A 72,089-nucleotide genomic window follows, 5' to 3' on the forward strand; every position below is an offset into this window, starting at 1 on the left:
TAATAACTTTCATTAAGCTTCAGGTGAACGTTTACAAATCCAATCAGTCTGTCACATATAAGTTTACATACATCTTACTCCCTACTCCCACTTACTCTCCCCCTCTTGAGTCAGCCCTTTCAGTCTCTCCTTTCTTGACAATTTTGCCTGCTTCCCTCTCTCTCTATCCTCCTATTCCCCCTCCAGACAAGAGTTGCCAACACAATCTCCAGTGTCCACCTGATATAATTAGCTCACTCTTCATCAGCATCTCTCTCCCACCCACTGACCAGTCCCTTTCATTTCTGATGAGTTGTCTTCGGGGATGGTTCCTGTCCTGTGTCAACTGAAGGTCTGGGGAGCATGGCCGCCGGGATTCCTCCAGTCTCAGTCAGACCATTAAGTTTGGTCTTTTTATGTGAATTTGGGGTCTGCATCCCACTGATCTCCTGCTCCCTCAGGGGTCCTCTGCTGTGCTCCCTGTCAGGGCAGTCATCGATTGTGGCCGGGCACCAACTAGTTCTTCTGGTCTCAGGATGATGTAGGTCTCTGGTTCATGTGGCCCTTTCTGTCTCTTGGGCTCTTAGTTGTCCTGTGGCCTTGGTGCTCTTCATTTTCCTTTGCTCCAGGTGGGTTGAGACCAATTGCTGCATCTTAGATGGCTGCTTGTTAGCATTTAAGACCCCAGACGCCACATTTCAAAGTGGGATGCAGAATGATTTCATAATAGAATTATTTTGCCAATTGACTTAGAAGTCCCTGCAAACCATGTTCCCCAGACCCCCGCGCTTGCTCCGCTGAGCTTTGAAGCATTCATTTTCTCCCGGAAACTTCTTTGCTTTTGGTCCAGACCAACTGAGCTGACCTTCCATGTATTGAGTGTTGTCTTTCCCTTCACCTAAAGCAGTTCTTATCTACTGATTAATCAATAAAAAACCCTCTCCCACCCTCCCTCCCTCCCCGCCTCGTAACCACAAAAGTATGTGTTCTTCTCAGGTTTACTATTTCTCAAGATCTTATAATAGTGGTCTTATACAATATTTGTCCTTTTGCCTCTGACTCATTTCGCTCAGCATAATGCCTGCCAGGTTCCTCCATGTTATGAAATGTTTCAGAGATTCGTCACTGTTCTCTATCGATGCGTAGTATTCCATTGTGTGAATATACCACAATTTATTTACCCATTCATCTGTTGATGGACACCTTAGTTGCTTCCAACTTTTTGCTATTGTAAACAGAGCTGCAATAAACATGGGTGTGCATATATCTGTTTGTATGAAGGCTCTTGTATCTCTAGGGTATATTCCGAGGAGTGGGATTTCTGGGTTGTATGGTAGTTCTATTTCTAACTGTTTAAGATAATGCCAGATAGATTTCCAAAGTGGTTGTACCATTTTACATTCCCACCAGCAGTGTATGAGAGTTCCAATCTCTCCGCAGCCTCTCCAACATTTATTATTTTGTGTTTTTTGGATTAATGCCAGCCTTGCTGGTGTGAGATGGAATCTCATCGTAGTTTTAATTTGCATTTCTCTAATGGCTAATGATCGAGAGCATTTTCTCATGTATCTGTTGGCTGCCTGCATATCTTCTTTAGTGAAATGTGTGTTCATATCCTTTGCCCACTTCTTGATTGGGTTGTTCGTCTTTTTGTGGTTGAGTTTTGACAGAGTCATGTAGATTTTAGAGATCAGGCGCCGGTCGAAGATGTCATAGCTGAAAATTCTTTCCCAGTCTGTAGGTGGTCTTTTTACTTTTTTGGTGAAGTCTTTAGATGAGCATAGGTGTTTGATTTTTAGGAGCTCCCAGTTATCTGGTTTCTCTTCATCATTTTTGGCAATGTTTTGTATTCTGTTTATACCTTGTATTAGGGCTCCTAGGGTTGTCCCAATTTTTTCTTCCATGATCTTTATCGTTTTAGTCTTTATGTTTAGGTCTTTGATCAACTTGGAGTTAGTTTTTGTGCATGGTGTGAGCTATGGGTCCTGTTTCATTTTTTTGCAAATGGATATCCAGTTATGCCAGCACCATTTGTTAAAAAGGCTATCTTTTCCCCAGTTAATTGACACTGGTCCTTTGTCAAATATCAGCTGCTCATACATGGATGGATCTATGTCTGGGTTCTCAATTCTGTTCCATTGGTCTATGTGTCTGTTGTTGTACCAATACCAGGCTGTTTTGACTACTGTGGCTGTATAGTAGGTTCTGAAGTCAGGTAAGGTGAGGCCTCCCACTTTCTTCTTCTTTTTCAGGAGTGCTTTGCTTATCCGGGGCTTCTTTCCCTTCCATATGAAATTGGTGATTTGTTTCTCTATCCCCTTAAAATATGACATTGGAATTTGGATCGGAAGTGCGTTAAATGTATAGATGGCTTTTGGTAGAACAGACATTTTTACTATGTTAAGTCTTCCTATCCATGAGCAAGGTATGTTTTTCCACTTAAGTACGTCCTTTTGAATTTCTTGTAGTAGAGCTTTGTAGTTTTCTTTGTATAGGTCTTTTACATCCTTGGTAAGATTTATTCCTAAGTATCTTATCTTCTTGGGGGCTACTGTGAATGGTATTGATTTGGTTATTTCCTCTTCGGTGTTCTTTTTGTTGATGTAGAGGAATCCAAGTGATTTTTGTATGTTTATTTTATAACCTGAGACTCTGCCAAACTCTTCTATTAGTTTCAGTAGTTTTCTGGAGGATTCCTTAGGGTTTTCTGTGTATATAACCATGTCATCTGCAAATAGTGATAACTTTACTTCTTCCTTGCCAATCCGGATACCTTTTATTTCTTTGTCTAGCCTAATTGCCCTGGCTAAGACTTCCAACATGATGTTGAATAAGAGCGGTGATAAAGGGCATCCTTGTCTGGTTCCCATTCTCAAGGGAAATGCTTTCAGGTTCTCTCCATTTAGAGTGATATTGGCTGTTGGCTTTGCATAAAGATGCCCTTTATTATGTTGAGGAATTTTCCTTCAATTCCTATTTTGCTGAGAGTTTTTATCATGAATGGGTGTTGGACTTTGTCAAATGCCTTTCCTGCATCAATTGATAAGATCATGTGGTTTTCGTCTTTTGTTTTATTTATGTGATGGATTACATTAATGGTTTTTCTGATTTTAAACCAGCCTTGCATACCTGGTATAAATCCCACTTGATCAGGGTGAATTATTTTTTTGATGTGTTGTTGGATTCTATTGGCTAGTATTTTGTTGAGGATTTTTGCATCAATGTTCATGAGGGATATAGGTCTATAATTTTCTTATTTTGTAATGTCTTTACCTGGTTTTGGTATCAGGGAGATGGTGGCTTCATAGAATGAGTTGGGTAGTATTCCGTCATTTTCTATGCTTTGGAATACCTTTAGTAGTAGTGGTGTTAACTCTTCTCTGAAAGTTTGGTAAAACTCTGCAGTGAAGCCGTCCGGGCCAGGGCTTTTTTTTGTTGGGAGTTTTTTGATTACCGTTTCAATCTCTTTTTTTGTTATGGGTGTATTTAGTTGTTCTCCTTCTGAATGTGTTAGTTTAGGTAGGTAGTGTTTTTCCAGGAATTCATCCATTTCTTCTAGGTTTTCAAATTTGTTAGAGTACAATTTTTCATAATAATCTGAAATGATTCTTTTAATTTCATTTGGTTCTGTTGTGATGTGGTCCTTCTCATTTCTTATTCGGGTTATTTGTTTCTTTTCCTGTATTTCTTTAGTCAGTCTAGCCAATGGTTTATCAATTTTGTTAATTTTTTTCAAAGAACCAGCTTTTGGCTTTGTTAATTCTTTCAATAGTTTTTCTGTTCTCTAATTCATTTAGTTCAGCTCTAATTTTTATTATTTGTTTTCTTCGGGTGCCTGATGGATTCTTTTGTTGCTCACTTTCTATTTGTTCAAGTTGTCGGGACAGTTCTCTGATTTTGGCTCTTTCTTCTTTTTGTATGTGTGCATTTATTGATATAAATTGGCCTCTGAGCACTGCTTTTGCTGTGTCCCAGAGGTTTTGAAAGGAAGTATTTTCATTCTCGTTGCTTTCTATGAATTTCCTTATTCCCTCCTTGATGTCTTCTATAACCCTATCTTTTTTCAGGAGGGTATTGTTCATTTTCCAAGTATTTGATTTCTTTTCCCTCGTTTTTCGGTTATTGATCTCTAGTTTTATTGCCTTGTGGTCTGAGAAGATACTTTGCAATATTTCGATGTTTTGGATTCTGCAAAGGTTTGTTTTATGACCTAATATGTGGTCTATTCTAGAGAATGTTCCATGTGCGCTAGAAAAAAAAGTATATTTTGCAGCAGTTGGGTGGAGAGTTCTGTATAATTCAATAAGGTCAAGTTGGTTGATTGTTGTAATTAGATCTTCCGTGTCTCTGTTGAGCTTCTTACTGGATGTCCTGTCCTTCTCCGAAAGTGGTGTGTTGAAGTCTCCTACTATAATTGTGGAGGTATCTATCTCGCTTTTCAATTCTGTTAAAATTTGATTTGTGTATCTTGCAGCCCTGTCATTCGGTGCATAAATATTTAATATGGTTATGTCTTCCTGATCAATTGTCCCTTTTATCATTATACAGTGTCCTTCTTTATCCTTTGTGGTGGATTTAAGTCTAAAGTCTATTTTGTCAGAAATTAATATTGCTACTCCTCTTCTTTTTTGCTTATTGTTTGCTTGATATACTTTTTTCCATCCTTTGAGTTTTAGTTTGTTTGTGTCTCTAAGTCTAAGGTGTGTCTCTTGTAGGCAGCATATAGATGGATCGTGTTTCTTTATCCAGTCTGTGACTCTCTGTCTCTTTATTGGTGCATTTAGTCCATTTACATTCAGGGTAATTATAGATAAATAAGTTTTTAGTGCTATCATTTTGATGCCTTTTTATGTGTGTTGTTGACAATTTCATTTTTCCACTTACTTTTTTGTGCTGAGGCGTTTTTCTTAGTAAATTGTGAGATCCTCATTTTCATAGTGCTTGACTTTATGTTAGTTGAGTCGTTACGTTTTTCTTGGTTTTTATCTTGAGTTATAGAGTTGTTATACCTTTTTGTGGTTACCTTATTATTTACCCCTATTTTTCTAAGTAAAAACCTAACTTGTATTGTTCTATATCGCCTTGTATCACTCTCCATATGGCAGTTCAATGCCTCCTGTATTTAGTCCCTCTTTTTGATTATTGTGATCTTTTACCTGTTGACTTCCATGATTCCCTGTTATGTGTATTTTTTTTTTAATTAATCTTAATTTGTTTGTTTTTGTGATTTCCCTATTTGAGTTGATATCAGGACGTTCTGTTTTGTGACCTTGTGTTGTGCTGATATCTGATATTATTGGTTCTCTGACCAAACAATATCCTTTAGTATTTCTTGTAGCTTTGGTTTGGTTTTTGCAAATTCTCTAAACTTGTGTTTGTCTGTAAATATCTTAATTTCGCCTTCATATTTCAGAGAGAGTTTTGCTGGATATATGATCCTTGGCTGGCAGTTTTTCTCCTTCAGTGTTCTGTATATGTCGTCCCATTCCCTTCTTGCCTGCATGGTTTCTGCTGAGTAGTCAGAACATATTCTTATTGATTCTCCCTTGAAGGAAACCTTTCTTTTCTCCCTGGCTGCTTTTAAAATTTTCTGTTTATCTTTGGTTTTGGTGAGTTTGATGATAATATGTCTTGGTGTTTTTCTTTTTGTATCAGTCTTAAATGGGGTTCGATGAGCATCTTGGATAGCTATCCTTTCGTCTTTCATGATGTCAGGGAAGTTTTGTGTCAGGAGTTCTTCAACTATTTTCTCTGTGTTTTCTTTCCCCCCTCCCTGTTCTGGGACTCCAAGCACCCGCAGGTTATCCTCCTTGATAGAGTCCCACATAATTCTTAGGGTTTCTTCATTTTTTTTAATTCTTTTATCTGATTTTTTTTCAGCTATGTTGGTGTTGATTCCCTGGTCCTCCAGATGTCCCAGTCTGCATTCTAATTGCTCGAGTCTGCTCCTCTGACTTCCTAGTGCGTTGTCTAATTCTGTTATTTTATTGTTAATCTTTTGGATTTCTACATGTTGTCTCTCTATGGATTCTTGCAACTTATTAATTTTTCCAGTATGTCCTTGAATAATCTTTTTGAGTTCTTCAACAGTTTTATGAATGTGTTCCTTGGCTTTTTCTGCAGTTATCCTAATTTCATTTGTGATATCATTAAGCATTCTATAAATTAGTTTTTTATATTCTGTATCTGATAATTCCAAGATTGCATCTTCATTTGGGAAAGGTTTTGATTCTTTTGTTTGGGGGGTTGGAAAAGCTGTCACGGTCTGCTTCTTTAAGTGGTTTGATATGGATTGTTGTCTCCGAGCCATCACTGGGAAACTAGTTTTTCCAGAAAATCCGCTAAAAAAAAAATGCAGTCAGATCCCTATCAGAGTTCTCCCTCTGGCTCAGGCTATTCAGATGTTAATGAATCCGCCTGGGGAGGGTGGGGGAGGGAGCAGGGAGATAGGAGAGTAACACCTCAGAATATAGCCAGAGTTGCTTGTCTTGCTTGGAATGACTATTATATCTGAGATTCCCGCGGGCGCGTCGCCTACGTGTGCTGGCTATGTGGAGATTGCCCCCGGGGGGTCTGGCCTGCTGGAGTCACGGTCAGATCCTCCGCTTCCAGCCTCACGCCCAGTGTCAAGGCTCCCCTACTGGGACGGTGCACTCTCGACTCCAAAATCAGTCGCTGCCTCCCGGGGACTTCTCGTCCTTCCAGCCGCGTGGCCGTGCCGCCTCCGAGAACCAGTTGGGCCTCCTCCCGGGGTTAGTTCAGATGGGTGGAGCAGGTCCCCGTGCTTGTGCCGTGACCGAGTGTCCCGGCTGCGATTCTGTTCTCCCCGCTCTAATACCAGTCGCTGGCTCCCGGGAACTTCTCCTACCGGCTGAGTCCCATGCCGACCGCGCGACCCGGCTGGTCCCCTTCCCGGGGTTAGTTCAGGGGGGTGGAGCAACTCTCCGTGTTTATGCTGTACCTGCGTCCAGTCCAAAGCCCTGCGGGATGTTTCCCCGGCTTGGATGCTGCTCTTCCTGCTCCAAGACCAGTCACTGCCTCCCAGGGATTTCTCCTACCGGCTGCGTCCCACGCCGCCCGCGGAACCGGCTGGTCCCCCTCCTGGGGTTAGTTCAGGGGGGTGGAGCAGGTCTCTGTGCTTGTGCCGTACCTGACTGGTACGCTGGCTCCAGGCTCTGGAAACAATCGCTGCTTCCCCGTATTAGTTCGTTCTCCGTCTCTAAATCTGTGTTTGTTGTTCAGGGTTCGTAGATTGTTATGTATGTGATCGAGTCACTTGTTTTTCCGTGTCTTTGTTGTAAGAGGGATCCGAGGTAGAGTCTGCCTAGTCCGCCATCTTGGCTCCTCCTGAGTCTGTATTTTTTTCTTGTATTTTATTTTGATGTGTAGGGTAGTTTGTCTTCTTTGTGGTTACCTTATTATTTACCCCTATTTTTATAAATTTAAATCTAATTTTTATTTCTTTGTATCGACTTGTCTTCCACTCCACATGGAAGATCTATGACTACATTTCGTAGTCCCTCTTTATAATTTTAATATTGTCTTCTTTTACATAATAACATCACTCTTTCCCTGTTTTGAGCGTTTTTTAAATCTTGATTTACTTTTATGATTTCCCTGTCTGGGTTGACTTCTGATTCCTCTGTCGAGTGTACTAGTCTTGGGTTCATACCTGATATTATTGATCTTCTAACCAAAGAACTCCCTTTATTATTTCTTGTAGTTTTGGTTTGGTTGCATATTGCTTCATTTCCTTCCTGATATCTTGAACGGTTCTGTATATTAATATTTTGTATTCTGCCTCTGGTAATTCCAGGAAGGTGCATTCATCTAGAAGATCCCTTGATTCTTTACTTTGAAAGCTTGTTGATGTGATCATGGTCTGTTTCTTTATGTGACTTAATATTGACTCTTGTCTCTGAGCCATCTATAAGTTATTATATTAGTTTATTTCATGTTTGCTTACTGTGTTGTAGCTTCTTGCTTTGTTTTGTTTTGATATGCCCAAATGGGTTACTTCAATGAGCTAGCTTGATTATTTTCACGTTTGGAGCTCTGATGTCCTGTCCCCAGATGGCTAGAGTTGTAATCAGGTATATCAGTTTAGGAGTCCATTCACTTTTCTTGTATGAATTCAGCTCAGGTGTCCAGGTAGCTGATCTTCAAGTGTGTAGTACAGGTTCTGTCCTACAGTCTTAGAGAGGCAGGGGTGATTGGTGTAGGCACTGTCTTCTGGTTGCAGCAGGGGGTCACACTCTGAACAAGGCAGGGGACTGAGAACTGACTCCCAAGTGTCTCTGAGGAAAACACGTCCCTGTTCCCTAGAGTGTACAGGTGGGTGAGTTCTGCAGACGGACCATGGGCACCCAGTGGTTTTGTTTGTAAGGACTGGGAGGTACCAGTTATCCTTGGACCCCTGTCATGGGTAGCTCATGACCTGAGTGGAGCCACCAGCCTTAGGCCCCTGATGTGGGCAGGTGAGGGCCCTGTTTAATAGGCAAAGCAGTTTCAAACATCAAACACCCACCTCTCTGCTGCACAGCTGAAATGGTTGGAGTCTGCCAACAAGGGCCTATTCTCCTGAAATAGGCCCACACAGGTCCACGCAGAGGGGAAAGGTACTCAAAGTCCACAGACCGTTTATGCCTGGACAGGATCCGCTTCTGTCCCGAGCTCCCTGTTTAGTGGAGCTGGCATATTATCTTTTTCCCCAATTGCAAATTTATTCTTTCTTCAAGGCCGGGAGGATGGTTCTAGGTGCTTAACAGGGCCTATCTCAGGCCCAGGGAAATCAGCCACTGAAGCTGGCTTGGGAGCAGGGGGTGGGGGGACGGTAAAATATACACAAGTACTTAGCTTTTGCTGAGAGAGCATTTCTTCTCTGGTTCCGGAGGTGTGAGTAGGCTGTGTGGCTGGCTGCTTCTCCCTGAGGAAACTGTGGCTGAACGCTAGTACCAGTCCACCGCCACTTCTCCTCGGAATGGTCCCTGAGGTCTCCCTGTGATTCAGGTCTGGTAACTCTTCTTCACTTCTGAACTGTCTCTTCCTCCTCCTGCCACTCAGTTCATTTTCTAAGCTTCTCTTTGATGTTTAGCACTCCTAGCTTGTCATAAATATACTCATTTCACTTTTTTTTTTCAGGTCCTTGTTGTAAGAGGGCTTGCTGGAAATGTCTGTCTATTCTGCCATCTTGGCTCTGCCTCTCCGTGCGCATTATTAAAAGAATTCATTTTAGATTTTTTTTTTTAAGCATAGGTCTGCTGACAACAAATTCTTTCACATTTTGATTATCTGAAAATGTTGTTATTTCATCTTAGTTTTGGAAATATATTTTTGCTTGGCAGTCATTTTCTTTCAGTACTTTACAATATCTTCTGGCTTCCATTGTTTCTGTTGAGAAGTCAGCCATCAGTCTTAGAAGGTAGTTTGTTTGGGAGGATAGTTTGCCTGTATTTAGATTTTCTTTTTATCTTTTTTTAACCCCTGGGAATTTGATTATGACACCCCTAGGTATTTTTTCTTTTTTGTATTTCCTGCTTGACGTTGTTAGATATCTATAGTTGTATATAACTGTATACATCTGTAGATAGTTTTGGAAAATTCTCAACCATTAGCTTTTCAAACACTGCCAACTCAAGTATTGCTGCCAACTCAATCTCACTCTCCTAACCTGCAAGGACTCTCATTACTCATATGTTAGGTTTTTCACCATGTCCTAGATGTGTTTTATGATCTTTTCTATATTTTTTCATCTTTTTTTTGGTCTGGGTGCTTCTACATGGATATTTCGTATCAAGCAATCTCCCAGATCACTAATGCCTTCTTAACCTGTGTCTAAAATGATATTAAATTCATCCAATGAATATTTAATTTATTACATTTTTCAGTTTTGGAATTTCCACTTGACTTTTTTTTTAAGCATGTTAGATTGTTTATTTAATTAAATGGTTTTGTTTTTTATTTAAGTAATTTCAGCCTTTATATTTATTATTCTCTTCCTGCTTTGCTTCTTGTGTTACTTGCCTAGGGCTGCTATAACAAAGTGCCACAAAATGGGTAGCTTATAAGAACTGAAGAAATGTATTGTCTCACAGTTTTGGAAATTGGGAGTCAAAGATCAGAGTGTTGGCCATGTTGATTCCTTCTGAGACTTTGAGGGAGAACCTATTAAAAGCTCTCCTACCTTCTGGTAATCTCAGGCATTCCTTAGCTTGCAGTTGCAGTGTCACATGGAGTCCTTCCTATGTCTCTGTTTCTTCTCTTTTGTTAGGACACCACTCAATGGAGTTAGGACCCACCCTATTCTGGTGTGACCTCTTCTTAACTGATACTAGCATCTTCAAAGACCCTTTTTCCAAATAAGGTCATGTTCACAGGTACAGAAGTTAAAACTTCAATACATCTTTATGGGAGGTACAATTCAATCCCTAACACTTGGAACATTTTTGTTTTGCTTCTGTAGAGTGTGATAGCTTCTCATGCTTGGTTCATTTATTTGTATTCTTTATTTGAAAAAACTAGTCCATAAATTTGCTTCTGAGTAAATAAATATTTAGATACAACTCATAAGTTTCGTATAAAATGTTTTCATTTTTGTTGCTAAATAAGTAAAAATCTACTAAAGATTTTCATTATTCTTTATTAAGCGCCCTAAGATCGCTATGAGTCAAAACTGGCTCAACAGCACCTAACAACAACAACAGTGTCTTTATTAGTATGAGTTTTACAGTTTATCTTTTTTTTTTTTTTTTGCCCTAGTTGTTGCAGCTGGAATATTGGCTTGCTACCATCTTCCATAATCTAACTTGAATCAGAAACTTCATGTGCTTTGCTTTTTCAGTCATTATTTAGGTAAATTCATCTACCAAAAAAGTACATCAATTTGAAGTGTACCATTTGATGAATTGGTTTGTTTGTTTAAAAATGTATACACCCATGTAACCATCACCACAATGAAGATAATGGGTATTTCCAACATCCCAAAAGGTTGTTTTGTGCATTTTCCCATTCAATTACTCTCACTCATGGCCCCATGCAATAGCAAAGCTGTTTTTTGTCACTGTGTATTAGATTTGCCTTTTCTTGAAATTCGTATAAATTGAATCATACAATAAATACAGTATGTGTCTAACTTTTTGGTTTATCATGTTGTTTTTTGAGATTTGTTTGTGTATCAGTGAATTAATTTTTTCCTTTTTGTTTCTGAGTGGCATTCTATTAGGAGTCCATGGACGGTGCATCTGTTAAGCACTCTACTACTAATCAAAAGGTTGGCTATTCAAACCAACCCAGGGGCACCTCAGAAGAAAGGCCTGGCAGTCTACTTCGGAAAGGTCAGAGTCTTGAAAACCCTATGGAGTCTAATTCTACTCTGCACACATGGAGCCGCATGAGTCAGCACCAACTCAAAGGCAATTGGTTTGATTTTTTGTTTGTTTTAGTATTCCATTATGTTGATATATCACAAATTGTTTGCCTTTGTCCTATTAAAGCACATTTTGGTTGTTTCCAGTTTTTTGTTATTATGAAGAATGTTTCTATGACTATTTGTGTAAAAGTCATGCAGACAAGTTTTTATTCCTCTTGAATGAATTCCTAGATATGTAATTGCAAGATCAAATGGTGTTTAAGACTAACTACTGCTAAACTATTTTCCAAAATGGCTGACCATTATACATTCCACCAGCAATGCATAAGAGTTGCTCTACATTTTCACTAATGCATGTTATTGACAATCTTTGCAATGGATGAGTAGTGGTATTTCACTGTGGTTTAAATGTTCATTTCTCTGATAATGGTATCATGCAATGTCTCACTTGCTTATTGCACATTCCTATGTCATTTTTGTGATTATCCATGCAAATCCTTTGTACATCTTTAATTGGATTATTTGTCTTATTAGTATTGTAGGGTTTCTTTACATATTCTAAATAGCAGTTTTTTTGTCAGATGTACGTATTGTGTGTATCTCTTGTTCGTGGCTTGACTTTTCATTTTCTTAACAATATCTTCAAAAAGAGAAAGTTTTAGATTTGGGTGAAGCCCAATTTACCAATTTTTGAAATTTCATTATTGAAGCTTTGCAAACTACCTAAGAATTTTTTGCTACCTTAAGTTTGTGAACATTTTTTTCAATGTTTACTTCTATAGGTTTTCTTGTTTTAACTTTTATATTTAGGTCTATGATTCACTTCAAATTGATTGTTATGTAACATTTGAGATAAGGGCCAGTGTTCCTTTTCATTCCATATGGATATTCAGATTATTCAGTGCAGCTGTAGAAAGACTATACTTTTCCATTAAACTACCTTAATACCTTTGTTAACAATCAATGGACATAAATGTATAGATGTATCTATGAACTTGCTAATCTGTTCCACTGAAATATATCTTGATCTTTATGCCAATATCTTGTCCTTAGATTTACGTAACTTTATAGTCAATCATGACTTTCGGTAGTAAAATTCCTGCAACTTTATTTCTCTTTTACAAAATTACCTTAGCAATTCGAGATCCTATGTAGTACCTTATGCGTTTTAGTATCACCTTAATCATTTCTACAAAATAAAACCACAAATCCAATGTGCATTTTATAGGAATTAAATTGAATTGCATCTATTGATAAGTTTGAGAAGAATTTACATCTTAATATTGAGTCTTCTAACAGAGGAATAAGATATATTTCTCCATGTATTCATTTTTTTTTTTAATTTCTCTGAGCTTTTTTAGTTTCCAGGGTACATTTTATTAGGTATGTTCTTATGTACTCATGGTTTTGCTGCTATTGTTGCTGTTGTTGTTTTTAGATGCCATTGAATCAGTTACAACTCATAGCGACCCTGTGTACAACAGAACAAAACACTGCCTGGTTCTGCGCCATTCTCACAATCATCGTTTTGTTTGAACCCATTGTTGTAGCCACTGTGTCAATCCATCTTGTCAGGGGTCTTCCACTTCTTTTCGGACTCTCTACTTTACCAAGGATGATGTCCTTTCACAGGCACTGGTCCCTCCTGATAACATGTCCAAATTACATGAGTTGAAGTCTTACCATCCTCGTTTCTAAGGAACTCTCTGGCTATATTTCTTCCAAGACAAATTTGTTTCTTCTTCTGACAGTCCATGGTATATTCAGTATTCTTGTTCAACACCATAACACAAAGATATCAATTCTTTTTATATATTTATGTATTTTCCTTGTTTTATTGCGATACCTGGGAAGTCCAATACAGTGTTAAATACAGGTGAGAGTGAACAATTTTGCCTTGCTCCCAATCTTAGGAGAAAAAAAGCACTAGGTCTTTCATCATTATGTATGATCTTAGATGTACTTGTTTAGTATATGCCTTTTCTCAGGTTAAGATTTTGCCAAGAGATTTTTTTTCATGAGTGGATAACCATGTTTGTCAAATAGATCATCATATAATTTTCCTTCTTTTTTTTCTGTTAGATTGCTTATTACATTCACTGATATTTGAATGTTAACACAACCCTGAATTTCTGGATAAATCCTGATATAGTCTTTTTTTCATATATTGCTGGATTCAATTCGCTAATATTTTGCTAAGGAAGGATTTTCACACAAAGTTTCATTAGGGATGTTGGTTTATAATTGCTTTTCTTTATGAAGTATTTGCTTTTGGTATCAGGTTAAATCGAGTTGTGAAGTGTTCAGCCTTCTGTCTTTTCAGAAATGGTTATGCAAATCTGGTATCATTTATTTCTTGATTGATGAATAGAATGTACAACTGAAGCCAACTGAATTTTGGGTTTACTTTGTGAAAAGTTTTAAACTACAAGATCATTTTTAAAACTGATATTAGACAATTTGTTTTTGTTTTTTTTTTCCTGAATTCATGCTGGTAGCTTTTCTCTTTCAGGGAATTAATCCGTTTCATCTAAATTGTAGCCTTTATTGACATAAAATTGCACTGAATACTCCCATTTGCTCATTTAACGTTTGTAGGGTCTTCACTGATGTGCTCTTTCATTCTCAATTTTTCAGATTTGTCTTTTATTTCTTTAGATCAGTCTCTACCTAGAGACTTGTCAATTTTCTTGATGAAGAAACGTTTGGTTAATTTGGTTAGTTTAAATCTAACCTAGTTTAAATCTAACTTCTAAAGTAGAATACTATTGATTTTCACTATTCTTTATACATATTCTGGCTGGGTGATTTCTATCATGTCTTTATTATTTCCTTCCTTGTAAGTCTTCTACAAGAACCCCTGATGGTGCAGTAAGTAGTCAAGGGCTCAGCTGCCTACCAAAAGATCACTGGTTTGAATCCACCAGTAGCTCCGTAGGAGAAAAGACCTGGTGATCCCCTCCTGTAAAGACTATAGCCTAGGAAACCCTATGGAGCAGCAGGTTCACCGAGTTGAAACCAACTGGATGGAATACTGCATCTAATTTGCTTTTCTTTTTCTAATTGGTTAAGGTGTAAATTTAGATTATTGGTTTTATACACTTCTTTTTTCTAGTATAAGCATTTGAAACTATAAATTTTTCTCTAAGCACTGCTTTAGCTGCATTCAACACATCCCTTGCAACTTCTTTCTATTTCTTCTTTGACTCATTGGTTATATAAAACTGCATGGCTTGATTGCCAAATATTTATGTATTTTCCAAATATCCTGTTATTATTGATTTCTATTTTAACTGTTATGATCAAAGAACAAAGTATAATTTCAGTCCTTAGAGAGGGATCTATGATGGCGCAGTGGTTAACCACTGGGCTGCTAACCGAAAGGTTGGTGGTTAGAATCCACCAGCCACTCCTTAGGAGAAAGATGTGGCAGTCTGCAACTGTAAAGATTTACAGCCTTAGGAACCCTATGGGGCCGTTCTATTCTGTCTTATAGAGTCACTATGTGTCAGAATAGATTTGATGGCAAAGAGTTTTTTTCTTATGAAACAGTATGTTGTCAATCTTGATGGACATTTCACATGCATTTAAAATGAATCTGTATTCTGCTATTGTTGGGTGAAGAATGCTACAAATCTTAAGTCAGCTTAAATGATATTGTTGTCAAGCCTTACTGTCCTATTAATTACTATGAATGCAGTGTTGAAATCTTCAGTTAAACCTCTGGATTTGCCTGTTTCTCCTTTTAATTTTGCCACTATATACTCAATGTATTTTGAATATTTGTTATTGTATACATATACACTTAAAATTTTTTTTAAGTCTTGTAAAATTGATGTCTTGATTTTTTTAAATCTTTTATTGTGTTTTAGGTGAAAGTTTCCATGGCAAAGTGGTTCCCTTTTAAAGAATTTTTATACAAAATGTTCTGTGATGTTGGTTATAATGTTCACAATGTGTCAGCATTCTCATTATTTCCATTCTGCTGCTCTGATTCCTTTGATCTAGCTTCCCTTCCCCTCCTTGCCTTCTCTTCTTTGCTTTTGGGTAAATGTTAACCATTTGGTCTCATACAGATACAGTGATTGTTTAAGAGACACATTACTCACTAAGGACATCATTTATTTTATAAGTCAATCTATTATTTGGCTGGGAAGAGATTTCCAGGAGTGCCTTCAGTGCCAAATTCAAAGGGTATCTTAGGGTGATAGTCTTGACCATTCCTCCAGTCTTTATCAGTTCAGTAGATCTGATCTTTTTTAGGAATTTTAGTTTTATTCTACATTTTTCTCCCATTTTATCCATGACGTTCTATTGTGTTCCTGGTCAGTAAAGTGGGTAATGGGCATATATGGGTATATGTGCGGCTCACACAAACATGTATTTACGTATGCCTACAGATAGAACTATACGTGCACGTGTATGCACTCACGTATGCCCTCCTTTACACTTATATGCATATAATTCTACCTATTTAAACACACACATATTTTTTGGTTGTCATTACTGTTGTTGAAAATTGTGTATGTTATACCATTTATCAAAGTTGTCACAGCGTATTTCTTAGCGTCTTCATTTACCTTGGTCAAGTTATGCAGACTTCACCAATGTTTCATATTGCCTTTTCCATTACCAAAAATGACAAGTGTCTACTATCTAGAAAGTGATCCCCCCTCCCTTTTTCCAACCCTGGTAACCATCAAGGAAGGTTCCTTTCAGTGTATCTATTCCTGACTTTTTATAATAGTGGGACCACACAACATTTATCCTTTTATGATTGACTTACTTCACTCAGCATAATATTGTCCAGATTCATCCATGCTATAAGACTTTTTGCAGACTCTCCATTACTCTTATAGTTGCATAGTATTCCATTGTATGTATGGACCAGAGTATTTTTTAATTCATTCTTCCATTGCTGAGCACTTAGGTTGTTTCCATATTTTTGTTATTGTGAATAATCCCGCAATGAACATAGGTGTGTATATGTCTATTCCTATCACTACTCCTGTATCTATTGAATACATGTCAAGAAGGTATTCCTATTTCTAGCTTTTTGAGGAAGTGTCATACCATTTTCTGTAGTGGTTGTACCATTTTACAATCCCACCAGCAGCGTATAAGAGTTTCAATCCTCTCACATCATTGCCACCATTTGTTGTTTTCTGTTTTTTTGATCAGTGATTTTTGAAAGGGATGAGATGGTATCTCACTGTAGTTTTGATTTACATCTCTAATGGCTAATGATCAAAAGTATCTTTTCATGTGTTTGTTAGCCACCTGAATGTATTCTTTGGTAATGTTTCAGTTCATGTCTTTGCCCATTTTTTGATTGGATTGTTTTCCATTTTGCTGTTGAGGTGTTGAAGTTTTCTGTTTATTTTAGAGACTAGATGGATACTTTGTCAGATATGTCAGTGCCAAAATTTTTTTCCTGGTTTGTAGGTTCTCTTTTTACTCTTTTGGTAAAGTCTTTTCATGAGCATAAGTATTTAGGTTTTAAAAGGTCCCAGTAATCTAGTTTACCTTTTGTTGTTTGTGCATTTTTAGTTATTTTTGATATGCATTTATGCCGTGGATTAGGACTCCTAGCTTTGCCCCAGTGTTATTTTCCAGGAATTTTATAGTTTTAGTTTTAACATTTAGGTCTTTGATCAATTTTGAATTAGTTTTTGTGTATGTTGTGAGTATGGGTCCTGTTTCATTTTTCTCCAAATCAAGATCTAGTTTTTCCAGCACCATTTTTTAAGGAGACTATCTCTTCCCCATTGAATGGACTTCAATGCTTTGACAAAGAGCACCTCTCCATAGCTGGATGGATTTACTTCTTGGTTCTCCATTCTGTTCCATTGGTCTGTGTGTCTGTCATTGTACCACTACCAGTCTGTTTGGACTACCATGGCTATATATAGCAAGTTTTGAGATTGGAAAGTATGTAGCCTCCTACTTTGTTCTCCTTGTTCAGTAATGCTTTATCTATTCCAAGACTCTTTCCATATAAAGTTGGAGTTTAGTTTTTCCAATTCAATGAATGTCGTTGATATTTGGATCAGGATTGCATTATATCTACAGACTGCCGTGGGTCGCGTTGACATTTTTAGAATGTAAGTCTTCCAATCTATGAAAATAAAAAAAGCATGGGGTATATTTGCATTTATGTAGGTCTCTTTTGTTTTCTTGTAGTGGTATTTTGTAGTTTTCCTTGTATAAATCTTTTAGCTCTCTGGTTAGATGTATTCCTAAGTACTTTATTATTTTGGCAGCTATCGTAGGTGGTTTTGTTTTCTTGATTTCTTTTTGGAGTTATCCTTATTAGTGTGAAGGAATCCTACTGATTATCATATGATGATTTTGTACCCTGCCATTTTGCTAAACCCTTCTTTTAGTTCTAGTAACTTTCTTGTGGAACCTCTGTGATTTCCTATGCTTTTAGGATCATGTTATCTGAGAACAGGTGTAGTGTTATTCTTCCTTACTAACTTGGGTGCTCTTTATTTCCCTTTCTTGCCTTATTGTCCTAGCTAGGAAGTCCAGTACAATACTGAATAAGAGTGGTGATAATGGACACCCTTGTCTTGCTCCCATTCTCAAGGGGAATTCTTTCAATCTCTCTCCACTGAGAATAATGTTAGTTGTTGGTTTTATATATATGCCCTTAATTATGTTGAGGAATTTCCCATCTATTCATATTTTACTGAGAGTTTTTATCAGGAAACTTTTATCAAATGCCTATTTTGCATCAATTAAGATGATCATGTGGTTCTTTTCCCTTTTTTTAAATTTGTTTGGTGAATTATGTTGATAGATTTTCTAACGTTTTACCATCCTTGCATCCCTGGCTTGAATTCCGTCTGATCATGATGTATTATTTTTTTGATATGCTGTTGAATTCTGTTGAACAGAATTTTCATATGTGCGTTCATGAGGGATATTGGTCTGCAATTTTCTTTTTCTACTTTTTTTTTGTGGTATGTTTGCCTGTTTTCGTTATCAGTGTTTTGTTGGCTGCATAGACTTAATTAGGGAGTATTCTTGCCTATTTTTATGTTCTGGAATAGTCTGAGTAGAATTGTTATCAGCTTTTCCCTGAATTTTTGTTTTGTAGAATTCTCCAGTGAAGCCATGCGGACTGGGGCTTTTTTGCTCTTGTTGAGAGTTTTTTTTTTTTTTTTTTTTTTAAGTCATCTTCAATTCCTTTTTCATTACAGGTTTATTTAGGTTTTCTGCCTCTGTGTTTAGGTAGGTTGTGTGCTGCTAGAAATTTATCCATTTCTTCCAGGTTTTCAAATTTGTTAGAGTGTACAGTTTTTCATAATATACTCTTATGACCCTTCTTATCTCAGTTGGTTCTGTTGTAATGTCACTTATCTCATTTCTTTTTTTCAATTTGCATCTTCTCATATTTTTTTTTGTATGTCAGTTTGGCCAGTGGTTTGTCAATTATATTTATCCTGTCAAAGGACCAACTTCTAGTCTTCTTGATTCTTTCTGTTTTACTTCTATTTCATTTATTTCTGCTTTGATATTTATTATTTCCTCCCCACTGGTGACTGCAGGCTACTTTTGCTGCTCCTTTTCTGTTTGTTTGAATTATAGGGTTAAGCTATTGATTTTGACCCTTTTTTCTTTTTTGATGTGTGCATTTATTGATATAAATACTCCTCTGAGCACTGCTTTGCCTCGACCCTGAGTTTTGATATGTTTGATTCTACTAATGTTTAATCCCATTTTTAATTTCTTTTATTATTTAATAGTTTTTAAGTAAGGTGTTATTCAGCTTCCATGTATTTATTTTTTTCCCTTGTTCTTTCTGTTTTTGATTTCTAGTTTTATATCATTAGGGTCACAGAAGATACTTTGTATTGTTTTTGAATATATTGAGGCTTGCTTTGTGGCCTAAAATATGGTCTATTCTGAAGAATGATCCATGGGTTTTGTAGAATAATGTGTACTGTGCATCTGTTGGGTGGTTTCTTCTGTATATGTTTATGAGGTCAAGTTGATTGATTGTATTATTTATATCTTCTATGTTTCTGTTGAGTTTCTTTGTAGTTTTTCTGTCTGACACCAAAAGTACTGTGTTAAAGACTCCTGCTATTATTGTAGAACTGTCTATTCTCTTCCCAGTTCTGTACAGATTATTTTATGTATTTTGGAGCTCTGTTATAGGACAAGTAAATATTTATTATGCTTATGTTTTCTTGGTTGATTAACCCTTTAATCATTATGTAATGCCCTTCTTTACTCTCTCATAATGGATTTTGAATTAAATTCTATTTTGTCAGAAATCATTATTGCCATTCCTGCTCTCTTTTGGTTACTGTTTTGTTTGATATATATATATTTTCCATCCTATGATTTTTAACCTATTTATGTCTTTGTGGCTGAGGTGTGTCTCTTGTAGCCAATATATTGGCGGGTCATGTTTCTTCATTCACTCTGCCACTCTGTCTCTTGAATGGTGCATTTAATCTATTTACATTCAGGGTGATTATTGATAGGTATGTATTTACTGCTACCATTTTGTTATGCTTTGTGTGTGTGTGTGTGTGTTATATGTTCTTTATTCTACTTAATTTTCTGTGTTGAGTTCTTTTTGTTTACCGATTTTTTTTTCCATCTTCTTCATTATTGTTGATTTTGTATTTTCTGGGTCGTTTTATTTTCTGCTTTATTTTGGTGAGTGGATTTATTAATTTTATTTGTGCTTACTCTGAAATTTACCTTTATCTTCCTATGTTTAAAACAGTCTGTTAATTCTTGATGTAATCTTTACTTCCTCTAAGTATGGAAGTTCTATAGTTATATATTTATGGCCTTTTTTGTTTTGTTTTGAAGTTGTCATCATTTTCAGCTTGACATCTCTGGTTCCCTGTTTTTAGTTTTGCAGCTTTATTTGACTTCTGAAAATTCTTTATCTGGGTTGGCATCTGACTAATGCTGTCACGTGGTTTGATCTCAGGTTGTTGCTTAATGTTGTTGGTTTTCTGTCTGAAGGACTGCCTTCAATATTTCTTGTAAAATTGGCCAGGTTTTTAATAATTCCTTTAATTTCTGTTTATTAGAGCAAGTCCTGATTTTGCCATCATGTGTGAAAGATTATTTTGCTGGATATATGATTTTTGGTTGGCAATTCTTTTCTTTCAAGATTTTATATATGTCATCCCATCATTGTCTTGCCTTTATGGTTTCTGCCAAGAAATCAACACTCTGTCTTATTGATGCAACTTTATATGTGATATTTTGTTTTTCACAAGCTTTTCTCAAAATTCTTTCTTTGTTTTTGGTATTGGAAATTTGATTATGATATGTCTTGGTGATTTTCTTTTGGGGTCTATTCTGTATGGGGTTCATTGAGATCCTTAGATGGAAACCTTCTAGTCTTTCATGATATTAGGTAAGTTTCCTGTCAATAATTCTTTAAAAATTCTCTCTGCAGTTTTTCCTCTCTTCCTCTTCTGTAAATCCAGTTACATGTAAATTCTTTCTCTTGGTAGTGTCCCACATGATTCTAAGGCTTTCTACATTTGTCTTCATTCTTTTTTCTGATTGTTCCACCAACAGATTAGCACCAAGGGATTTGTCTTCTATTTCACTAATTCTTTCTTCCATTAAATTGTGCTCTCATGTGCTTTTATTGAGTTACCTATTTCTGCTATTTTATTATCTACTAGATTTCTAGTTGTTGTTTTTGTATGGTTTGTAATTGTCTGTTTATTTTATCATTTTGTTTTCCTGAATTCTTCTAGAGTTTTGTCTCTGTTTTCCTAGATCTCTTTGAACATCTTACATGTAAATCTTTTGAATTTCTTATCAGGTATTTCTATTACTATTTCTCCCTCAGAAAAGTTTTCTGTCCATTTATTTTACTCACTTGTTTGAGCCATCTTATTCTGTTTTTTCATATGATTCCTTATTGTCTGCTGCCTCTGAGGCATTAAGATGTTATTTTATTTATGTGCTTATTTATTGATTGTATGTTTGTTTTTTGTTTTCTGATTTTTTTGACGTATCAGTTCAAGCATGTTGAGCATGCTCTGCTGATTGCTTGTCTGACATCACCTATCTCTGGGCGGGTGGGGCAGTAGAAGGTGGGACGATAACATGTTTCTGTTTATAGGGCCTGCTGTGCAGATGAGGGCTCACTGGGTGGGTGCATCCCACTCTTAGTCATGGGTTCACAGGACAGTGTCTGTTGCTTGCTGGGACAGTGGAGCAGTGGTCAGAAGCTACATGGAGCATGGAATGCTCACTACCGCTCACCAGGTGGATGTAGAGATGGGCAGGGAGTTTTACAGCCTTTGGTGTCTTGAGAGCATTTACTGCTATTCACCAAGGTGTCAGGGGGGTTTGGCAGATGGGGTAGGGTGAGGGTCTCATACCATGATCCCTGGAGAGGTAGGGTGGCAGGGGTGGGGGAATTTGTGACATCAATCACCAGGAGGGCACGGGGAGGTGAGGAATGCTCTTCTGGTGACCAGGTTCAAAGGGTGCACTGTGCTCTCAATACTGCTTTCTTGGTGGTATGAGTTTCCCCCATCTCTCTGCTCATTTGTCTCTTTTATAGCTCAAGACAAAATCCAATCTTGTAGATTGAGTCCTGCCCCACTAACACAACTGCTGCCCAACCTCCTTCATTAACAGAAGCAGGATTTACAACATACAGGAAAAATCACACTGTACTAGGAATCATGGCCCAGCCAAATTGATACACACATTTTTGGGGGACATAATTCAATTCATGACGCTGACCGAGCTGCCATCCTACTATTAAATCTTGACACCATTAATTGTTTAGAAAGATTTCTCTTTTCTGGCTGGATTGATTTGGAACATCTCTCAAATATTAATGAGCTCTAAGAATTATTCAGTTTATATCTCCCTTGAAATTATTATTTGTCTGGCCTTGTGGAGTTTCACCCTACACGTATACAGATTGGTGTTTAGTGAAACAATTGAAATAACTCCTTGTGGAAATTTCTGGAGGTTTTTCTCCATAATTCCTTCCTTTCTAGTTCTGTGCCCTCTAGTATCCTAACTGCCTTCGCATATCCAAACTCAGATAGGTATCTCTTCATCACAGTGAGATTACTGTGCTATGCTTGGAATCCTTTCTCTGAATTGTGGTCTGGAGAATGCCTATAACTAGGAAGTCAAAATAATTGTAAGACTCGCTTCATTTTTTTCTCTTCTCTCAGAGATCACACTCCTGGGACACCCTATTGTTCAAAGTCCAAAATAGTTTTTTCAATATCTTTTATGGTTTTCTAGTTGTTTACAGAAAGAGATTAAGTCTGATCTTAGTTATTTCATTGTGGCTACTGTGCAAATCACTTATTTATTTGAGCTTTGATTTCCTTTTTAACTCAGATGTTATTAAGGGTAGTAAAGAATTTTTTAAAATATGTCTCTAAAATACAAGAGAGAGACAAGGTTGTTTATGCTTAAATTGTGCATACTAACTCATCAATCACATGAAAGCACGTTACATGAGGGAAATACAATCCAAAGAAGAAGAATATTATCTGAAAAAGAAAATAATCACACCTTTTCTCCTTCTTTGCTTTTCTCCTTCTTTGAGGGTGAGCTAGGGAGGGACTTAGAGGTGCTTCTTTAAAATTTGTTAAGAAAATTTTTGCTTACTATGAGTAATTGGCATGCTTCCTTCTTTCTAATATACAAATTTATATAATTCACTCTACTGTCATATTTTTGTTTTGGTTACTTAGAAATTCAGACAGATATTAAGACCATACATTGAAACTATTTAAACTTTTATGGTTTATTTGTTTTTCTTTTAGCTGTTTTTCAGTCACTTTTATTATTTATAGCTTCATTATTTTGAATATTTGTTTTTATTTTAATTTTTCAAAATATATAAATCCTAGATATCATACATTCAGTTTAACAACCAAACCTGTTCATTCGAACCCCAGAACGTATCTTGAATCCTTCAACATCTTCCCACCTCTATGGTCAATATTGTAAGTAAAATCATCATCATTTCTTACCAAGATAATTTCAATAACCTCACAGTTGTTCTCCTTGTTTTCACCCTGGCCAATAGTTAATTCTTTCCCAACCCAACTATCCCAACACACACATGCACACACACCTAATTTTTAATCAATAAAATGAGAATTTTTTAAAACAGAAAACAACACATCAGTCTGAGTCGGAATCATTCGACTGCAGTTAGTTTGGTTTTTCCTTTTTTTTTTTTTTTTTTAGTAGCTTCTTTTTGTACTTAAAATTCACCTTCTTACATGATCTGGCATTTGCCTGTCTATCCAAACTCCTTAGTTACCATTTCCTCCTCTTTCATTTTGCTTCAGCCTTAATGCATTCTGTTTCTTGAATACAGTAAAGTTTGTTCCAGCCCTGGTACCTGTGTACTTACACTTCATTCAGGTTTCGGCTCAAATGTTGCTGCTTCAAAGAAATCTATTGAAAGTAGTCCTCAGCCCACTGACAATTACTTATCTCAGTCTTATTTCTTCAAAGCACTTGTCTCTATCTTTAATTATCATGTTCTGTATTACTTGCTACCTCTCCCCCAAAGTAAGCAGAAATCTTGTCTATCTTATTAACAACATTTCAGTGCCTAGAAGAGTGCCTGGGACATAGGGTGCATGATAAGCATATGCTGAATAAGTGAATTAACACATCACATTCCCCATACAGTGCATTATCTTGGATGCTTGTGCAAGAGTTCATTCTTGAAAAAAAATTTTTCTTACGTTTAATGTAAAACATATTATTTGAAGAAAAATAAAAACAAGTAGTTTGCAACCTATGAAGAAAACATCAACTCTAAAGAAACAGAAAGTTGTAAAATACTGCATATATGCTGATTATCTTAGATATTTTGTGCTGCTATTAACAGATATATTGTAAGTCGATGCCTTTAACAAACAAATTTATTTTCTCACAGTTTAGGTACCTAGTAGTCCAACTTCACAGCACTGGCTCTAGGGAAGGCTTTCTCTCTCTGTCGGTTCTGGGGGAAGGTCCTTATTTTTTCAGCTTCTGTTTCCTGGTTCCTTGGAGATTTCCCTACACCTCCACATCAATCTTCTCCCATCTCTGTGTGCTAGTTTACTTGTTTAATCTCTTTTATATCTCAAAAGGGAAACCCAGGTAGCATAGTGGTTAAGAGCTGCAGCTGCTAACCAAAAGGTTGTCAGTTCAAATCCACCAGGCGTTCCTTGGAAACCGTATGGGGCAGTTCTACTCTGTCCTATAGGGTCGCTATGAGTTGAAATCAACTCGATGGCAATGGGTTTGGTTTTTTTATATTTCAAAAGAGACTGGCTCAAGACAACCTGTTCCCAAATAGGATTATAACCACAGGCATAGAGGCTAGGATTTACAACATATATTTTCGGTTCACACAGTTCAATCCATAACACTGGTACACCTGAAAAAAATATGATATTTAGATAAGCTTGTCTAAATATCATCTCCCCATCTAGGTGTTCAATGTCTTATCCTTTGTTCACCAGATACCACATAATGGGACCATATTTGCTTATTGCCTTGCCCAATCATCTTCACTGATTTCTACTTGCATGTAACATTGGCATTTTTATAAGAAACAATAAGAAAAATTCTTCCACATTTACTGTAAAATTTTTGTGGTGATATTACCATCATACTCCACAATATTACTTAGACAAACTTCCAGAAGAAATATGGGTTCTAACTGAGATTGATAAGAGTAAAGATTTATTTCACAAAAAGAATTTGGCATTATTTATTTTCTGATATTACTATGGTACATCATGATTATTTGAATCGACTCGATGGCACTGGGTTTTTATCATGATTATGTTTTTCTTTTTGACCTGGAGTCATGAAACTAGTGATAAAATTTGATATTCAATCACAGCAATGATATTAAACTTTAAATTTGATATATTTGTCACTTCTCACCATCATACTTGTTTTATTTTATTAATCTTATTATGTGTGATTGTGTGTGTGTGTGCGTATACGCACACACACATTCACATGCTCCTGGGTAGTACAAACAGTTTGTACTCAACTATTAACCAAAAGGTTGTTGGTTTGAAACCACTCAGCATTGCCACAGAGGAAAGACCTAGAGATCTGCTTTTGTAAGTTTATAAAAATTGAAAACTCTGTGAAGCACAGCTTTACTGTAAAGCACACAGTGTCACCATGAGTCATAATCGACTCAATAGCAAAGGGTTACATATACATACGTATATATATGCACATACAATTCACTTCAAATTACTTTTAAAGAGGCAAGGTCTAAACACATCCATACAAACATCTGATTATGAATACAAAAATAACTATTAAAAACACATAAACAAATCTTAATAAGGATCATGTTCATTATGAAGATATTTTTCTTCTTAAGAGTTTTGCCAGTGTGTTTTTCACTTCCTTGTTCCTCAGACTATATATCAGGGGGTTCAACATTGGAATCATGGTGGTATAAAACACCGAGGACACTTTCTCCTGGGTGAGTGAACTGTTGGAAGCAGGCTTGAGATACATGGACATAAGGGACCCATAAAATATAAGAACAGCTGTCAGGTGGGAACTGCAGGTGCTAAAGGCTTTGGACTTGCCCTTTTTAGAGTGGATACGGAGGATGCTGGAGAGGATGAAAGCATAGGAAATGATGATTGTTAGGCTGGTGGCCACCATATTAAATCCACCAATGGTGAAAATCAAAAGCTCATCAATGTAAGTGCTGGAACAGGAGAGTTTAATAAGACAGACAATGTCACAGAAATAGTGGCTAATGATGTTTGAGTCACAGAAAGGCAACCTTAATATACAACCTGTATGAATCACAGCATCCATAAAACCTATTGAGAAGACAGCAGCCACCAGCAGAGAGCAGACCTGAGGGGACATGATGACATTATAAAGCAGTGGGCTACAGATGGCAACATAGCGGTCATAGGCCATTGCTACCAACATGTAGCATTCTGAAATGCCAAAAGTACAGGAAAAAAACAGCTGAGTCATGCATCCATTATAGGATATAGTTTTATCTCTGCATAAAAACCCTGCCAGCATTTTGGGGGTAATGACAGAAGAATAGCAGGCATCTATAAAAGACAAATTACTGAGGAAATAATACATGGGCATGTGAAGTTGAGAATTCAACCCAATTATTGAGATCATACCAAGGTTTCCCACCATGGTAACCACGTAGATCCCTAAAAAGAGGCAGAAAAGGGGCAGCTGAAGCTCTGGTTGGTCAGTTAATCCTGAAAGAAGAAACTCAGCTGCTGTGGAAAGGTTTTTCATATGCACTCTTCTCTGAGAAATCTGTGAAAATGAGAGGTGAAGAGTCAATTTAGTCAGGCATACTCCTAGCTTGTCTCCAATTCCACACAGCCCAGAATTGTATAGCTATGAAAACACAGAACCCAGGTTCCCTTGTTGCCTTGGCATAAAGGCTGTGCTTCACTCCTTGGGGGGAAAGGAGAGGATGTTAATAGGCGTTACAGGAAATAAGTAGCCCAGGGTCATATGGGTCACATTCAGAAATGCTCAGCTACATAAGCAGGGTTCTTATCTGAAAGATATCTCACAATTTTCTAGATGATTGCATAACATACAATATTTCCCCAATTTAATTGATGATGGAGCCTCCTTTTTTTCTCCAAGCCTATTGTAGCATTAGTGTGACTCAGAACATAATTTAGAACACCATGTTTTTGTTTTGCGGTTTGTTCTGTTTTTTTAATCTAACCATAAATTGATGTCTAGGTGGGAGTTTATTCTTCTTATACTTCTTCTGAAAAGCTGGATTATGGCAAAAGAGCAGACCTCTGAAAATTTATTCTGCCCCCTGAATCTCTTGTTGTCCTCTGAGCTAATTCTGCCTCTTCTGCCCAGGCCATTGAATGCCCTTCAGAAGGAAGCTCTAGGCAGCCTGCTACTACTGCTGTCGCTTTTGACAATGCCAATGACCCAGATATATATGCTTCTAGTTGGGGGTCCCCACAGAGCACTTCCCGTTTTCTACCCACACCTCTTCTCAGGAGGAAGGCAAAGATGGTGCACACCTCAAAGTCACCTGTCCTGGTTCAACCAAGGTCTTATCTCTGAAATATCTCACCATTTTTCATTCAGTTTTGGACTACACATATAGCCCTCCCTAGACTCTCACATTTGCCTAGAGATTGAGCAAAGCGCTCCTTAGAAATCTGGTTAGTATTTTCTCAACCTGCCTAACCAAGGATCTATGTTTTTCTGTGCTACTCAAGGAGTTGCTTGTGTCTCTTAAGTTCCAATCTATTACTGCCATCTTAGGCCCAGCACACTTCCTTTTGCTACTTGAGTTTCCAAAGATGCAGAGACCTCCTCCTGAAATTCCAAGTCACTCAGTTCAAAACAAAGGAGCTTCATGACATTTAACAGCTGTTCCCCGAGCAGATTTTTAATTCCTACAGAATGCATGTATTCTTTATCTTCTATTTTTCTACCATCCTCGGGAGTGAAGACAGGGGACTTATTTGCAAAAGAGAGGGCCTCCTATTACCCTTTGTCTACTATTGCAATACCTTGGAGTTTTCACTTTCTGTCTTCCATCAACAATTAACATGCACAGATATAGTCTAGTTACAGAGATCACACTGACAGAAAAACCAATGAAATGTTCGAGAAGATTCATATATCCAACTTTTTTTTTTTTTTACTTTAATCTCTCCTGGGTGTCACAGACACACTGACAGTTTTCATCACATATCTAATTCTCCCACATTTTCCCAAATTCCTACTGGGCTATCTTTCAAAGTAAACTCTCTTCCATACTGCCCATGTTCCTTGTTTTACTCCAGGGTCCTGCATCCTTTTGCCCTCTGTTCAAGCCAGTTGTTTTTCTTCCTTGTATTTCCTGGTTCACAAACCATTTCTGCATTTAGGTTCTTGCTACTTGAAGTGTGGTCCATGGAAAAGGAGCATCAGCATTACCTGAGATCTAGTTAGGTCCTACCCCAAACCTATTGAATAAGGATCTGCATTTTAACAAGATCTCCACATGACTGCCAGGCACATTAAAGTATAAGAGTCACTACTTTGGGTTATTCCTTCCTAGAGCTGAAATTGTTTTTCTTCTTTCTTGTTTCCTTCTCTGAAACTCTCCTTTTTCTATGCATAAGACAACATACATAATCATGTAAAGCAATCTCTGAAAACATCTTCCTAAGAAAAGCCTTCTCAGATGTACAATTACACATCTCATTATCTTACTACCTGTATGTGAACTCAGGAATTTCATGACAGGAAAATGTGTATGTCGTATAACTTACTACAATATATCGTATTACGTTTTTTATCCATAATTTTGCAGAAGATAATCAAAAGCAATTGCAGCAGGAAGAAATATAATACTGTTTCTTCATCCACATAAAAATGAGCAATTGTAACCAGTATCTTCTCTATTTAGTGATCTAGTGGTAAGCATCACTACACTAGAGATAAAATTTTAACATGTTTTTTGTCTGACTTCTCAATTGGTATTCCATCTTTACCTGGAGGCTTGTTTTGTGCCAATGCCTTCAGTGCAGCTTGTACTTCTTCCTTTAATACCATTGGTTCTTGATCATATGCTACCTCCTGAAATGGTTGAATATTGACCACTTCTTTTTCATACAGTAACTCCGTGCATTCCTTCCATCTTCTTTTGATATTTCCTGCATCGTTCAATATTTTGCCCATAGAATTCTTCAATATTGCAACTTGAGGCTTGATTTTTTTTTTTTCCACATCTTTTAGCTGGAGACAATGCCTATAGTGTTCTTCCCTTATGTTTTTCTACCTTGAAGTCTTTGCACATTTCATTATATTACTTTACTCGGTCTTCTAGAGCCACCCATTTATAATCTTCTGTTCAGCTCTTTTACTTCATCATTTCTTCCACTCACTTTAGTTGCTGTACATTTAAGAGCAAGTTTCAGAGTCTCTTCTGAAATCCATTATTGTCTTTTCTTTCTTTCTTTCCTGTCTTATTAATGACCTTTTGCTTTCTTTAGGTATGATGTCCTTGGTGTCACCCTACAACTCCTCTGGTCTTCAGTCATTAGTGTTCAGTATGTCAAATTTATTCTTGAGATGGTCTGTAAATTCCGGTGAGATATACCAAAAAACCAAACCCCCTGCCATCGAGTCGACTTTGACTCATAGTGACCCTATAGAACAGAGTAGAACTGCCCCCATAGAGTTTCCAAGGAGTACCTTCCGGGTTCCAATTGCCAACCTTTTTGGTTAGCAGCTGTAGCTCTTAACCACTACGCCACCGGGTGGGATATACTCAAGTCCATATTTTGGCTCTTGTGGACTTGCTTTAATTTTCTTCAGCTTCAACTTGAACTTCCATATGAGCGATTTATGATTTATTTCATGGTTGGCCCCTTTTCTGACTGATGATATCGAGCTTCTCCATCATCTCTTTCCACAGATGTAGTCAATTTGATTCTTGCTTATTTGATTTGGTGATATCCACATCTATTGTCACCGTATATGTTGTTGAAAAATGTATTTGCATTGGATAAGTCATTAGTATTACAAAATTCTATCATGCGATTTCCAGCGGCATTTCTATCACCAAGGCCATATTTTCCAACTACCAATCCTTCTTTTTTATTTCCAACTTTCACGTTCCAATCATCAATGATTATCAATGCATCCAGATTGCATATTTGATCAATATCAAACTGTATAAGTCTCCTCATCTCTGGCATTAGTGGTTGGTGTGTAATTTTAATAATAGTTGTATTAACTGGCCTTCCTTGTAGGTGTATAGATATTATCCTATCACTGATGGTGTACTCCAGGATAGATCTTGCAACAGATGCAGCGCTGGAGGTGCTCACTTATCTATGCTAAGAAATTTGGAAGCCAGCTACCCGGCCAACTGACTGGAAGAAATCCATATTTGTATCCGTTTCAAAGAAAAGTGATCTCACAGGAAGCAGGAATTATCAAACAATATTATTAATATCACACACAAGTAAAACTTTGCTGACAATGATTCAAAAGCAGTTGCAGCAGTACATTGACAGGGAACTTCCAGAAATTCAATCTGGATTCATAAATGGACATGGAATGATAGATATCATTGCTGATGTCAGATGGATCTTGGCTGAAAGTAGAATGCCAGAAAGAGGCTTACTTGTATTTTATTGACTATGCAAAAACATTTGACTCCGTGGATCATAACAAATTATTTATAACACTGCAAACAATGGAAATTCCAGAACACTTACTTGTGCTCATGCCAAAACTGTACATAAGCCAAGAGGCAGTCATTCAAAAAGAACAAAGGGATACCGGGTGGTTTAAAATCAGGAAAGGCATGTGTCAGAGTTGTATCCTTTCGCCATAGTTATTAAATCTGTATGCTGAGCAAATAATTCGAGAATCTGTGCTATATGAAAAAAACAAGGCATCAGGATTGGAGGAAGACTCATTAATGACCTGCAATATGGAGATGACACAACCTTCCTTGCTAAAAGTAAACAGGACCTAAAGCACTTACTGATGAAGATCAAGGCCTTCAGCATGAATTATGCCCCAACATGAAGAAAACAAAAATCCTCATAACTGGACCAATAAGAAACATCATGATAAACAGAGAAAATATTAAAGTTGTCCAGGGTTTCTTTTTACTTAGATTCACAAACAACGCCCATGGATGAAACACTCAAAAAACCAAACAACATATTGCATTGGGCACATGTTGAAAAGCGAGGGTGTCACTTTGAGGACTAAGGCGCACCTGACCCAAGTCATGGTATTTTCAATTGCTTCATATGCATATGCAAGTTGGACCATGAATAATGAAGACTGAAGAAGAACTGATTCCTTTGAATTATTCTGTTGGTGAAGAATACTGAATATACCCTGGACTGCCAGAAGAATAAACAAATCTGTATTGGAAGAACAGCCAGAATGCTTTTTAGAACCGAGCAGAATGAGACTTTATTTCACATACTTTGGACATGTTATTAGGAGGGAGCAGGCTGTGGAGAAGGACATCATGCTTGGCAAAATAGATGGTCAGTAATATAGAGGAAGATCACCAACAAGATGGATTGACACAGTGGCTGTAACGATGGGCTGAAGCATAGCAATGATTGTGAGGCTAGCATAGGACTGGACAATGTTTCATTCTGTTGTACATAGGGTCATTATGAGTCAGATCGAACTTGATAGCACCTAACAGCAACCTGTCTGACAAACTTCCAAAATAATCTACCACACTGACTCAGGTATCAAGCATTTTTAAGTAATTCAAAAGTATAAAAAGGTGTTTTTAAACATTTCAAAGTTCCATACAGTGTTATAAAAACATGACCAGTGGAGATATCTTACAGAGGTAGAATCTAGATCAGTACCGCCCACTAGAAATATGACACAGTCATACATATAATTTAAAATGTTCTGAAAACCCATTTAAAAAATTTAAAACATGTGAAATCAAATTTAACGATATATCTTATTTAGCCGAATATATTCAAAGTATTATCATTTCAAAGTGAAAGAGATATAAAAAGAATTTCAATGAGATATTTTACTTTTTTTATACATGTCTTTGAAATCCAGAATGTTTTTATACATACAGCACATCTCAAATCATACTAGCCATCTTTCAAATGCTCACTAGCACCTTGTGGCTGGTGGGTGCTGTACTGGTCAACACAGGTCTAGAATATAGGTGTGTATATATATATGTATATGTATACATTTTTCTAAATCTGACTTAATTGTTAAATATTAATTGCCCCTTTCTAAAGAAGGAAACCATTAGCACAATTTGGTATAAAGGGCACTAGACCATGGGTGGTAAAATTTAGTTTCAACCCCAGCAGTAACACTTACAGTGCGACATTTGACTCATCATAAAGTTTCTCTGAAAAAAACTTCAAATGATTGCTGTGCAAATTGATGTGACAATAAGTGTGAATACACTTTTCACACTATAAAGATCTACACAAATATATTTGTAGTGTTCTAATTCCTATTTTTTTGTAATTCCTATTTTAAAAGCTGGTGGTTATGAATTCACAGATCAGTCATTAGAGTACTCAGGTAAGGTGAGTGGGTAATGCACACCAGAATCTAAGATGTCCTCATCCTCACTACTTCTGTGACTCAGCAGCTCTGCCAACATGCAGACACTCTAGAGCTCATCTGTATAATCAGTAGGTGATTTTAAAACATGTTTTGATAACCACGCAGTATGAACATCATCACCCTGAAACTCACCTTCCTCTCTCTGAAGACTCTAGATGAATATCTCTTTTTTCTCCTAGCCTGTCACTTTCTGAGTAAAGACAAATTAATTACCCCTTCTTCTTTACCCGTCTGAATAACCACAGCCAACAAGAAGCAGACTCAAATAAATCTGTGGCTTCTATTCTCAGTTCAAGTATTTTAATAGGTCTGAAAATATAAAGACCAGTAATCCCCACAGGATTCTCATCACCTGAGGTTCAGCAGCCTGTTTATTTGTAAAGAGCCATCCCCAAGCTGGCTGGTCATATTCTTTTGTATTTAAGGAAATCTAGTAAAAAAAACAATGTTTTGTTTTTTAGTCATGTAGTGTGGTCATGGTTCCAGGGTAATTCACTTAGTATAGCTCAACATTAGATATATTTAGAAAGCAGTGTTAAAGTTTGGGAATGGGTGAGGCAAAGCGTATCATTTTCACAGAGTGTATTTCAAAATATAGAGGTAGAGTCCAATTACATATTCTTAAGTAATAAATGATGGAATCATTTTATTATTTATGAAATATATTTCGTAGTCTTCGATCTTCATAATTTAGTGTTTCAAGTCCTCTTCCCTTTCAGCAAGCAAGTTTGTGTCATCTGCATATTGCAAGTTGTGAATTAGCCTTATCTTCAATCCACTTCCTGATGCCCAATTCTTCATATAGTCCAGCTTCTCAAATTATTTGCTCAGCATATGGATTAAATAAGTATGGTGAAAGGATACAAGCCTGACTGATACCCACCTTTCCTGATTTTAAACCACATAATATTCCCTTGGAAGCCCTGGTGGTGTATTGGTTAATGGCTTGGCTCTTAACCAAAAGGTTGGCAGTTCAAATCACCAGCCACCCGATAGGGTTCTGTGGGGCAGTTCTAGTCTGTCTTATAGGGTCACTATTGGTCAAAATTAATGCATTGGCAAAGGGCACTATAGATTAGGCATGCAGAAGGAGGATTCAAGTTATTCCTTTTGGGACTTTGCAATCTAGTGAGGCAGTTGTATTGCCCAACAAGTGTCTTGCCCTGACGAACTGTTGAATGAATAAAGTATCATAGACAGTGCTCTGTGTAATATGCAGTAGGTACAGTTTGGCTCAGAGATGGAACAGATCTCTACAGTGAGAAAGACAATCGTTGTGGAAGGGTAGATTTAAAACTGTGCCCTGAAAGTGGGGAGAATTCACTTAAGCTGGGGGGAATACAAGAGATAGTAAAGATGTAGACAAGGACATAAGCTAAGGAACTAAAAGCAGGAAATATAAGGCATATACGCAGGACTTTGGGAATGGCTGAAGTATTTCTTTAATAAAGGCTGCAAATTCCATTTTTCTAGTTGCTAATGATTATGGAAACAAACTGCATCAGAGGTGACCAAGTCTCACCCTCCAGACCCTAGTGGTGACTGTCCAGGATATCTGTCATGAGACTTTCCTGGCACCCTTAAAACAACACAGACATCACAAACTTCCCAGTTTTCAGGGGCAAACAAGTGGATTCAGGTCTGGTTTTGGTGAAAATTGTAACGTTATTTCAGATAATTTCAGAATCTATTATTAAGTGTCTATTATTTTAAGGACTCTGGATTTCTGAAAGTGCAACAAAGGTGAATAAAACATGGTTCTTATCCTAAAACAATTTATTTTCTTGGGTAGAAGTGTCTTTTGCGTCCCTCATAGTCCCATAGTTCTTTGTCCACACTTCCTGTCTTCCTTTTGTGCTGAACTCCACCTTAGCACTTCTATCCCACGTACATATGTGCTGGTCGTCCCTGCTATTTGGGAGCTTATCCAGGGAAGGGACCATTTCTCATCCATAACTGTGTCTCTGGGGCCTGGGACAATGCCTGGCATATAGATGAATTCATTCCTTTCAGTACCCCTCAGGCATCCAATTCAATCAGAATACTTTTTTCTGTCTTGTCTAGAATATCAAGATCTAAAACAGATGAAAATAGGCTAACATAAATGGGTGGATTTTCTTTTACTAGAAAAATACAAAAAGGAATCAATACTGAACCAATAGAAATCAGTCATAAATGGTGAGATTTATGGTATTAGAAAAATACATATTTATGACTCGATGTTTTTACTTATCTTAAAAAAGAAAAAAAAAAAAAACCTTTGCCATTGAGTGGATTCTGACTCATAGGGACCCTACAGTATATATAATCATCTTCACTAATTACACTTGTCCTATTGAAGTCATTGCATTCAGGTCTGCTGGAGTCAAGTATCTGAAGCACAAGACTTCAACTATCATCAACATACCATTGCCAGCCTATGAATTACACATGTTGTAAATAATGTTTAGTAAAATAAATCTCAGACCAGCCTGTTAAGCTCATAGATAGATAGCCAGAGAGAGAGAGAGAGATACATAGATAGATACGTAGATACATAGATAGACAGATTCAAAACCAGTAACAAATCAGCTACCATCATGTAAATTCTGATTCATGGTGATTCCATGTGTTTCAGAGCAGAACTGTGCTCCGTATGGTTTTCAGTGTCTATGATCTTTCAGAAGTACATACTCAGGCCTTTCTTCCAAGGTGCCTCTGATTACTTGCCAAGTACTTAACCATTTTCACCACTCAGGAACTCCCAGATAGAGAAAGAGAAAGAGAGAGAGAGAGGGAAATAAAGGTATATGGACGTATAGACATACAGATATATAAATATATATCATTGCCTCATCTTACCATTTATTTTTATTTTTTATTGTGCAGTAAGTGAAAATTTAAAGCTCGAGTTAGTAACTCATACAAAAATATTTACACACATTGTTATGTGACCCTAGTTTATCTCTCTATAATGTGACAGCACATTCTTCCTTTCCACACCGGATTTCCCTCTCCATTCAAACAGCTCCTGTACCTCTCTGCCTTCTCCTCTCACCTCCAGACAGGAACTGCCAATTTATTCTCATGTATTTTTTTTTTATCTACTTGAACTCTTCCCGAATATCATTTTGTGTCTTATAGTTCAGTCTAATCTTTGTCTGAAGAGTTGGCTTTGGGAATGGTTTTAATTCTGGGTTAACAGAGAGTCTGGGGGACATGTCTTCCAGGGTTCTTCCAGTCTCAGTCAGACCTTTAAGTCTGATCTTCCTATGTGAATTTGAGTTCTGCACCTCACTTTTCTCCTGCTCTGTAAGGGACTCTCTGTTGTGTTCCCTGTCAGGGTGGTCATTGGTGGTAGTCAGGCGCTATCTAGTGCTTCTGGTCTCAGGATGACGGAGTCTCTGGTTCATGTGGCTCTTTCTGTCTCCTGGGCTCATATTTTCCTTGTGTCTTTGGTGTTCTTCCTTCTGCTTTGCTCCAGGTAGGTTGGGACAAATTGATCCATCTTACATGGCTGCTTGCTAGCTTTTAAGATCTCAGACACCACTCACCAAAGTGGATGCAGAACATTTATTAATAAACTCTGTTATGCCAATTGACCTAGAAAACCAAAAAAAAAACAAACCCATTGCCATCGAGTCGATTCTGACTCATAACTGACCTAGATGTCCCTGGAAACCATGGTTCTCAGACCCCTACCCCTGCTACTCTGTCCCTCTAAGTGTGTGGTTGTATTCAGGAAACTTCTTAGCTTTTGATTTGGTGCAGTTGTGCTGACTGCCCCTGTATTGTGTGTTGTCCTTCCCTTCACCTAAGATAATTCTTTTCTACTATCTTCTTAGCAAATACCCCTCTCCTTCCCTTCCCACACTCATAACCGTGAAAGAGTGTTTTCTTCTGTGTTTATACTTTTTCTTGAGTTCTTTTTTTTAAATAATTTTTACTGTGTTTTATTTCTTTGAATTGCCGTATCTTCCTCTCCATGTGGAAGGCGTATGATTACATTTCTTAGTCCCTCTTTATTATTTTAATGTTGCCTTCTTTTATATAATAACATTGCCGTTACCCTGTGTTGGGCTTATTTATTTATTTTTTTAATCTTGCTTTGTTTTTTTGGATTTTCCTGTCTGGGTTGACTTCTGCTTGCTCTGCCCAGTGTTCTTATATTATTGATTTTCTAATCAAAGAACTCCCTTTAGTATTTCTTGTAGTTTTGGTTTGGTTTTTTACAAATTCCCTCAACCTGAGTTTATCTGGAAATGTCTTAATTTTACCTTCGTATTTAAGAGACAGTTTTGATGGATATATGATTCTTGGCAGGCAATTTTTTCCTTCAGTTTTTAAATACGTCATCCCATTGCCTTCTTGCCTGCCTGGTTTCTGCCGAGTAGTCTGAGCTTATTCTTATTGGCTCTCCTTTGTAGGTGACTTTTCGTTTACCCCTCGCTGCTCTTATAATTCTCTCTTTATCTTTGGTTTTGGCAAGTTTGATTATACTATGTCTTGGTGACTTTCTTTTAAGATCTACCTTATGTGGAGTTCGATGAGCATCTTGGGTAGATATCTTCTCATCTTTCACAATATCAGAGAGGTTTTCTGCCAACAAATCTTCAACAATTTTCTCTGTATTTTCTGTTATCCATCCCTGTTCTGGTACTCCAATCACTTAAAGGTTATTTCTTTTGATAGAGTCCCACATGATTCTTAAGTTTTCTCCATTTTTTTTTAATTCTTTTATCTGATTTTTCTTCAAATATATTAGTGCCAAGTGATTTATTTTTGAATTCAGAAATTCTGCCTTCTACTTGCTCAATTCTGCTCCTCTGACTTTCTATTGAGTTATCTAATTCTGTAATTTTGTTGTTAATCTTCTGAATTTCTGATTGCTGTCTGTCTATGGATTTTTCCAGCTTATTAAACTTTTCATTATGTTCCTGAATAATCTTTCTGATTTCTTCAGTTGCTTTATCTGTGTGTTCCTTGGCTTGTTCTGTGTATTGCCTCATTTCCTTCCTGATGTCTTGAAGGGTTCTGTATATTAAACTGTTGTATTCTGCATCTGGTAATTCCAGGAATGCACTTTCATATAGAAGATCCCTGGATTCTTTGTTTTGAGAGCCTGTTGAGGTGATCATGGTCTGTTGCTTTATACGACTTGATATTGACTGTTGTCTCTGAGCCATCTATAAGTTATTGTATTAGTTTATGCTTGCTTACTGTGTTGTAGCTGCTTGCTTTTTTGTTTTGTTTTGGTATACCCCTATGGGTTGCTTGAGTGAGCTAGCTTGATTTTTCTCACCTTTGGAGCTCTGGTGTCCTGTCCCCAGCTGGCTAGAGCTGTTATCAGATATATCCGTCTAGGAGTCCATTCAGTTTTCTTGTATGAATTCCACTCAGGTTTCCAGGTAGCTGATATCAAGTGTGTGGTACAGGCTCTATCCTACAGTCTTAGAAGGGCAGGGGTAATTGGCATATATACCCATATCTGATTGCAGCAGGGGGTCACGCTCTGAACAAGGCAGGGGGCTGAGAACCGACCCCCAAGTGTCTCTGAGGAAAACACATCCCTGTTCCCTAGAGCATGCAGGTGGGTGGGTTCTGCAGAAGGACCATGGGCACCCAAAGTTTTTGGTTGTAAGGACTGGGAGGTACCAGTTATCTTTGGACCCCTGTTGCAGGTGGCTGGGTGACCTGAATGGAGCTACCAGGCCTTAGGTCCCTGAAGTGGGTAGGTGAGGACCTTTTTTAATAGGCAAAGCAATGTCAAACGTCAAACACTCACCTCTCCACTGCACCACTGAAATGGTTGAAGTTTGCCAACAAGGGTCTATTCTCCCGAAATAGGCCCACACAGGTCTATGTAGAAGGGAAAGGTGCTCAAGGTCCACGGATGGTTTATGCCTGGACAAGAGCCGCTTCTGTCCTGAGCTTCTCCAGTTAATGGAGCTAGCAAATTATCTTTTCCCCCTAGTTGCAAATTTTTTCCTTCCCCAAGGCTGGGAGGATGGCTCTAGGTGCTCACCAGAGTCTATCTCAGGCCCAGGGATTCAGCCTTGGGGGTGGGAGGGGCACGGTAAAATATACACAAGTACTTAGCTTTTGCCGAGAGTGCCACTTTCCTCCGGTTTTGGAGGTGTGAGTGGGCTGTGTGGCTGGCTGCTTCTCCCTGAGGAAACTGTGGCCCAATGTTAGTACCAGCCCGCGGCCATCGCCACTGCCACTCCAGGAATGGTGCCTGATGGCTCCCCGAGACTCAGGTCTGGCAATTCCTCTCCACTTCTGAACGGCCTCTTCCTCCCCCTGCCCCTCAGTTCATCATCTAAGCTTGCCTTTGATGCTCTGGGCTCCCAGCTTGTCACAAATATACTCATTTCACTTGCATTTTGGGTCTTTGTTATAAAGAGGCCTCGATGGAAGCGTCTGCCTATTCCGCCATCTTGGCTCCGCCCCCTCTTGAATTCTTACAATAGTGGTCTCATACAATATTTATCCCTTTACAAATGAATAATTTCACTCAGCATAATGCCTTCTAGATTCATCATATTATGAGATGTTTTTTAGATTCATCATTGTTCATCGTTGCATAGTATTCCATTGTGTGAATATACCATTATTTGTTTATCCATTCATCTCTTGATGGGCACCTATGTTGTTTGTATCTTTTTGCTACTGTGAACAGTGCTGCAATGAACATTGGGGTGCATATATCTATTTGTGTGACAGCTCTTATTTCTCTAGGATATATTCCAAGGAGTGAGATCGCTGGATCATATGGCACTTCTATTTCTAAATTGTTAAGGAAGCACCAGATCTATTTTCAAAGTGGTTGTACTGTTTTACATTCCCACCAGCAGTGTATAAGTGTTCCAGTTTCTCCACATCCTCTTCAACAATTATTTTATGTTTTTGGGATTAATGTTAGCCTTGTTGGGGTGAGATGACATCTCATTGTAGTTTTCATTTGCATTTCTCTGATGGCTAAATCTCATGAACATTTCTTCATATATTTGTTAGCACCTGAATATTTTCTTTAATGAAGTGCCTGTTCATATTCTTTGCATATTTTTTTATTGGGTTATTTGTTTTTTTGTTGTTGAGGTATTTCAGTATCTTGTAAATTTTAGAGATTATACCCTGATTAGACATGTAGTAGACAAAAATTTATTCCCAGCCTGTAGGTTGTTTTTTAATCTTTTAGTGAAGTCTTTGGAAGAGCATAAGTGTTTGATTTTTAGGAGCTCTCTGTTGTCTAGTTTCTCTTCCGGTGTTTGTACATTGTTAGTTATGTTTTTGTTCTGCTTATGCCATGTATTAAGGCTCCTAGCATTGTCCCTATTTTTTCTTCCATGATCTTTATCCTTTTAGATTTTATATTTAGTTCTTTGATACGTTTGAGTTAGTTTTTGTGCATGGTGTGAGGTATGGTTCTTGTTTCATTTTTTTGCAGATAGATATTCAGTTACGCCAGCATCATGTGCTAAAGGGACTCTCTTGTCCCCATTTAATGGACTTTGGGCCTTTGCCAAAATCAGGTGCTCATAGGTGGGTGAATTTACAACTGGATTTTCAATTGTGTTCCATTGGTCTATGTATCTGTTGTTGTACCAGTACCGGCCTGTTCTCACTACCATAGAGGTATAATAGGTTCTAAAATCAGGTAGTGTGAGGCCTCCCACTTTGTTCTTCTTCTTCAGTAATGCTTTACTGGGTGGTGGCACAGAATAGAGAATTTTTAATCAATTATGAAAAAATATTATAAAGCCAGTTAAGCTACTATAAAACCAGGAGAGAAAGAAAGGTGAGGTGAGGTTTTATTTTGTTTTGTTTTAATTTTTAACTCCTTAGCTAAGTGCTTCTGAGACTTTTAGCTGGGGCTTTTAGGTTTGGGAATAACCTCAGGACCCATACACCACCACCTATCAATCTCATTATCAACACAAGTACTATTACTGGTGCCAGGAAAGAGCCTCTCACCACAGTGCAGTTCCCTGGCAGACTGCCACCACTGTTCGAGAATGGGTGACTTCCCTAGGCAACTCTGGCCTTCATTGTCAGTCTACCGGACACAGCTGCTTTAGCACTAATGGTGCCAAGGCTAAGTGGAGTAAGACACCTTGTCTACATTTTGCCTTATGTGTTATACTTTGCTAGATGTTTACCCAAGAAATGCTAATATTACTCAATGTCTTATAAAGATTTCTACTAAAATTAAGTTTTTGTTTTCAATTCCCCTGAGGAGCATGAGAATGCAAAGGTGGTAGGCCCAGAGGCAAATCTAATTTATCATGCAGTTCTCAGATTTCAAACAGCTATTAGGTGGGATATAACTTACTTTACCGGGTCAAGCTCATCAAACTAAGTTCCAGCTTCCTCTCCATTTGTATTCTTCAAGAATACCTGGGCTTGATGAAAATTAAATCTTAAAGATGGCTCCCACTATATTACCTGATATGTCCAGATACGTCTGATCTGCCCAAACGCACAGCAACACATTCAGACAAATGTATGCACACTTACATACATATATAAATACAAGCACCTCAGCAGCCAAGAGTATGGAACACAGAAGGAAAAAAAAAAAAAAAAGGCAAAAGGAATCAATATTTCTTGAATACTGACCTGTTTTAAAAACTTCGTCTAATGTGTTAAGATCTTGGTTCCTAAGCAAAAGATTTGCAGTTCAAATCAACAAGCTGCTCCTGGAAACTCTATGGGGCAGTTCAACTCTGTCCTATAGGGTCACTATGAGTCAGAATCAACTCGACAGCAATGGGTATTAACAGTAACTCAGTGAGGTAGATATTTAGCTCCATTTAAAAGATAAGAATACTGGATCTCAGAGTGATTAAGATCTTGATTGAGACCAAGCAGCCGGTAAATGACAGAGACAGAATCAAACCCAGGAATGCTTCACACCAGAGCCCATGCCATGCTGCCCCAAGAGGAAAGCGTGCCTTAGCTGTATGTCCCTTGGGCCAGAATCAGGGATACACAGGTCTTAATAATGAGGGCTATCAGAGTATGGTCTTTCAACCTCAAGCTGAAGAGTATTTCTGGTGGAGAAGTTAGAACCCATTCTTTCACTTCAAAGAAATGAAATCAAGTATCCAGGAGAGAGTTCCAGAAACAATAGAATTAGAGTCTTGCTCATGAAATTCCAGTCCTGGGAGACAAAGGCTCCTAAGTTTGTCAAAACTTTTTGGCTTTCTTGTCCATTGAATTGTTTGGATCATGGAAGTACCTAATCAAGTTGCTAAGTAGCATAGACATTGATTTAGGTTAATAATTATCCCATTTCCTTTATGGTCTCTAGGGCTCAGGTTATTTAGAAAAAGTTTTAATTGCCCCAGATGGGACTAATTTCAATTATTTTCAAATGAATTCTGCAATCATTAATGAAAATATATTATACTTTCTACTTTCCAAGGTACCCTCAAAAGGGAAAATATTTGTACATGCATATACAGCCCCACGTGAATTTTAAATTATCCAGGACCCGTCATGGTTTTCTGACATAAAGTTCACATGATACATGATTCGTACTGTACATTTCTTTTGTAGACCTTACTAATCTGATAGGTAAATATATGGAGCAGATATTCAGAAAAAAAGAGAGAGATAGAGAAAATGCATGCTTTCTCATTTTGAAGACCTATAAAGATCCATTTCTGCTGTCTACTAGCTGTGTGGCCATTGTGCACGTTTTCTAACCTCTCTAAGCCAAGACTTCACTATTCATTAAAAAAAAAGTCTCTGTTGAGTTGATTCAGACTAATGGTGACCCCAAGCATGCCAGAGTAGAACTATGCTCCATAGGGTTTCCAATAGCTGATTTTCCAGAAGTAGATCACCAAGCCTTTCTTCTGAGATGCTTTGGGTGTATCAAATCACCAACCTTTTGCTTAGGCTGCGTTAACAGTTCATACCATCCAGGAACTCCTTCTTTATTAATAAGATGGATATAATACTAGCAATATTCTATCTAAATACAAAGGATATTTTTGAAGGGCAAACAAGAAAACATACACAGAAAACAATGTATAAAATATAAAGGGATTTGTATATGCTTGCTGCTATTAATAGCATTTATCGTGTATTGTAAGAATCGTACGGTGGGGCGTCAGAGGTCCTCCTCTAACTTCACAAAGGAGAAAGAGAATCATCATTAACTTCAGCCCAGGGCTGATTCCTATGAGGTGAAGGTCAGGCATACTTACTCTTTCCAAACTTTTCACCAGTTCTGACACCAACTGTCCCTCCCACAGCACTCTCTGCTTCTCTGCTGGGCTAGATAATTCATTGCAATGGCCACACAGAACTCAAAGACCATACTCATAGTTATGAAGTTTATTAGGGATGTAACAGGGTACAATTCAGGATCAGGAAAAACTCAGGGTGGAGTGCCTTGGTCAAGACAGCTTGTTGGCCATGCCCATCAACAGGCCTCTCCCTGGCCCTCTGCCTTTTGGGCCTCTTGGGCAGGCCTGGCCTCTGTCTTGACTTGGCAAATATTACAAAGCTCTTTAGCTCTCCGACTAGTGCCCAGAGACACCCCACATCACCAGGAAGCCTTCTGCCCGAAGGCACTCAGTTCTCTCACTTCAGGGGATGCATGCCCACTGCAACCAACCTGGTCCGTGCACTGGGAAGGCAGCTGTGTGGCTTCATGCCTGTCTTGTGGTTCTGCTGCCACTGTTTCTCTGTCAAAACTTCTCGCTGTCATGTACCATTTCCAGCGTTACAGCTTTCTCTCTTTCTCTCTCTCTCTGTCTCCTGGGTCTAGAAAGTTCTTAGTACAGGGATCCCGAGTCCAAAGGATGTGCTCTGCTTCCATCTTTTCTTGGTGGTAGTGATTTCCCCCTCTGCTCTGGGATTGGGTATGTTTTAAGCCAAGCAAGATGACAAAACTGACCAATCCTCTCATTGGGATTCCATACATCTTATTTGCATTGTCCCACCCTCACAGGGTTTCATGCACCTTATTTACATTATTAGCAAACTGTTCAAACCCCTTGGTGGGTGTCAAGCCCCTTACTTGCATATCACCCCCAATTATTGTGTGGAAGTCACAAAGACTATGGCTAGAAGGGTCATATTAGGTAATTCACTGCACCACAGGTATCTTCAGGAAATGAAGCAACCAGCTCTGTGAACCATCTAACCCTCTAACATCTCATTTTTCAAGAGGGGGTGGTAAGATGATCAGTAGAAATAAACTATATATGACAGGGTAATATTATCACATACATTTGCATATCAACACAATAGACTATTATGCATTCATTAGAAATACAATTTTAAATATTGTTTCAAAATGCTTGGAAACTGGTGGCAAAGTGGTTAAAACCTACGGCTGCTAACCAAAAGGCTGGCAGTTTGAATTTACCAGGTGCTTCATGGAAACCCCGTGGAGCAGTTCTACTCTGTGCTATAGGGTCGCTGAGAGGAGTTGGAGTCGACTTGACGGCAATGGGTTTTTTTTTTGTTTGTTTGTTTTGTTTTCAAAATGCTTATATTATTAGTACAAAAAAAGACTACACATTCATATTCATACATACATATGAATTGTGTTGTTACAACCATGTAGAACACGTGTGCACGTAAACAGAAACTGGAATGTAACATGCAGAAGAAAATCAGTTGCTTTTTCCCTTTCTTTTAATAAGTTTAATCTCTTTTAGTTTCTTCATATTTATACTTCTCTTTTTCTTCTATAGATGTATTTTATTATCTTTGTCAGTTGCTGGCTAATCAGAGACAAAAATGTTTCTTTCCAAGATGTAAGCAGTAAGATGGGCAGAAAGAACCCAAAACTCATTATAGTACAAGGGTGTGGTTAGTGAGGGCTTTATCACCACTGGGGCCTCATCTATATTTCATTTGGAGAAATAACTTGGGAAGGAAAGCCCTGAGTTTCTCAGTTCTCAAGAGAACCAAAAAACAGAGTAGGAAACAGGGCTGTTATGGATTGAATTGTGTCTCCCAAAAATTTGTGTTGTAAATCCTTTGGTTATAATTTCATTTGGGAATAGGTTGTCTTTGTTTTGTTAATGAAAAAGGTATAGTGTAGAGTGTGCCTTGAGTGAATCTCTTACAAGATATGAAAGGAGGAGGTTATAGAAGCAGAGATGGAAGAAGAGAGATGCCAAGACACATGAAGATCATCCAGGAGCAGAAGTTCAGAATAGACAAGGACCTTCCTCCAGAGCCGACAGAGAAAGAAAGCCTTCTCCTAGAGCTGGTGCCCTGAATTCAGACTTCTAGCCTCCTAAACTGTGAGAAAATAAGTTTCTGTTTGTTAAAGCCACCCACTTGTGAAATAACTGAGGGAAGGAAAATCAAACTGGGTAGAACATAAATCGCTCTGGTGACTATTTAAGTACCAGATCATATTCCTGGGAGGGGCAGAAACATGAAGACTCTAAACTGCTAAGGCATCCTTAACAATATCATTAGTAACACATGCAAGTAAAATTTTGCTGAAGATCATTCAAAAGTAGTTGCAGCAGTACATCGACAGGGAACTGCCAGAAATGCATGCCAGATTCTGAAGAGGACATGGAACCAGGGATATTATTGCTGATGTCAGATGGATCCTAGGAGAAAGTAGGGAATACCAGAAAGATGTTGTCTGTGTTTTATTAACTATGCAAAGGCATTCAACCATGTGGATCATAACAAACTATGGTTTGTGAAGGTTGGGAATTCAAGACCACTTAATTGTGTTCATGAGGAACTTGTACATACACAAAGAAGCAGTTGTTGAAAGAGAACAAGGGCATACAGAGTGCTATAAAATCAGGAAAGGTGTTTGCCAGGGTTGTATACTTTCACCATACTTATTCAATCTGTATGCTCAAATAAAGAGCAAATAATCAGAGAAGCTAGACTATAAGAAGAATGGCAGCAGGATTGGGGGGAACTCATTAACAACCTAAGTTATACAGATGACACAACCCTGTTTGCTGAAAGTGATGAAAACTTGAAGTACTTACTGAAGAAAATCAAATACTACAGCCTTCAGTATGGATTACACCTCAGCTTGAAAACAAAAATCCTCAGCACTAGACAGATAAGCAACACCATGATAAACAGAGAAGATATTGAAGTTGTTAAGGATTTCATTTTACTTGGATCCACAATCAACGCCCATGGAATTGGCAGTCAAGAAATCAAAGGATGCATTGCATTGGGCAAATCTGCTGCAAAAGACTTTTTAAAGTGTTAAAAAGTAAAGATGTCACTTTAAGGATTAAGGTGCACCTGAACCAAGCCGTGTTGTATTCAATCACCTCATATGCATGTGAAATCTGGTCAGTAAATAAGGAATACTGATGAAGAATTGATGCCTTTTATTTAAAGAGTTGGCAAAGAATATTGAATAGACCACTGACTGCCAAATGAACCAAGAAATCTGTCTTGGAAAAAGTACAGCCAGAATGCTCCTTAGGAGCAAGGATGGCGAGACTTCGTTTCATATACTTTGGATGTTATCAGGAAAGACAAGTCACTGGAGGAGGATATCATGCTTGGCAAAGTAGAAGGTCAGTGAAAAAAGGGGAAGTCCTTCAATGAGGTGGATTGACACAGTGACTGCAACAATGGGCTCAAGCATAACAATGATTGTGAGGGTGGCACAGGGCAATCTTTCATTCTGTTGTACTGATATGAGTTGGAACTGACTTGACAGCACCTAACAACAACAGCAAGTCCTCCTTCCAATTTTTCTAACACATTTGTCACAGTTAAAGAAGACTAAGACTTCTCTTTGGACTACTCAACCCAGGAGAGAACTGAAAGGGACATTTAAACATCCCTGTGGAGTCCTGATCACTCAGTGGCTAAAAGCTCAGCTACATACCAAAAGGTCAGCAGTTTGAATCCACCAGCTACCCCTTGGCAGCCTTATGGGGTAGTCTTACTCTGTCCTATAGGAGTCAGAATCGACTATGAGTCAGAATCGACTTGACAGCAATGGATTTGGTTTTTTGTTTTTTTTTTTCTTGATGCCAGAGCGGATGATATCTGAGACAGACAGCTGATGTCAAAGTCATGTTAATTTCATAAATAGATTGATAACTTCCTATATCTAGTTTCTGAAATACTTTATAAAGTCAACTCTGAGACTTATCCTAGCAAAACTATTATATTTCAAATATAAAGATAAAATCTTCAAGGCCTTCAGGCAAAAAGATCAAATAATTTAAAGACAAAATAATTAGACAAGGCATCAGACATTTTAAAACCAACATGTGATCCAAATATTTTATATTCAGCCAAGATGTCCTTCAAAGATCAAGACTGTGAAAAAAAAAAATGTTCAACATATATGAACTTAAGGAGTTCTAAATTCATCAGCAAAGGGATCAGTGGTGAACATTTCACAATATATAAATGTAAGACTGAAACAAAGGTGAGAGTGAAGATGGGAGACTAATGTATAAATGTCATGTACTCTGATACAAGAGAACCAGTGCAATTAGGAAATGGGAGAAGAAAGAAGAGGCTAAATAGTAAAAGCTCACGTTGTATAGTCTAAAAATTAAATAGCTCAAAATATTCACCTCTTTCTAATTTAACACATTAATAAGATTATTTGACAATTACTTAAAAGGAAAAAATACCACATAATAGGTGTATTATGTCATTACTAGCAGAGATAGAAAAGATCCAAAGATAAACTTTAATGTCTTCTATCTCAAGGGCAAACTCAACTGTGTCTCTATGACCTCTTAATTCCATCAAGTCTAAATTATTCTTTCATTCAACAAATATAATGTACCAGTATGGCTATCTTTAAAGAAGAATTTACTTATACAATAACTATGAGTATATATTAAACAGTAGTTTAATAATCAAGAAAGAAATAATTTTCATAAACTTACATTCCTATTATAAAACTCAGAAGTTTTCCTAATTGGTTACTTTTCTAAACCTAAAAGACTTGCTTTCTTTTTTAATCTGAAAAAAATCTATCCTTAAATGCTCAGTTAAATGTTACTAAACTTGTATTACTAAAAACTAGTTCCAAGCTGTCCCCAACAAAATTCTTGTCCCCACAAAATTTTGATTTTGCTTTTATTATAGTCTTTATAGAGGTCTAGTGAAATTTACCATTTGCAATTTTTCTAATCATTATTAGACTATCAGTTTATTATGGGTTGAATGTGTCCTCCCAAAATATGTGTTGGAATCCTAACTCCTATTCCTATTGATGCAATCCTCTTTGGAAATAGGGTTTTCTTTGTTATGTTAATAAGGCCATGCCATTGTAGACTGTGCCCTAACCTTAATCATTTCCGAGTTATAAAAAGAACAGATTAGGCAGACATAGGTACATCATGGGGAAGACAGATGTCATGTGAGGATCACCAAGAACCAAAGAACACCCAGGGCACCAACAAGGAAGGAATCAACTGGTAAAGACTCTGATTTGGACTTTTAGCCTCCAGAACTGTGAGAAAATAAACTTTTATTTTTTAAAGCCACCCACTTATGCTATTTCTGTTATGGCAGCAGTAGATGACTAAGGCAAGGTTTTATTTCTCCTGTACCTAGTAGAATACCTGGCACATAGCAAGTGTTCAAGATTATATCTAATCTCACCTTTATGGGGGAATTTAGCTAACCCACACCTGAAAAGAATAGTCTCTGATTACCAGGGTGCATACTGGAGTATGAAATAGCCAACCGAGTGTTGCGAGGATTCCGAACTGGATTTATTGCACCTCTGGGTCAGCTGTAAAATTAGCTATACCACCATTTAAAAAAGTTGGTGGTGTTTCTATTTTAGAAAACTAGGCCTCCCATTTCTGGGCTTCTGTATATTCTACTCCACCTTCTGCCTCCCTTCCACCTCAGCTTCTTTCCCTAATCATACTCAAATCTTCCCAACACTCTTCTTTCTTCAAATCCAATACTTCTAAAACTTTAACATAAATCAGAATAACTCAGAGAAATTGTTAAAAATCTGTATTTCTAGACCTTGACTCCAGAAAATGATTGCAGTATTATAGGGTACTCCCAAAAATTCTTCCCTAAGAGTCAATTCCGACTCATAGCTACCCTATCAGACAGAGTAGAACTGCCCCACCGAGTTTCCAAGGAGCAGTGGGTGGGCCTTTTGGTTACCAAAAGTTTGGTTAGCAGCCGAACTCTTAACCACTGCTCCACCAGGGCTCCTTGTTATAGGGCATAAGTATTTTCAAGAAATAAGCCAGGTGATTCTGGTGTAAGTTTTCTACGGACCACATTTTTGGGAAGAAAAAGTTTCCAAATCTGCTATTAAGTAATAATTTAACAAACCATCATTAATTAATAAGGGATAAAATTTAATCAAATGTTGAGATGTCAGGAATACACTTAAAAGAGGAAAACAGAAATGAAGCAAGCAGCGGTGTTGTAAAGTGATGAGAAGGAATCTTCTGAAGGACGAATGAGACAAGAGCTGACTGAGAGGTAGGTATAGCTTGGAAGACTAACAATGCACATGAACACACATTGGTCCTGTCAGCTGAGGAGAAATTTACAAGATTAAAATGACCCACGTCAGTGAAAGGATTCAGAAAGAGGCTGATAAACACAGATTTATGATCAGCCCTGGCAGAAGTGACTCAACTTCCAGAAGGGAGAGAGAGGGTTTTGATGATTCCATATAGATTTAGGATAAAAAACCAGTGAAGTAATGCTGTGAGGGAGTGTTTACTGGAGATTGATAAAGTAAGTAGGGACTTGTATGTGATCATAGATGTATAACTAGTCAGTGGTTAGAAATAAAGCAAGTTTAGTCTTTGATGCTTTATCCAAATAGAATTATTCAATTTCAGTGTGCTTTTTTTTTTTTTTTTTTTTTGTAGACCCAGGATTCCTTGTGATAGAACTTGAAGGGCAAAGGAAAACAAGCTTCTGTGGCCCATTCAGGAAGGGAAGCCTTTTTCTCAGAGTAGAGATGTGTGATAGGGAGCCATAATGCCTATTTTCCATTGTTCTGGGCCAGGGAGGAGAGGTTGAAAACCCCTTGGACAAGGCCCAGTCCAGTGCATATCCATAGATATTTATATTTTCTCTGGATCAAAGCCTTACACTACAACATTAATTTTTGCATGAAGAATTCCTATAATCAGTTGGCAGGTGAAGTCAGATAACAATTGGAAAGTGATACCAAACCAAATTTGTAATCTATGGCTTTTGGTTAGCAGTGCAGGCTGTGAAATCAGACTTCTAATCCTTAACTCTACTACTCACTATTTGGGTTATTTAATTCCTCTAACCCTACTTCCTTCACCTTTAGGGTGTGAATAATATCAGTGCCTGGTTTGTACAGTTGCTGAGAGGATTTAACAATGAAATGAATGAAAAGGATCTGGCATATCATAAATAATAAATAATAGCTGTTAATATTGTGAGGCATTATTATATTGTGGCATACCAAATTAATACCCTTTTTTTTTTTTTTTTTAAAGAGCAGGTTTAAGTATCATAAACATATTTCCAAGTGTCATGGTCAGACACCAGGGTCAGATAAGCTTGAGTGTACATTTTGGTGCTGAGTTTTTTTTTAAACCTGCTGTGTTCCAGTTTGCTCAATTTATAAGGTGGAGATAACAATGGCTATCTAATTGTGTAAATAAAGTCATTGTGAAGATCTCATTAAAAATGTGTTTGTCTGTGTGTGTCCCTCATAGCTCTAATTCCCTTCACTGATTCTTATCTTGTCAAGTATTTTGTAGTATAAAGTGCCTGGGGACAAGTAACCATTTCCAATGATAATGCTGACAATATCTAACTGTGTGATTTTAGGCATGTCTTCCTGGACATGAAGTAGACCAACCTACAAGGTTATTGAGAAGTTAAAAATGATAAAATATTAAACATGTATATACAAGGATGACATTGCTATTATCTGGAGTAGTATGAGAGCCAGCCAGATGAAGTTACTCATGGAACCTATTGCAGATTTGTTTTGCGTTTCCCTAATGATTAATGATCCTGATCATCTTTTCATGTGCTTATTGGCCATTTGTATATCTCCTCTAGCTAGATGTCTATTCAAGTTCTTTGCCCATTTTTAATTAGGTTATTTGCTTTTTGTTGTTGAGTTGTAGTTCTTTACATATTCTGGATAATAAACTCTTATCTGATATGGTTGCTAAATATTTCCCCCTATCCTCTTCCTTGATACTCTTTTTATGCACAAAAGTATTCCATTTTGATGAAATCCAATATATCTATTTTTGTTTTGTTACTAGTTTATGGTGTTATATGTAAGAATTCAATGTCAAAAAAAAAAAGTCTTGAAGGTTTTTCCCTATGCTTTTCTAAGAGTGTTATGGTTTTACTTCTTGTATTTAGGTCACTGGTCCATTTTGAGTTAATTTCCATATATAGTGTGAGGTATGGGTCCAACTTCATTTGCATACAGGGATTCATTTGTCCTGGCACCATTTTTTGATGGGACTATTCTTTCCCCATTGAAGTGTCTTAGCATGCTTGTCAAAATCAAATTTCTATAGATGTATGGGTTTATTTCTGAATTGTCATTTATATTCCATTGGTCTATATGTTTATACTTTAAGCCAGTACCTCTCTCTTTTGATTACTGTAGCTAATTTGCATTCTTTTTGTCTTATTTTTTTCCCCCGCTCACCCCAATTTATAGTCAGGGTCTATGCAATTCTGAGTATTCGGTGCTGAATATAAGAAATGGATCCTGGACTGAAGATGTCTAGTGAAACTCAATCCTTCAAAACTTATGAATGTGTTTCATACAATGATAAATGCTCTAAGAAGAAGATCTCCAAATTAATGGAAAAGTTGAAAAGGCAAGTTGTTACATCCTTTGATAATATTCCCTCTCCCTCCTCATCTTATGCCATTATAATGCAGAGAGAGTCAAGGCTGAGAGAAGACAAATAAGTGATGCACTAGGCAGAGGGATTTCTTGTAATCTATAGAAAAAAAATCTTGGTTAAAACAAAACAAACAAACAAAAAATGCCAAGATTGGGGCTTTGCATAGTCCATATCCCATGTGGCTCTTTGGCTGATTAAAGAAAATAAAATTTCTGAAGATACCAGAAGCCCAGATTGTTTATTCTGTCATTTTATGTTAAGCCAGGGCATTGAATGGCCCACAAATAAGACTTTCTTCAAGGAGTATTTATTCTGTAAGATCTTCTCTTACCTTCTCGTTCCTAAAGATTCCTCTGAGCCTCACTACTCATGTGATACTCAGCTTGAGTGAAGCAGCAAAAGCAGTATGTGTTTTGGAGCCACAAAGCCTTGATATTAAACCCTGCCTCTGCCATCTGCCCTTTATTTGATCATAAGAGAGTTATTTAAATTTCCTCAATTATTCTTTCCTTGTCTACAGATGAGAACAATAATATCTATCTTTAGGGGTAGCTGCAAGAGGAAATACTGCATATAAATTCCCTAATACATGATTGGTGTTCTATATCATCCACGTTATTGTTGCTCTGCTTGCTAGCATAATTTGTTTATCTCATGGTAAGTCTTGAAAACAGATACAGATCAACATATTCCGAGGATATGAGAAAGTTCTGAGTGCTCCATAATTGGTTTATTGGTTGATTAAATGATGATTGGTAGCTATAGACTGGCCACAAATTTCTGTTTCTTTTCCCCTGCAAGTGACTGGAGATGAACCCTGAAAATTGGACTCAGGTGACAGGGTTTGTCCTTCTGGGTTTCCCCAGCAGCTACTTCCTACAGTTCCTGTTGTTCCTGGGGTTGACGGTGGCCTATGTTGTAACAGCCACAGGCAATCTGCTAATTATTGTACTCAGCAGGGTTGACCGATGCCTGCACACACAAATGTACTTTTTCCTGAGAAACCTGTCCCTGGAGCTGTTGCTTTTGTCTGTTGTGGTTCCCAAGATGCATGTCATCATCGTTTCAGGGGATAACACCATTTCCTTTGCCAGCTGCATCACACAGTCCTACCTCTACTTCCTCCTAGGCACCACTGTCTTCTTTCTCTTACCTGTCACATCTCTGGATCATTACCTGGTGATCTGCCGACCACTTCACTACCAGACCCTGATGAGTGGTCATGTCTATTCCCGACTGGTGCTGGCCTCCTGGCTAGCTGGATTCCTCTGGGTCCTTTCCCCCACCATTCTCATGGTCTGCCTACATTTCTGTGGCCCCAATTGCATTGACCACTTCTTTTGTGACACTTGGCCCTTGCTGAGACTCTCCTGTGGGGACACCCACCTGCTGGAGCTGGTGGCTTTTGTGCTCTCTACATTGGTGTTACTGGGTTCTCTGGCAGTGACCTCAGTTTCCCATGTCTGCATTCTGGCCACTGTTCTCAGGGCCCCCACAGATAATGAATGGAAGAAAGCCTTCTCCACTTGTACCTCACATTTTACAGTGGTAATCATCGTCTATGGCAGCTGCATCTTCCTCTACATCTGCCTGTCAGTGGCCCAGTCCATGCTGCTCAACCAAGGGGCCTCTGTCCTGTGTCACCCCCCTCCTGAGCCCATTTATCTTTACTCTCAGCAACAATAAGGTGAAGCAGGCCCTGATAGATGCCCTTTGGTGGCATGGGCCCACTGCTTTTAGGAGGCTATGAAGGCCACAAGGAAATGTTCCAATTATGTAAGGATATTAAAAGTTATTTGACTTTTAAAAATGTATTTGAAATTCCTATCACTCAGACAATACCCTACATTTTCCGCAGATAATTAAAGATCAGTCTTCATGAATATAAAAGACAAAACCAGCCTTCATTTTCCTCCCTACAATCTTCCTTGTGCCTCCACCTCCCCACAGAGAAAGGTGATCCCATTGGTCAAATTTCACAACCCTGGTTAGAACACATCACCTTTGGTGCAGAATCTCTGAATATCATGTGATCTCTATGCAGAGAAGCTGCTGCTCGTCTTCCTCTTATGTGTCTTAAGCACACTTACTTATTACCGCTTCGGTCTCCTGTACCAGCCAGCCAGAGGTACTAAAATAGGGAGATTAAGATTCAGAGCTTTGAATGCCCTTGGAGGCTTTCCATTATTGCATATTACAAATGAGATTAACCAGAATGTCTCTATTGCAAAATCAAATTCTGGCTACAGCAATAAATGTTTCTTCAATTCTGATTTTTTATTGTTCTTTATAGATAAGACTAGCAGCTCTAGTAGGAATCTCATAGGGGAAGAATGATGACACCAATGAAATATTTGGATATCTCTAATTTTCAAAGCATTAAATTCTACCTTATAGACTCCAAATATGGGAACAATCATTTAATCATTTTTTAAATAAATATTATTAAATACCTAATATGTTTCAGGAAACCTTGGTGGCTTAGCGATTAAGAGCTATGATTGCTAAATAAAAGGTCAGCAGTTTGAATCCACCACGTGGTCTTCGAAAACTCTGTGGGCAGTTCTACTCTTTCCTATAGGGTCGCTGTGAGTTGGAATTTGCTCAACAGCAATGAATTTTTTTTTTTTAAAATATATTTTAAGCATTGCACTAGGCAGGACCAGGACTAGAATGAGCCAATGAGTGACTAGGATTCAAATTTTAAGGAAGCACTCATCTCAATGTCACAAATGCAGGGTTGGCACTTGTACAAGCAAGAGAGTGAGTACCTCCTTAAATGTTTCCCTGTAGGCACCTCTCTTATTTCAAAGCCCAGCCTATACCCTGGTGATAGGCCTTAAGTATACAGTAGATATGACTCATATATTATAGAATTTACAGCATAGTGAATGCTCCTTAGAAGTGAGGATGGAGAAACTTCATCTCACACACTTCAGACAAGTTATCAGGAGGGACCAGTCCCTGGAGAAGGGCATCATGCTTGGCAAAGTAGAGTGTCATTGTAAAAGAGGAAGACCCTGAATGAGATGGATTGACACAATGTCTGCAACAGTGGGCTCAAGCATAAAAATGATCATGAGAATGACACAGAATCAGGCAGTGTTTTGTTCTCTTGTGTATAGGGTCACTATGAGTCAGAGTTGACTCAACAGCACCTAACAACATAGTATAGTGGGGGTGGCAGATAAAAATCAACTATATGCACAAAAAAGTATGCAGCTGTTATTTGTAATCAATGTTTTAAAGGAAAGAGTTGAGTTTTGTGGTAAAGGCAGGATGAACTACTTTAGATTAGAAATCAGGAAGCATACCTCTGAGAAAGAAATCATTAAACTGAGCTTTGAGATTGAGCAAGAGTTAACTAAGCAAAGTATAGAAAAGAAGGAAAGAATGGGACTGGAGACGCTGGACTTGGGCCAGATAGACAGGACCGTTTCTATAACGTTTACATGGAAACTTTTTTCTTTTCAAAAGGCAATGAACGGGGGCGGGGCCAAGATGGCAGACTAGGTGGGTGCTACCGCGGATCCCTCTTGCAACAAAGACTTGGAAAAACAAGTGAATCGATCACATACATAACAATCTACGAACTCTGAACAACAAACACAGATTTAGAGACGGAAAACGAACCAGTACGGGGAGACAGCGATTGTTTTCAGAGCCAGGAGCCAGCGTACCAGTCAGGTGACCTTCAAGCCCGATTTGGGGCAGAGCCCAGGGGGGCAGACGGCACAGACAAGGGGCCCAGCCCTAGCCCCCGAACTCATCCCGGGAGGGAGCCCAGCCGGTTGGTGCGGGCTGCCTGGCGGCGCAGCCGGTGGGAGAAGTCCCCGGGAGGCAGTGACAGGTCTTGGAGCGGGGAGAGCAGCGTCCCAGCCGGGGAGCCGTCCCGCCGGGATTTTGGAGGGGAGCAGGTGTGGCGCGAGCGTGGGGAGCAGCTACACTCCCCTGAATTGACCTCGGTGGGGGGCCCAGCCGATTCGCGCGGGCAGCGTGGCAGCGCAGCCGGTGGAAGAAGTCCCCGGGAGGCAGTGGCTGGTCTTGGAGCGGGGAGAGCGGCGTCCCAGCCAGGACGTGCAGTCGCGGCTCAGGCGCGGGGAGCTGCTCCGCTCTCCTGAGCTGACCCCGGGGGTGAGCCCACCCGGTTTGCGGGAGCGGTGCGCGACGCGGCTGGTGGGACGGGAAGTCCCCGGGAGGCAGCGACTGATTTGGGAGTCGGGAGTGCACCGTCCCAATAGGGGAGCCTTAACCTTGGGGGTGGGGCTGACAGCGGAGGATCTGACCGTGACGCCAGCGGGCCAGAACCCCTGGGGGGCAATCTCCACACAGCCAGTACATATAGGTGATGCGCCCCACAGAAATCTCAGATATAAGAGTCATTCCAAGTAAGACAAACGACTCTGGCTATATTCTGAGGTGCTACACACCTAGCTCTCTGATCCCTCCCCCACCCTCCCCAGGCGGCACCATTAACATCCGAATAGCCTGAGCCAGAGGGAGAACTCTGATAGGGATCTGACTGCATTTTTTTTTTAGCGGATTTTCTGGAAAAACTAGTTTCCCAGTGATGGCTCGGAGACAACAATCCATATCAAACCACTTAAAGAAGCAGACCGTGACAGCTTCTCCAACCCCCCAAACAAAAGAATCAAAATCTTTCCCAAATGAAGCTACAATCCTGGAATTATCAGATACAGAATATAAAAAACTAATTTACAGAATGCTTAAAGACATCACAAATGAAATTAGCCAAACTGCAGAAAAAGCCAAGGAACACACTGATAAAACTGTTGAAGAACTCAAAAAGATTATTCAAGAACATAGTGGACAAATTAATAAGTTGCAAGAATCCATAGAGAGACAGCATGTAGAAATCCAAAAGATTAACAATAAAATTACAGAATTAGACTACGCAATAGGAAGTCAGAGGAGCAGACTCGAGCAATTAGAATGTAGACTGGGACATCTGGAGGACCAGGGAATCAACACCAACATAGCTGAAAAAAAAATCAGATAAAAGAATTAAAAAAAAATGAAGAAACCCTAAGAATCATGTGGGACTCTATCAAGAAGGATAACTTGCGAGTGCTTGGAGTCCCAGAGCAGGGAGGGGGGACAGAAAACACAGAGAAAATAGTTGAAGAACTCCTGACACAAAACTTCCCTGACATCATGAAAGACGAAAGGATATCTATCCAAGATGCTCATTGAACCCCATTTAAGATTGATCCAAAAGGAAAAACACCAAGACATATTATCATCAAACTTGCCAAAACCAAAGATAAACAGAAAATTTTAAAAGCAGCCAGGGAGAAAAGAAAGGTTTCCTTCAAGGGAGAATCAATAAGAATAAGTTCAGACTACTCAGCAGAAACCATGCAGGCAAGAAGGGAATGGGACGACGTATACACAGCACTGAAGGAGAAAAACTGCCAACCAAGGATGATATATCCAGCAAAACTCTCTCTGAAATATGAAGGAGAAATTAAGATATTTACAGATAAACACAAGTTTAGAGAATTTGCAAAAACCAAACCAAGGCTACAAGAAATGCTAAAGGAGATTGTTTGGTCAGATGACCAATAATATCACGTACCAGCACAATACAAGGTCACAACACAGAACGTCCTGATATCAACTCAAATAGGGAAAGCACAAAAACAAACAAATAAAGATTAATTCTAAAAAATAAATAAATAATACACTTAACAGGGAATCGTGGAAGTCAATAGGTAAAAGATCACAATAATCAAAGAGAGGGACTAAATACAGGAGGCATTGAACTGCCAGATGGAGAGTGATACAAGGCGATATAGAACAATACAAGTTAGGTTTTTACTTGGAAAAATAGGGGTAAATAATAAGGTAACCACAAAAAGGAATATCAACTCCACAACTCAAGAAAAAAGACAAGAAACACGTAACGACTCAACTAACATAAAGTTAAACACTATGAAAATGAGGATCTCACAATTTACTAAGAAAAACGTCTCTGCACAAAAAAGTATGTGGAAAAATGAAATGGCCAACAACACACATGAAAAAGCATCAAAATGGCAGCACTAAAAACTTATTTATCTATAATTACCCTGAATGTAAATGGACTAAATGCACCAATAAAGAGACAGAGAGTCACGGACTGGATAAAGAAACACGATCCATCTATATGCTGCCTACAAGAGACACACCTTAGACTTAGAGACACAAACAAACTAAAACTCAAAGGATGGAAAAAAATATATCAAACAATAAGCAAAAAAGAAGAGGAGTAGCAATATTAATTTCTGACAAAATAGACTTTAGACTTAAATCCACCACAAAGGATAAAGAAGGACACTATATAATGATAAAAGGGACAATTGATCAGGAAGATATAACCATATTAAATATTTATGCACCCAATGACAGGGCTGCAAGATACATAAATCAAATTTTAACAGAATTGAAAAGTGAGATAGACACCTCCACATTTATAGTAGGAGATTTCAACACACCACTTTCGGAGAAGGACAGGACATCCAGTAAGAAGCTCAATAGAGACACGGAAGACCTAATTACAACAATCAACCAACTTGACCTTATTGAATTATACAGAACTCTCCACCCAACTGCTGCAAAATATACTTTTTTTTCTAGTGCACCTGGAACTTTCTCTAGAATAGACCACATATTAGGTCATAAAACAAATCTTTGCAGAGTCCAAAACATCGAAATATTACAAAGCATTTTCTCAGATCACAAGGCAATGAAACTAGAAATCAATAACAGAAAAACTAGGGAAAAAAAATCAAATACTTGGAAAATGAACAATACCCTCCTGAGAAAAGACTGGGTTATAGAAGACATCAAGGAGGGAATAAGGAAATTCATAGAATGCAACGAGAATGAAAATACTTCCTATCAAACCCTCTGGGACACAGCAAAAGCAGTGCTCAGAGGCCAATTTATATCGATAAATGCACACACACAAAAAGAAGAAAGAGCCCAAATCAGAGAACTGTCCCTACAACTTGAACAAATAGAAAGTGAGCAACAAAAGAACCCATCAGGCACCAGAAGAAAACAAATAATAAAAATTAGAGCTGAACTAAATGAATTAGAGAACAGAAAAACAATTGAAAGAATTAACAAAGCCAAAAGCTGGTTCTTTGAAAAAATTAACAAAATTGATAAACCATTGGCTAGACTGACTAAAGAAAAACAGGAAAGGAAACAAATAACCCGAATAAGAAACGAGAAGGACCACATCACAACAGAACCAAATGAAATTAAAAGAATCATTTCAGATTACTACGAAAAATTGTACTCTAACAAATTTGAAAACCTAGAAGAAATGGATAAATTCTTGGAAAAACACTACCTACCTAAACTAACACATTCAGAAGTAGAACAACTAAATAGACTCATAACAAAAAAAGAGATTGAAACGGTAATCAAAAAACTTCCAACAAAAAAAAGTCCTGGCCCGGACGGCTTCACTGCAGAGTTCTACCAAACCTTCAGAGAAGACTTAGCACCACTACTACTGAAGGTATTTCAAAGCATAGAAAAAGACGGAATACTACCCAACTCATTCTATGAAGCTACCATCTCCCTGATACCAAAACCTGGTAAAGACATTACAAAAAAAGAAAATTTTAGACCTATATCCCTCATGAACATAGATGCAAAAATCCTCAACAAAATCCTAGCCAATAGAATCCAACAACACATCCAAAAATAATTCACCCTGATCAAGTGGGATTTATACCAGGTATGCAAGGCTGGTTTAATATCAGAAAAACCATTAATGTAATCCATCACATAAATAAAACAAAAGATAAAAACCACATGATCTTATCAACAGATGCAGAAAAGGCATTTGACAAAGTTCAACACCCATTTATGATAAAAACTCTTACCAAAATAGGAATTGAAGGAAAATTCCTCAACATAATAAAGGGCATCTATGCAAAGCCAACAGCCAATATCACTCTAAATGGAGAGAACCTGAAAGCATTTCCCTTGAGAACGGGAACCAGACAAGGATGCCCTTTATCACCGCTCTTATTCAACATCGTGCTGGAAGTCCTAGCCAGGGCAATTAGGCTAGACAAAGAAATAAAGGGTATCCGGATTGGCAAGGAGGAAGTAAAGTTATCACTATTTGCAGATGACATGATCTTATACACGGAAAACCCTAAGGAATCCTCCAGAAAACTACTGAAACTAATAGAAGAGTTTGGCAGAGTCTCAGGTTATAAAATAAACATACAAAAATCACTTGGATTCCTCTACATCAACAAAAAGAACACCGAAGAGGAAATAACCAAATCAATACCATTCACAGTAGCCCCCAAGAAGATAAAATACTTAGGAATAAATCTTACCAAGGATGTAAAAGACCTGTACAAAGAAAACTACAAAGCTCTACTACAAGAAATTCAAAAGGACATACTTAAGTGGAAAAACATACCCTGCTCATGGATAGGAAGACTTAACATAGTAAAAATGTCTATTCTACCAAAAGCCATCTATACATATAACGCACTTCCGATACAAATTCCAATGTCATATTTTAAGGGGACAGAGAAACAAATCACCAATTTCATATGGAAGGGAAAGAACCCCCGGATAAGCAAAGCATTACTGAAAAAGAAGAAGAAAGTGGGAGGCCTCACTCTACCTGATTTCAGAAGCTATTATACAGCCACAGTAGTCAAAACAGCCTGGCTACTGGTACAACAACAGACACATAGACCAATGGAACAGAATTGAGAATCCAGATATAAATCCATCCATGTATGAGCAGCTGATATTTGACAAAGGACCAGTGTCAGTTAATGGGGGAAAAGATAGTCTTTTTAACAAATGGTGCTGGCATAACTGGATATCCATTTGCAAAAGAATGAAACAGGACCCATACCTCACACCATGCACAAAAACTAACTTCAAGTGGATCAAAGACCTAAACATAAAGACTAAAACGATAAAGATCATGGAAGAAAAAATAGGGACAACCCTAGGAGCCCTAATACAGGGCATAAACAGAATACAAAACATTACCAAAAATGATGAAGAGAAACCAGATAACTGGGAGCTCCTAAAAATCAAACACCTATGCTCATCTAAAGACTTCACCAAAAGAGTAAAAAGACCACCTACAGACTGGGAAAGAATTTTCAGCTATGACATCTCAGACCAGCACCTGATCTCTAAAATCTATATGATTCTGTTAAAACTCAACCACCAAAAGACAAACAACCCAATCAAGAAGTGGGCAAAGGATATGAACACACACTTCACTAAAGAAGTTATTCAGGCAGCTAACAGATACATGAGAAAATGCTCCCGATCATTAGCCATTAGAGAAATGCAAATTAAAACTACGATGAGATTCCATCTCACACCAACTAGGCTGGCATTAATCCAAAAAACACAAAATAATAAATGTTGGAGAGGCTGCGGAGAGATTGGAACTCTCATACACTGCTGGTGGGAATGTAAAATGGTACAACCACTTTGGAAATCCATCTGGCGTTATCTTAAACAGTTAGAAACAGAACTACCATACAACCCAGAAATTCCACTCCTCGGAATATACCCTAGAGATACAAGAGCCTTCACACAAACAGATATATGCACACCCATGTTTATTGCAGCTCTGTTTACAATAGCAAAAAGCTGGAAGCAACCAAGGTGTCCGTCAACGGATGAATGGGTAAATAAATTGTGGTATATTCACACAATGGAATACTACGCATCGATAAAGAACAGTGACGAATCTCTGACACATTTCATAACATGGAGGAATCTGGAAGGCATTAGGCTGAGCGAAATGAGTCAGAGGCAAAAGGACAAATATTGTATAAGACCACTATTATAAGATCTTGAGAAATAGAAAAAACTGAGAAGAACACATACTTTTGTGGTTACGAAGGGGGGAGGAAGGGAGGGAGGGAGAGGGTTTTTTATTGATCAGTCAGTAGATAAGAACTGCTTTGGGTGAAGGGAAAGACAACACTCAATACAAGGAAGGTCAGCCCAATTGGGCTGGACTAAAAGCAAAGAGGTTTCCGGGATAAAATGAATGCTTCAAAGGTCAGCGGAGCAGGGGCGGGGGTCTGGGGAACATGGTTTGAGGGGACTTCTAAGTCAATTGGCAAAATAATTCTATTATGAAAACATTCTGCATCCCACTTTGAAATGTGGCGTCTGGGGTCTTAAATGCTAACAAGCGGCCATCTAAGATGCATCAATTGGTCTCAACCCACCTGGAGCAAAGGAAAATGAAGAACACCAAGGTCACACGACAACTAAGAACCCAAGAGACAGAAAGGGCCACATGAACCAGAGACCTACATCAGCCTGAGACCAGAAGAACTAGTTGGTGCCCGGCCACAATCGATGACTGCCCTGTCAGGGAGCACAACAGAGAACTCCTGAGGGAGCAGGAGATCAGTGGGATGCAGACCCCAAATTCTCATAAAAAGACCATACTTAATGGTCTGACTGCGACTAGAGGAATCCCGGCGGCAATGCTCCCCAAACCTTCTGTTGACACAGGACAGGAACCATCCCCGAAGACAACTCATCAGACATGAAAGGGACTGGTCAGCGAGGGGGGGAGAGAGATGCTGATGAAGAGTGAGCTAATTAAATCAGGTGGACACTGGAGAGTGTGTTGGCAACTCTTGACTGGAGGGGGGATGGGAAGATAGAGAGAGAGGGAAGCTGGCAAAATTGGCACGAAATGAGAGACTGAAAGGGCTGACTCAATAGGGGGAGAGCAAGTGGGAGAAGGGAGTAAGATGTATGTAAACTTACATGTGACAGACTGATTGGATTTGTAAATGTTCACTTGAAGCTTAATACAAGTTAATTGAAAAAAAAAAGGCAATGAACGGTTTAAGTAAAGAGTGATGCTGTGGGGACAACTGACTGGAGGAAGGCAAGCATCGATTTTAGATCAATTAAGAAGTTGTTGCGTAGGCTAGATGAGAGTGGATTGTGAGGAAGACCATATCAGTTTACTGAGAAATAAAGAACTGACACTTGACTTATACCTATGACTGTATAAGTAGGTTACCCTGCTACATGTTTTGATATAGTAGAAAGAGAACTAGAATTTTTCTGCTAAGCTAAATTGGACAAAAAGAGAATTCTGATTCGGATCTTCTGAATCCAAAATTCTCTTTCCACTAAAATAAAATCTCTCTTTAAGTAGCTCAGGTGTTTCCTCTATATTCTCATGTTTTCTCCTTCAGTATCCCAATTCTACTTTCCCTAACTCAGTGCACATCCTCTTTGGAGTCTGATCCATGTTCTAGTCCCTGTATTTGAAAGACTTCCTCTCAGGTGGTTATTATAGTAGGAAGGAACTTCTCTTACAGTAATTTATTTACTAAAATAGAAATGATGGATAGTGGTTTAATACTAAGGTGGCAGATACATTTTCTTGAATGTCACGCTTTTTCCATTCCATATCTATGGAGCATAAAACAAACCAAACCCAGTGCCATCAAGTCCATTCCGACTCATAGCGACCCTGTAGGACAGAGTAGAACTGCCCCATAGAGTTTCCAAGGAGCACCTGGCAGATTTGAACTGCCGACCCTTTGGTTCGCAGCCGTAGCGCTTAACCACTAAGACACCAGGGTTTCCCTACGGAGCATATCACTAATTAATTAAATAACAATCAAGTTAAATAAACTAAACCTTTTTATTTTAAAATTGATTCTTAGGTGTAGAGGTGAGGATGAAAAGGTGCAGATGTGTTAAAGGTAAGAAACCAACTGATTAACTTGGTCATAGGAGATGAAGGAATCTGAATCCAGGAGGTATTAAAATGGTGGAGAGGAGTGGAGTGATAATGGATAAGAAGGCCAGGACCAAGTCTTCATTACCTCTTAAACTGAACCAGAGCTGCTGGGGATACTTACGTATTATCTGTTGTTATATCATATTTAGGGAGTAGAACATGAGGGACCATCAAAGCAGGCAACCGTGACTTTGCACAGTCATGAAGATAGCTAAATTCAAGAGCAAGGGCATGGAGGTTTACGTAGCTAACAATATAGCTTCAAAACATCTAAAGTAAAACACATTAGAATTATGAGAAAAAATAAATGATAAATTCAGGTGTCAGAAACAATCATATCATATAAACAAAATATAAGCAACGTATAGAGAGTTTGAATAACAAAGAAAATCAGCTTGAACTAATACAGATATAAAACAGTATACTTTCAAAAAGAGAAAGTGATATTCTTTTCAAACTCCTGTGCCTTATCCACAAAAATTACACATTTATTAGGTCACAGAGAAAGTTTTAATAAATTCCAAAGGACAGAATGTATGCTATGTCATAAGAAGTTGTTGTTCTTAGGTGCTGTTGAGTCAGTTCCAGCTCATAGTGACCCTACATACAATAGAACGAACCACTGCCCAGTCCTGTGCCATCCTCACAATCACTGTTCTACTTGAGCACATTGTTGCAGCCATGGTGTCACTTAGCAGTGCAAAAGTAGCCAAAACATACCATCCACTAAGAAATTTCAAAATATCTTTTAAATAACTCTTGGTTTTAAGAAGTCCTTAAATGTAAACTTAAAATATTTTTATAAAATCACAGTAGTAGTATATAACAAAATTTATAGATAGTAAGCAAAGTAGTAAGAAGAAAATTATAACTATAATTTCATATATTTGCAAATAGAAAGAAGATAAATATATGAATTAACAATCCAACAAAAAACACTATAAAAAAAGGAAAACATATGGAGTCAAAAAACTAGAATACCTCTTCCCCTCATCATCTCAAAAGAATAGTATGGAAATAATAAAGCAAAAACATCTTTTTTTTTATTTTTAATAAAATAATGACCTTGTGACAAATACATGAAAAGTTTGAACAGGACAAAAAAGAAAACACATAGACACATACACATTAGTTACTGTTGTTGTGCCGTTGAGTTAATTCCAGCTCATAGCGATCTTATAGGACAGAGTAGAACTATCCCATAGGGTTTCCAAGGAGCAGCTGGTGGATTCGAACTGCCAACCTTTTGGTTAGATGCCTAAGCTCTTAACCACTTCACCATATCAAAAGAGAAAACTATAGAGATTAACATATTTCTAATACTGCAAAATTTACACAAATAAATTTTAAAATCTTGTATAATGAGTAATGTTCTAAGAAAATATAAACTAACAATTTTTTAAATTTAGAAAACATGGTTTTGCAAATAATAATAAAAGGTACTGAAGTTAGTCAGTGATTCACCCCTAAAAAAGCAATAGTTGCAATGTGTTTTGTGAGAAAGAGCTATCCCACTAACAAGATGCAGATTATTCCTATGCCTCTGTATCTCCAGAATCTAAAATATTTTCTGGCCCACGGGAGGCCAGGAACTCAATAAATATTTGTTGAGTGAATAAAAATTATAGCAACTATTGATTAGTAGAGATAAACATGGTTACTATTGTGTCAACACTGTGATCACCAAAATTACAACATATCAAATCATGAGAACACATATCTCAACATGAACATAGACGTAAAATCCTAAATAACATATTGGAAAATCAAATTCAGCAGAGTATTAAAATAAGTACACATTATGACCAAATGACTTTATTATCTTCTAGAAAAAGGTCTAGAAAAAAATATAAGAAAAATTGATTATATTCACATTCTCAGTAGCATCAAATACTATCAAAATAATACCCTGAAATAAACCTTACAAGATGTACCTAAGGCCTAGGTGAGAAAAATCTAAAACTTTACTGACTTATTTACATATATTAAACAAATGCCATGTTAAAGAATAGGAAGCCTCAGTATGTTAAATTTTTTCAATACTCTCCAAGAAATGTACAATTTCAAAGTAATATTAGGCAAAATGCCAATAGTAATTTCTAAGGAATCTAACATGATATTTCTAGATTCAACTAAAAAGGGATATGCCAAAACTCAAGAGTATTTTTTAAAATGTAAGGGGGATCTTGTGTTATCAGATATTTAAAAGTACAATGTGTCTAGAGCAATTAAAGTGATGCAATGTTAATGTAGACTAGACATAGGTGTAAATTTTACAGAATAGAGTTCAGAAATATACACACACATGTATTTACTATATTTAGGAATTTAATATAAGGGTAACACAGCAAATTAGTGGGCAGAGTATAGCTTACTGAGAAAAGAATTTCTGATAAATCTGTCTTTAGGAATAAAATAATTTTTTTACCCACTTTACCAAAAAATTAAATTACATATTTAAACTTAAATAATATATAAGACATAAATATTCTAGAAGAAAATGCAAGAGATTTTTTGATAATCTTGGAGTGGAAAGGCCTTTCTAAGCAAGACACGAAAGGCAGAAGTCATAAAGGAAATACAAACAGAAGTAGCTTTGTCCAGTCTAAACTTGGGGATGTAATATACACTGTGAACAAAGTAGAAAAGGAAGCCACAAACTTGGGAGAAAATATGATATACACGGCATATCAAGCCATGTGATAAACAAGAATTAAGCATTAATATCTACAAAATATAAAGACCACTACAAATCAATAAAGACAGAAAACCCAATAGAAATATCCACAGTGTACAGGTGAAGACAATCTACAGAAGAAATTAGTACAAATGCTTAATAAACATATGAAAAGATGTTTAACTGCAAAAGTAATCCAGAGTATACGGCTTAACTAAAACAATAACAAGTTTTATCTACCATTGAGTCATAACTTTTAAAAGGCTGATAATAACCGGCATTGAAAAATATGTGGGAAAATGAGCACTCTCAAATATCATTTAAATATAAACTGGTACTAACTTTTGGAAAGTAATTTGACAGAGCCCTGGCGGCACAGTGGTTAAGAATTTCACTGCTAAACAAAAGGTTGGCAGTTCGAATCTACCAGCTGCTCCTTGGAAACTCTATGGACAGTTCTCTGTATTATAGGGTCCTTTATGAGTCAGAATCGACTCAATGGCAATGGCTTTGGTTGTTTTGGTTTTTATCCAAAATTTAAATAAGCATACCCTTCTAGCTATCCACCATACAGACAAATACTAAGAAATATGAACAAAGATGAATATGTTAGGCTATTAAGTGCAGCTTTGTATATATACTATGGGAATGCATAAAAATTTTCTGAAGAACACAAAATGGTTAAGAAAGGGATAGCTCCAGTGAGGCAAGTAGCATTACGATTAAGATGAGCTGGGGAATTTCCACTTTTCACTCCACGTGCTTCCATGATATTAGATTAGTTTCTTTTTATAAAGCAGGATTCATTTATTACTCGCACAATTAAAAACAAAAAATTAAAATTAACAAAATGGATCCCTCATTCTCTCTTCAAAAAAAAATTAAAATTAACAAAATGGATCTCTCAGTGACCCAAAGCAATATAAGACACGGCTCTGATTGTTCTATTTTACAGCTGGGCTAGCTGAGGAATAGGATAATTACGGGACTGGCTTTCTCACAGATGGCTAATCAGTGGTGTTCTAAGGCTAGAATCCAGGTCTTTAGGTTTCTAGCCTTAACTTTTTTTCTAAAAGAAATTTAGCATGTTCCCCCATGAGATTGTTTTAACAACACAGGAATTTCTGAAGCTACAATTTTTAATAAAACAGTGAAGAATCATTCTTTACCTTAATATATCCTAAAACAGGTTTCTCTCAATAGAATACTCTAAACTTCTTGCATGGGTGAGACTGCCTACTATTAAACTTAGGAAATTATCAATTTTCAGGATTGCCTGCTTTGTTTCCTGCCTGTCTTTCTACCTGCCCAGGTGAAATTCCTCTGCTAACGTCTCTAGCTGACTACTTCAGCTCAGACTTCTCTGGGCTCAGGCTTCATTCCTGATCACCTCTGACTTACTCTCTTCTTTGTTTATCTCAAGTACCCATTCCGTTTCTTCCTTCCTAAGAGAACATGTCATAGAAATCTTGCACAACGTATCTGTCAAGTAAATTCCCGTTTCTTCAGGCACAACTTATTGACTCCAGGAAGTACAGCCTTTCTTAGCTAAATGTGCAATCTTACAAACTTCTCAGTTAAAGAAAGCCAGCTCAGAGTAAATTATCAAGTAGTAACAGTGTATTTTATATCCTCTAACCCCTCTGCCAGTTGCCTATACAATTTTTAAGTCTAATGGCTACTATTTCAAACTGATGTATGAGCAATAGATAGCAGCTTAATATAAAGTCTTCATGTAGTTTCATTCTTCACCAAAATCACTAAGCATTCTGCCTCTCCCACTAGCCTCTAAGATCTCAAAAGCAGAGACTGTTGGTGTTTCTAACCCAAAACTTTAAAGGTGCTTGACTCATAATTCAAAATCAATAAATATTTGTTGAATGAATGAATGATAGAATTTCTGGCATTGGTGACTGGCCACAAGGATAGTATTTGGGGTGTGCTCCCTTCCTGCAACCCCTCACATCACATAACCCATTTAGACAGTAGGTCTTGTCTCTCCACTTCTGAACTAAAAAAAAAAAAAAATTAATTAATTAATTCATGAGTTATTAAATCATCCAAAGGAAGTTTAATCCACCCATTTAGTCATCTAACCAGTTGCATCCCTAATGTTCCCAGGGCCCATGGCCAGATACAAAGGAAAGTCAAAATAAATGTCTAAATATTTACAGTTATGACTCAAGCTAATCAACTGTCAAATAAAATATATTCTTGCTAATTCGATGAATATACTTCCATAATGACCTTGGAGGCCAGGTGGGATTTTGGAATTCTTGGTCCCCTAGTTGTGCCTGGGAATATAATAGAGTGGGAAGGGGCAGCCCCATCCTCTTCACCTCTGGCTCCATGCTGCACATGAGGGGCCCCCAATGTACCTACAGGTGCACCCCAGCTTGCACATTTAAGCTTTGTCTTCTGACCCCATCCCCAGAAAAACAGTAGTCGCCACTCTGCTATCCCTCAAGTATAGTGACAGGTACTTAATTCATCACCCACCCTTGGTATACAGACCTGGGGAAGACACTAGAAATGGGATCAGGACCATTTGGGCAGGGGATCATGGGGTCCCAAGCACCTGAAGTGTCCTTTATAAGGGGAGGAAGAACTAGGCTCCAATGGACACTTCACCGTGGCTCCTCTGATGTCTTACCCCATGCGAAGGGGATTGATTAGAGGAGGATCCTGGGCAAGGGTCCTCCTGGCCTGGGTCCAAAAGAGACACTACATCCAACAAACTAAATTGCTTTTTTATGCAAAACTGTGCTCTCTATCACATTTTGACAGCAAGTATATACAAATGACACCTGAGGAAAGATATAAACAAATTTTAAAATAAAAAGAAATAGAAAATACCAGAAAGATGCAGGAGATAGGAAAACTTGGGAAGCATGAGCTGGGAAGCATTTACTGTTTGCTCAATTATCCATTTCCCTGAAACACTTCAGTTCCAGTGAAAATGGTCTAAATTTGTGCTATGCAAAGTGACAGTCACTAACCACATGTGATTATTTAAAGTTAAATTAGTCAAAACTAAATTACATCTAGAGGTCAGTTTGCAGTTGCATTAGCCACATTCCCAGAGCTTTCAATGGCCACAGGTGGCTAGTAGCCACTGTGTCGGACATGGCGGATACAGGACGTTCCTGTCATCACAGAAATTTCTACTGAAGAGCAATAAAAATAAATCAACCTTCATTTCAGTGACAATCTAGGTTAGTTGTGTTACAGTAATTCGGTGCCACTTTTGCGGTCTTTATCAATTTCTCCTTTACCCTGAACTGTTTTTTGGAAATTCATAATGTACGCAATAGCTTCAAATAATAGGGAGCCTGACACGAAACATTTTGTAAGATCGACTACAAAATCCTGAAGTATCAGACAAGCTGTCCTTCCGAGGCTACCAGAAAATACACTAGTTTAGATTCAAGATCCTGTAAACAGCTGGACAAAAACCTATTCTTATAGAAATTACACCAGGGAACCTGGATTCCAGTCCTTGTTTGCCACTAATATATACTTGCCCTTAAGTTCTTCAACATCCATCTCTCAACTCTAGTTTCCTTGTCTGTAAAACAAAACTAACAACCTGCCCAATTTGCCTCCCCTAGATCTCTTAAGTATAAAATAACACAAAATATTTAATATTTATATATATTCTTCCCACCTCTGTCTGGTTTTAAGTAGATTCACCATTGCATGTGCAACTAAACTAGGACAGAGCCTATTCTTTTTCATCCTGCCTGAAACCTTTCCGCAGATTCCATAGGGCTTTCACAATAATATGCAAATGTAGTTTACGATTTTCACTGGCATTCTCGATATTTCTTCAAAATGCATATTCAGGTTTAATCCTGTACAGGTATTCCTGTGTGAATTTTCTATTCAGCCTGATTCAGTGGTCATTTAATCACAGAATGATCTGTGTAAAGGAGAGTACACTAACAACTGTAAGGATAATGGATAAGTTATTTAAAATCTAAACTTTCTTGGTGCTTATTTTAGGTGTAAAACCAAAACCAAAGCAAACCCACAGCCGTCCAGTTGATTCCAACTGATAGCAACCTTATAGGACAGACTAGAACTGCCCCATAGGTTTTCCAATTCTGTAAATCTTTATGGAAGCAGACTACCACCTCTTTCTCCCACAGACCAGTTGATGGGTTTGAACCACTGACGTTTATGGTTAGCAGCTGAGTGCTTTAACTACTGCACCACCAGAGAAAGATAAGAAAACAACCAAATTGATAAATTAAGAAGGTGACAAGAGTCTCTTTAAAAATTCTTAGTGTTTTATTGGGAGGGAGGAATTCCTTCTACATGGAGGGCTGAGGAGCACTGAGACATCAGGGAAGAGGCATGTTTCATTCACTATGGGATCTCCACTGCCAGGCACCTGGGAGGTGCTCACTAAACGTACTGTGTGCTAACACTGTGGAAACAAGCTTGGATAGTGAGAGGTCATATGCTTTGGAGCCCCCATCATGTGTACAATTCTTGGTCTTTGGGACCCATTAACTAGGAGTACCTGGGCAAAGTCTTTAAGTGTTAAATGGGATGTGTATCGTGGATAACAATACCTACCTTGCAGTTTCCTTGCAAAATGAGGACAATGATACTTAGTTTATAGGGTTATTTTAAACATTAAATCAGATAGTATACAAAAAGCATCTAGCCTAGTGCCTGGCAAGAGCTAGGTGGCAATATCTGGAATATAAGTAAATAGTAGCTATATCTTGAAGTTTAGTAAGGACTTTAACTGTTAAAAATAGGGTGGGACAGAGATGATGCATTTCAGAGGGAAGGGACAATTGTGGAGATGAGGCAGTGGAGGGGATGTCTGGGTAAAGTCAAGTTGTCCACTTTGAGACAGAACGAGTGGTGGGAGATAATATTGGAAAAGTAGGTAGAGGACAGACTGTGGTGTCGACTTCAAACGTCAGGCTAAGGGGTCCTATTTTAGATACAGGGTATATAAGCAAGGGAGTGAGGGAATCACACCTAGACTGTAGTACTGGCCAGCTGTGGCATTTGAACACTCACGTTAAGTATTAATTTCAAATTTGGGAATTCTCCCTTGCCCAGTAGAATCATAAAGATCTTTTGTTTAATTACTGCATTTAATGAAAGTGAATATGTATTTCTATTTAAACAGATGCGTAATTTTAAAACATTGTTGTACCCCAAAGTGGAGAGACAACAGCAGAAAAAATAACCTTAGGCCTCATATAATGCTTGGATGTAAAGTTACTCAGTTAGAGTTGAGGACCAGAGAAGTAAAATGACACACAAAATTCTCAAACCTATTAGCACAGCGAGGACTAAACTCCACATCATGCTTTCCCAATGGAGAATTTCAGGGTCCAACACCTCCAAACAAATGAGAAAAAAGCTTAAGAAATACAAGAAATACCAGCGATTCACTTACCTGGAGCTTCCCATTCAGGATATCCCTGTAGCAATCATAGATACATAAATTTGGGTCGAAATATTTATAACTGCAAAGATTCTGCCATGCCCTGAGAGGGCTTTGGGAAATTGAGTTTATGAGCTCTAGTGCAGAGGGATTATTGACAGAGCAGGAGTGCCAGGCAGACAGTGAAGGGAGTGTGCAAAGCCAAACATCACCGGGGACCACACCCAGGGCCAGGACATGAAGGGCACTGACCCAAGTAAGCTCTCCCTGTAGGATAAATTAACCTCTCTCAGTTTTTTTTCTTCCCATTAGCTTGGAGGTTTTTCTGTATCACTGCATCACAGCTCCATAATCCAAACATTATGTTTTATAATTCTCTCCAAATATCTTTCTTCCTATCTTGCATCCAATTTTACAGTCATAACAGATTATGGATTAAATGTAAAAATTAAATAAATCAAACAGTTTTTAGAGAAAGTAAATGAGTCCAGCCACCCACATCAAACCTGCACTTCAATCTGACTTTATAATTTTCTACCAGTTGCTTTTTGTACAATTGTTCTTGGTCATTTAGATATTTGGTTACATTTTATGCATGTTAATGAGGTAATTTGCATACTGGATAAAAATTTGTTTTTTCTCAGATTTGTTGATGTCTTAGGATATCTAGCCCTCTGAGATCTATAAATTCTACTGAATACTTGTGCTACTTTTCAGAAAATTTGTACCAATTTATACTCAAAACTGAGGTATGTGAGATATCCAATCCCACCGCACTCTTGCCACTAATAACTACTATCAGTTTTTTACATCATTCTCCACTGAATTTTTAAATACTCAAATTTTAATGTACATTTTTATTATGATGAAGTTAAACACTC

General features: G+C 37.9%; 1 protein-coding gene and 1 pseudogene across 1 annotated transcript; one reads left to right on the forward strand and one right to left on the reverse strand.

The window, feature by feature from the left end:
* Positions 1-25,714: 25,714 nt before the first annotated feature.
* Positions 25,715-43,184, reverse strand: LOC126060982 (olfactory receptor 8D4-like). Its single transcript, XM_049857384.1, has 2 exons — positions 43,092-43,184; positions 25,715-26,665 (listed from the first exon to the last, which is right to left on the reverse strand). The coding sequence occupies exons 1-2, from the start codon at positions 43,182-43,184 to the stop codon at positions 25,715-25,717; spliced, it is 1,044 nt and encodes a 347-aa protein (XP_049713341.1).
* An 8,938-nt stretch (positions 43,185-52,122) lies between these two features.
* Positions 52,123-53,062, forward strand: LOC126060983 (olfactory receptor 6T1-like; annotated as a pseudogene).
* The last annotated feature ends 19,027 nt before the right edge of the window (positions 53,063-72,089 follow it).

Source organism: Elephas maximus, chromosome 17, assembly GCF_024166365.1.
Source record: "Elephas maximus indicus isolate mEleMax1 chromosome 17, mEleMax1 primary haplotype, whole genome shotgun sequence".
Taxonomy (NCBI): Eukaryota; Metazoa; Chordata; class Mammalia; order Proboscidea; family Elephantidae; genus Elephas; species Elephas maximus.

What these genes read in the sequence shown, in the direction of transcription:
- LOC126060982 (XM_049857384.1), bottom strand. Translation starts at nt 43,184, where the DNA reads ATGACAGCGAGAAGTTTTGACAGAGAAACAGTGGCAGCAGAACCACAA. An exon ending in CTTCCCAGTGCACGGACCAG is followed by an intron (nt 26,666 to 43,091) that starts GTTGGTTGCAGT and finishes TCATTTTCACAG; the next exon opens with ATTTCTCAGAGAAGAGTGCA.